Here is a 72,089-nt window from a genome sequence, read left to right on the forward strand (position 1 = left end):
AGGAAAGTCCTTTTTTATATTCTTTTTTAGGAAACATTTATCTTTTATGTGGATTTTGAAATGGGTGAGGATTGTATAAGATGTAACTTTATATTATTGAAGTAAGGTGTATTTCAAAACTATGCTAAAAATGCAGTATTGGTGCTACAAAGCCTTACAAATATATAAAAATTTATTGTTTAATTATGAAATTTAAAGTTTCAGAAATAGTGACGATCAAGCAGATCTATAAACACATGAAAATCTTGAAAATAGATGGCCCAAATAATGTATTAACAGATAAGTTATTTTTAGGACTAAAAATCCCTTTTTTTTTCAATGTCTACGAATCTTAAGGTCGAGAGGGTTGATTTGAGAGTTTTCCATCGTACGAACAACCTTCTCTAGTGGGGTTTTTTGGTGCACCTTACTTGTATAGCATGAGGTTGACCCCTTATCTTTTTCCTTTTGGAATACACATTTTGGGCTTGATTTGTATTCATATGCAGCCAAAAAATTGTGGATTTCAGTGGTTTTTTTTTTTTGGAATTATTGACATTTATTTTTTACTTTATCTTGATTTTTTAAAATTTATCATCCTTTTCTATTTTGATTCATTATATTTTTTTATTCTTGGTACCCAAGTTCTAGCGAGCCGACTCAAAGATTTTGTTGAGTCAGCTCGAACCGATGGATCAACAGTTCCATAAATTCCGGTTAGCAAGTTCATTTTCGTTGGAAAATGTGCGTAAGAACTTTGAACTTTGAAACTATATCTTTAACAACTTTTAAAATTTTTAAAACAGTAATGATCTTATGAGACCCTCCCACACCTATGTGTGTAGGACCCCAAATAATCACCATTAAATTTGACCCAGATATCTAGAAAAGTTATCACATGAGTGTAGGACTTGATTTTTCTAAAGATTTGTGCTAAATTTAATAGTGATCTTTTACAATCCTACACACATGAATGTGAAAAGGTCTCATACGATCATTACCCTTTTAAAAAATATACAATAGGATTATTCATCTGTGGTGTAGGGAGGTCTCCATCATTTGCCAATCTACAAGGAGTTTAGATTGCGCCCTCTGTATATGATTCTTGGTGATCTGAACTGTTGTCCCACTTATTTAAGATAAATTTGTGAGATTTATGGATTGGAAAGTTATTTTGCAATCCCAAAAGGCTTTTGATTTGAGGGACTTCCTTCTTACTCGTTTTACCATTTTGAAAATTTGATAGGCGTTGTAATTTGTATATATGAAACTATAATTGAGAATCTTCATTGCATTAATTTTTTATGAACATTTAGTTTGTTTCCAGTATCATATGTTTGTCGTTTATTTTTAAAATTATTTTGTGAAGTTTAATTGCTTCATGCGGGCATGCCCCACATGCTTGTAGATGCCCCCACAGTAGAACTAAGTTGGATGGTGGTGATCGCAAGCAGTGTTCACAAAATCGAACCGGAACGGTTAACTGGCCATGAGCTTAGGAGCGATTCGAACCGGAACCGGACTAACTAGTCAAGTAGATTTTTTTAAAAAAACACATGGGTCAAAAACCCCCAAAATATTTTAAAAAATAAACAAATAGAAAAACTTAGATTATACTACATATAAGTTTTTTTTTCTTTTTTCTTTTCATTTTCTAAACTGGTCATATATTAGTCATTTGGATCAAGTTGCATCATAAGGTGCAGACAATTCATGGCTTCAATAGAGCAATAGAAAATTATTGCAAATTCACAAGACTTCTATAGTAATTCCATAGATTCATAATGAATAACAATCAATAGTGTTGCAATAAATATATCGCTACGTATAAAGTGTAGCCTAATGAAATGTTATATAACTAGGTCGTAATTGTTCCAAAGTACAAACTAGATGTCGTTGGAAATTTATGATGAATGTACTCATGCCAACCTCCAAAAGGTTACGATTTTGAAAGATAAAATGTAGCAAAGAATGGAGTACCTTTACCACGTGCTATGATTAAGCCCAAAGAATTCATGGTCAACTTAACCAAACTTAACCAAGAAACGTCAATGTTTTGATACTATTCAATCAACACAAACTCATTCCACATTTCCACACTGAAAAAGAAAGTAGAACAAAAAAACATACTTTTACAAAAAAAATATATAACATTACCAGCAATCCAACAAGCTCACCAAAAATATATAACATTAAAAGGAAAGAAATATATTTTTTTCGCATATTCATCACGAGAAAAAACATATTTTTGTAAAAAAAATATAACATTAAAACAATCCAAGAAGCTCATAAAAATATGTAACATTAAAAAGAAAGAAATATTTTTCTCATATTCATCACAAAAAACATATATATATATATATATATATATATCATTAAAAATAATTCAACAAGCTCACCAAAAATATATAACATTTAAAAGAAAGAAATATTTTTTTCTCATATTAATAAAAAAAACATCTTTTTGTAAAAAAAAAAATATAACATTAAAAACAATCCAACAAGCTCATCAAAAATATATAACATTAAAAAGAAATTTTTTTTCTCATATTCATAAAAAAACATATTTTTGTAATATATATATATATATATATATATATATATATATATATATATATATATATATATATATATATATATATATATATATATATATATATATGTTACATTAAAAATAATCCAACAAGCTCACCAAAAATATATAACATTAAAAAGAAAGAAATTTTTTTCTCATATTCATCACAAAAAGACATATTTTTGTAAAATATATATATATATATATAACATTAAAAAAAATCCGACAAACTCACCAAAAATATATAAAATTAAAAAGAAAGAATCTATTTTTTTCTCATATTCATCACAAATAATATATTTTTAACATAAAAAAAGTAATTTTATAAATAAACAATTTTTTTTTTAAGAATCCTAAAATCGAGTCAAAGAACACAGATTCTTTAGAGTCAAAATCAGCCCCAAATATTTCATTTTTTAAACAAATTGACAAGGCGATATGATAGATACTTCAATTACAATTAAAATGCCCCAAATATCATGAAGATCAATTCACAATTGAGATCATTCTTCAAAAAATGACGGATATTTCACTTCACGCAATTTTCAAAACAAAAACGTACCAAAAACAAATTCATATAAATAAATATACTGAATGATAAATCAACATACCGGATGTATTCAATTTATGAAGCCTTGATGATCAAAATTAACCGATCAATTCAATAAAAAACGATCAATACATCGATCAAAAAATCAACTTTTTTTTTCATCGAACACAGTTCTTCGAGCAGCAACATTTTCGGCCGAAATCAACCTCCAAAATTCATCATTTTTGACAAATAGAAATAGAAAAAGGTTTAAGGATTCAGTAATGAATCCAAGCCCTCAACTTCCAAGCATATTCATGGGTTATTGAAGCTCATATTGACAAAATGGCGGAAATTTCACAGTTTCAGAAATTCACCAGTTCAATCCACCAAAAAATCGTTCTTCTTCGATTTTTGATTCAATAAACAGTTAATTATATAAACTTTCAGGTGCTTAAGTGCAATAATTCACCGAAAAAAAAACAGAAAAAGCCAGAAAATCAAATAAACAAAGGTTGCAAAATGTGAATCACACATTCTGTTTAAAATAACGGCCTCTGTGTGAAATAACGACCGTTATTTAATAGAACACCGTTATGTCCGATATATCGCCTCTCATATCAAAAAACCGGACCAGTTAGTAGAAACCGGCCTGTTTTGAAGTAAAACAGCTGTTTCCAACTCGAACCGGCCGGTTTTGGTGCTCATTTTTTTTGGAGGTCCCGGAATTTCGACTAGTACCCCAAAACCGGCCTTAACCGAAATCGGTACCTAGCCGATACAGATCTAACCGGCCGATACCGATCTAACTGGTCGGTTCCGATTCGGACCGGCCAGTTTTACGAACACTGATTGCAATATATTCATACAATCATTACCTTAAGTTGGATGGTGGTGATTGCAAGATATACATGCAATCATCACCCTCCACCTTAGTTGGATGGTGTGGGGCTTTTGGGGGCATTATTGGCATGCGCGCATAGAAACTACATCCTTTTATGAATAAGAACATCAGATTGCTACATATTTAAATGGTATATGCCAACATAAATACAATTATCATCATCGTCAAACCTTTTCCGAACTAATTAGGGTTGGCCACAAAAATCCGGATTCGTTAATTTGCTTTATTAAAGACCATACCCTCAGTGAGGCCATAAATCCCAATATTTTTTCTCACTACTTCTAACCATGCCCTTTTAGGTATACCATTGCCTTTTTTAGCTTTCCACTTGAATTAACTCCCACTTCTTAACAGATGATATAGTGGATCTACGCCATAAATGACCAGCCCACCTAAGTCTAATCTCTCTCATCTTTTTGCCTATTGGTGCCACACTTAAATTTTTTCGAATGTGTTCATTTCCAATTTTATCCATTCTTGTGTTGCCACTCATCAATTTAAACATCCTCTTCTTTGCTACACTCATTTTTTGGTATATTAACTTTTGACCGCCAATACTCTGCCCCATAGAGCAAAGCTGCTCTCACAATTGTCTCATAGAATGTATCTTTTAGCTTCATTGGTACAACGATCACATAAAATTCCAGTTGCACCTCTGCACTTCGCCCACCCAGTTCTAATTCTATATGTGACATGTTACTCAATCTCTCTATTTTCTTGGATTATCGACCTAAGATATCGAAAGTATATTCTTTTTTAGTATTTTTCTGGCCATCAATATTAACTACTTCATCGTCTCTACTCCTATTATTATTAAACTTGCATTCCTTATACTCCGTCATTGTCCAACTAATTTTAAAACCTTTAGATTATAGAGCATCACTCAAAAGTTCTAACTTTCCGTTGACATCATTTCTGGTTTTATCCATCAAAACTATGTCATCTGCGAACAACATGCATCACGGGACCTCATCTTGTAGGTGTCGAGTTAAGTTGTCCATAACTAAGATAAAGAGGTATAGGCTCAATTCTGACCCTTGATGTATACCTATTGTCATTGAAAATGCACTTGTTTTTCCATTGGTTGTTCGTACACTAGTTAGCGCTCCATCCTAAATATCTCTCACCAAGTCAATGTAGTATTTGTAGACTCCTTTCTTTTCCAACACCCACCTTATCAAATCTCGAGGTACTCTATCATAAGTTTTTTCTAGATCAATAAAGACTATCCATAGATTTTTTTTCTTTATCCTAAACTTCTCAATTAGTTACCTAAGTAGAAAAATAACCTTGGTGGTTGACTTCCTAGCATAAAGACAAATCGGTTTTCGAATCCCATCCCATGAGGGACGGACACCAATAGAATTGTCTTATTATTAAAGGGGTAGTTTGGGAAAGTAAAAGAGAGTGAGTCACCATCCCACCCAAATAGGATCTCACATATGGTTTTGGTATGGGAAGGTATTCCTTTTATATCTTTCTAAAAGAGAGATAGAGATTACGAGGTTATAGGATAGACTTCTAAATATAGTGGTTATCCCTTTGGCCCATATATAAAAAGGGATACGTGAAAATCTATTTGTGCTCTTGGTTGGTTGATTTGACTAAAGCCATTTTGGTCGTGCATCTCTCTTGGGTCATTATTTGGACAGACTCTTCTTGGCGTATTAGAGATTAATGAAGCTTTCTTTTGCAGAAAGAAAATTATCCTTCTATTAGAGAGAAGAAGAAGCGAGTGTTATCCTTCTCTGAAGAGAGAAGAAGAAGAGAGAGAGAGATGTTTTATTCTTCTTAGATAGAAGAAGAAGATAAAAGAGAGTCAGTAATCATCTTCTTAAGTTTTTCTTTGTTGTGAGAAAAAAGATGGAGAAGGGAAAAATGAGAGAAAGATAGAACATTTTCTTTTAGAAAAAGAAAGCTTTTAGAAAGAAAGAAGTCATTGAGATTAGAGAGGAACTAGATGAAATCGGTGATCCCAAGAAATGTTGTTTCTTAGAATACTATTGTAACTTGTGAGTTTAATAGTGGATTTGTCTCTTTCTCCTGTGGATGTAGTTTGAAAAGGTGAGCCATGTAAATCTGGTGTCGATAAGATTTATTTCTTTATATGTTTTATTGCATGTTTTCCCACTCATACACACACATCGACTTTGGCATAATTGTGTTTTTCATACTTCTTGGTTTTCGCCGCGCGCATCCGTATTCGTACGAGAGGGCTCTAAGTGGGTGAGCCCAACATCTGATACACTCGTTTTATGTTTTAATCCTTACTCAATCACTCTTTCTTAAAGCTTTATAGTGTGGCTAATAAGTTTGATCCATCAATAGTTCGCATATTTCTGTATGTCTCATTTGTTCTTGTAAATAGGTACAACAAGACATTTACTTCATTCATCTGGCATTTTTTTTATTATCAACACCTGTTTGAATAGCTTGGTCAGCCAGTCAATGACAATCTCCCCCATGTGCTTCCAAACTTCTATCGGGATGTCATCTGGTCATAAAGGAGGCAAATGAAATTTTTAGTTCAAATTTTAATCCAAACACAACTACCAAATTAAAATGTTTAAAAAGGAGGCAAATGTAGTTTAACTTTAAATGTAAAAAGTTAGCATAGGACAATAACTTTTTTAAAGACAACACAAATCTCACTATAAAAGCTTGAGTGCTAAAAAACCTTAAAATTAAGGAAAACGTTTGAGCCACCCACTGTCCTACTTAGTTGGATGGTGGTAATCGAAAGATGACAATAAATAAATAAAAAAGAAAAGAAAAGAATGATCATCTTCCAATCGATACTGTCCAAAAATAGACCAGAAAATACCAAAAAATATAAAACCCCTTACAAAATTTCAAACAAATTAGAAAAAATCCCTAAAAATCTAAAAATTCATATTTAAGCTTATGAACCTTTAAAAACCTTATAAAACTAAGGAAAAACTTCTTAAACCCTCAAAAAAGCCTAGGTAGATATTACTAAAAATTCCTGAGCTTTTCCCCGGCCTCAAGAAACTTAGATCTAGGTGATAATACCTTAGATCTATTGATTCCAGTAAGCATAGGCATTTAAAAGGAGATGGTGATGCAAATCAAAAGCGTGGCCTGATCCAAGCCCCAAACTCCGGGCTTTGGGTCCCCAGAGGCCTTCTTCAATTTTAGTTAATTTTTTCATTTAATTTAGTATTATTTTATTTATTTTCTATTATTTTTTAGTTTATAAAGTTTTTAAGGAGTTTATAACGTAAAATACACAGATCTTGAAGTTGGCGCGCTGCTAGTGGACTCAAGAAAGTATCAGATCTGTACCATTTTTGAGCCCATAATTTGAGTGACCCCACCCTCTCTATTTTTCATAAAATTAACTAAATTTTTTGTTAAGATTTGAGTATATCTCTTCTCGAGATCGGTATGGATCGGAGCGTAAATAGATACAAAATTTTTTAAAAAAATTAACAAGATAACTTACCTCTCCCAAACAAGTTTGTAGGTGAAGCTTGAAGAGTAATTGCTCTCTTAGAACTGCTCCATTCAATTACCCACTTTATATTTTGCAAGTTGGATCCACGATCCCTAATCCCGGAATCTCCCAAGTGAACACATGGAAAGATTATATGAAGAGAGACCAAGCAAATGACGTCATGTACTTAGGCTTCCCACTTGGGAAGTATATTGACTTTTAAAATTGGAGCTTTTCGGGGGAGGTATACTTAGTTACACATAACCCAAGAGAGGCTCAATGTAGAACGGCAGGTGCTTGGGCAGTCTCCACTTGGGTAAGTTAAATCTTAGGTGGTGCGAATTGTGACTGCAAAGACAGGGTATTGTGCAAAATGTATATCATCGATCAAGGGTGGTAGTTGGGTCGGGTTGACACGTTATGGGTCCAAGTCTGGATCCTTATTAGACATAGTGGGTAGAGTCATCCTACATCTTATCAAATTGAGTCGTGTCCAGGTTGTAGTCGAGCCGACCTACCCCATATTTATGCATAATATACAATACAATATATTGTCTAATATTATTTATGTTAGCATATATTAATATGTGTTGCACGCATAAATGTAATAGGATAGAAGAATGACAAAAACACTTCCGAGAGAAAATAAATCAATTATATATTTTAGAAAAAAATTTATATAGAACTTTAATTTTTCATATTATTTTATGGTAAGCTCTCTTTCCGTTTTTCTTTTAAGTGGCATAAAACAAACCTCTAAAGATTTCACCGTATACCCTTATCTCTTATCTCCCTCTTTAATTGACTTTTGATCATAAAAATGAGCAACAACAAATCTTTTTATACCATTTCAACTCAAAAACTTTTTTAACCATCTTTTCCCATTTCCAACTATTAAAAAAGTTTTTAGCTTGAAATGATATAAAAAGATTTTATGGGGTTAATTTTTATGATCAAAAGTCAATAAAAGAGAGAGATGAGAGATGAGGCGTATGATAAAATATTTAGGGGTTTTCTTATGCCGCTTGAAAGAAAAATAGAAAGAAGGTCTGTCATGAAAAATTAAGGTTCTATATGAAATTTTCTTTATATTTTAATATAGGGCGGTGATTTCCTGTAATAGTTGTACAGTAATATAATGCAAAAACTTTAAAAAACAATGTTAGGGCCATTTATTTGATCCAAATTTTAAAATATGCAGTCTTTTCATTCTACTAAACAACACGAAAAAGGAAAATTTGAAAACATAATCTAGAAAGTATTTTTTTCGCCCAATGAACATAGGCTATCCATTTTGATAAGATGCTTAAATCTAGGCCTTGGAAGGATTTTTTCTTTTCTAATTTTTTTAGATGACTTTATTATTATTAGATGAACAATGTTAAAAAAGAAAAAAATCATTTTGAGTTTATAAAAGTTAAGATCTTGAAATTCACCAAATGATTGGTCTATAGATTTGTTGTTGGATGAGACTCATTTTGACCATATTTACGGTTCAAATTGATTTTTTTTTTTTTTTGGAATTAATTATTGAGATGAAAAGTGTGTGTGTGCAAAATTTTGGATCATATAAATACCACAAACATGGTTTTCTAGAAGTGTGGTTGCATTATACTATAATACAATCATTGCATTAGATTGTTGCCCTTTAATATAATACGTATGAAAATGAAAAACAAAAGTAAATTAAAGTATAAAAAAATAAAAATACCCTGCAAAGCCAATATCATTTACTTTTAAGTGGCAAGATTTGTCACATTAGTATTATCCTTAATGGAACATGAAATGCGTGTATGTAATGGCTATGCATGCTATTTCCAATTTTTAGTGTTACTCTATGCATATTAGGAACATATATCTTGCTAAAATATCTCTCTATCTCCATCTTTATCTTTATTGTCTACTTCATATTGGTAGAGAGTATCTTCCTTGTCAACTTCTCTCCTACAATATCTTGAAACTCAAGTATATATATATATATATATATATATATATATATATATATATATATATATTATTTTCACTCCCTATATATCTCTGCCTCTCTATGCATTCTCTCGATATACATTTCCCTCTCTCTCTCCTATATATAATAGTTTATAAAAATCTCTAAATCTCTTATGCATTATTTCTCTTCAAGTTTCATATCTTTTTCCCCTATACATAAGTTTCCATCAAAGTCTCTCACCTCTCTTGAAAAATGAATTTGATTTATCTAATTAGAAAGATACCATATCTTAAACTCTCTTTATTTTTATAATATATATCCTATCTTATGTATGCATAGGTTTTTTTTTTTTTTTGTGAAACGTGTTCACCCTTTAACGACTTAATAATGTAGTATATATATATAAAATAAAGTATTTATAACAAAGTATTTTTTGATTCATACACAAGGTCAGGTTTGAGCTCTAATTAGGTCTCGATCCCACTAGGACCCAGTCAAGTCAAGTCCATAGTTGACCTACTACAACTTTCTTTTTGGAACTTTGTGTCAGGTGATTGACACTCTTACAATCATCTGATTTGAAATCTGACGAATAAACGTGATTATGACCTCCTGATCGTCAATGATCGATTTGTATACTTTTCCCTATTTTAAAATGGAAAATTTTTCAAAACACTTATAAGAAATTAGCCTTTTAACATTTATCATTGCAACTATTTTAACTCATGATCATATATCTTTTGAAGCGTGTTTTAAAATTAAATAAAAAAATTTGAGCATAGTATGACGGTTCATCTATGGTATTTGGATAAATTTTTCTTTTAAATTTCGAGGCTCGCACATTTTACCAACAAATAAATTGCAAAAGCTCACTTTCACTATTAATTACTAGGGGTTATTAGGTTCACGTCAAATGGTTTGGGAGGAAAATATTCACAAAAAAAATATTTTCATTATGGAAATAATCTACTAGAAAAGAATTACTCAAGGTTGCTTTTTCCTATATTTGATAAACACATTTGAAAATCGGTAGAGAGAGAGAGCAAATCATAGACCCAAAAAATAAAAAAAAGTATCTATACAAATATTGTAGGAATAATTGGGAATATTGTTAGAATAATCGTTTAATTATATTTGACAGAATTTATAACAAAAAAAGAGAAAACTATAGATGCTTCCCTCGATTACATTTACCAGGCATATTCCCCTTAAGTATTTTTTATACCACATCATTTATCTCAATACTATTTAGTTTTGTATCTACTCTCAAAAAAATAAAATAGTTTTTTAAAAACAAAAATTATATCATGTATAAATTGAAATTTGGGAGAGTTTCTCTCTCTAAAAATTTTGAGATAGTTTCTTGTTCTAAAAGTTAAAATTTGATATAGTTTCTATATAAAAGTTATAAGATAGTATCTCTATCTAAAACTTAAAATTTAAGGTAATATCTGTCTAAAAATTTGGAGATAGTTTCTCTCTCTAAACGTTTGAAATTTGAGATAACTTCTCCTTTAAAAATTTTAAGAGAATTTCTCTCTCTAAACATTTAAAATTTGATATAGTTTCTCTATGATAACTTTGAGACAATCTCTCTCTAAAAAATTTAAGATAGTTTCTCTCTCTACAAAAATTGAGATAGTTTCTCTTACTAAAAATTTAATATAGTTTTTCTCTTTAAAAAATTTGAGATAGTTTCCCTTATTAAAAATTTTAATATAGTTTTTCTCTCTAAAATTTTTGAGATATTTTCTCTCTCTAAAACTTAAATTTTGAGATAATTTTTCTCTTTAAATTTTTTGAAAAAGTTTCTCTCTATAAAATTATGAAATCTTAGACTGCTTATCTCTCTAAAAACTTTGAGATAGTTTCTCTTACGAAAACTTTTAAGATAGTTTCTCTCTCTAAAAGTTTTGGGATAGTTACTCTTTCTTAACCTTAAAATTTGATATAGTTTTCTTTCTAAAATTTTTGAAATAGTTATTCTCTCTAAAACTAAAATTTAAGATCGTTTCTCTTCATAAAATTTTTGAAATAGTTTCTCTCTCTAAAATATTGGGATTTGCAATAGCTTCACTCTATAAACTTTGAGATAATTTCTCCCTTTAAAAACTTTAAAATAGTTTTGCTCTCTAAAAATTGATTTTATCTCCCTAAAACTTGAAATTTGATATAGTTCCACCTTTTAACTCTTGGTTAATAATGTAGTATAGATATTGAGCAATTATTCAATACAACAATTGTATCATAGTATAATGCAACGACACTTCTAGAAAACCATGTTTGTGGTATTTGTATCACCCCAAATTTTCATACACACTCTTTCATCTCAATAATCAATGCTAAAAAAAAAAAAATTCAATTTGAATCATAGATATGGTTAAAATGAGTCATTTCAAAAAACGAATCTAAACCATTCATTTTGTGAATTTCAAGATCTTAGCCTTTATAAACTCAAAATCAAATTTCTCCTTTTTAACGTTGCTTATCTAATGATAATAAAGTCATCCAAAGATATTGGAAATGAAAAAATCATTCTAAGGCCTAGATCTAAGCATCTCACAAAAATGAACGGCCTATGTTAATTGGGCTACAAAAATACTTTCTAGGTTGTGTTTTCAATTTTTTCTTTTTTTGTGATTGTTCATTAGAATGAAAAGAGTATATATTTCAAAATTTGTATCAAACAGATAGCCTTAAGATAATATTTTAACGTTGTTGAATCATATTACTATACAACAGTTGCTTGATATCATTGCTCATAGATATTTTTCACATGAAATAATTTTTTCGTGTTTAAAGTAGGAACTATACATGTGTAACTTTTTTTTATAGGACTAAACCACCCCTTTAAAGAATGGAAAATAAAATTGTTTGGGGACTTCCAAGCACGCACTTGTTATTATGTGGGCTTGGAGATCTACACCATCCTCCAAAATTGGGTCCCATAAATAATAGTCTCCAAAAGAAAAAGCAAAATTAACATTTTAAATATTTTTTTCAAAAAAATTGTATTTCTAGTTTTTAAAATTTATTTATTTATACATATTAATAATCTCCACATTAAAGATTACGGTGTAGTTGGCATACGAATGCATCCATAGCTGTAGAGGTAAGGTGCACCTTCAAATTTTACCATGCTATATAATTTGGATCTAATATGCTCTTAGGATTATTTCAAAATCTATTTTTATACTTAATTATAACATTTTAAATATAAAAAATGGTTAAAATCAAGTAGATCTATAAACATATGAAAATCGTGAAAATGGACGGTATAGACAATATGTTGTAAAATGCATTATTTCTAAGACTTAAAATCTTTTTATTTTTCATGGTAATACATCTAGATGTCGAAATGATCAATCAAAGGGCTTTTCAACATTAAAACTACATTTTTCGATAAATTTTTGAGGTGCATCTGTAGTTACATTATAAGGTTGCATCCTTATATAAACTTTTTTCTAAAAATTATATATTCTCTACAAAATTTGGATCAAATTTTATTTAAAAATACATTATTAAGCAGCCCGCATTTCTACATGTGAGTCCGTGGACTCCTAAAAACCGTATTCCACTAAAGACAACAAAGAAACATTCACACTTCTCGAATTGGGGATGGACGGCTTGGATCTATTCTCAAACACGCGTTAGACATCAAGGCCGTTCGTTTCCAATTCAGCCCATTGCCGGCCGTATGTCTCGGCCAAGTGCGCGTCACGTACGTTACCGAGGTTTACACAGACGGTCCAGATTCAAAATTCCTTTTTTATAAGGATCGTACACCGTCCAGTTAAACTTAGTACATTACGACTTGGGGAATTTCATAAGATAAAAGTACTTCCCCGGGGGAAATCTTAAATATTAGTCGACTCGAAGCCGAGCCGATCGGAGCCTAAACGCGTATTTGACGCGTAAACTTGGTAGTTTTTACTTTTTAGCTTGCTTCATTCGGCCGCTTTATGTAGTCAAGCCGAACGCGCCGCGAAACTTCGATGACCGTATAAATGCCTGCGCTTCTCTCTTGCAAATATCTCCATTGTTCTCTGGAGGTCGCCCTTTCTCTCTCTATCAATTTCCTACCGATTCTCTCTCTCTCTCTCTCTCTCTTTGCGCAGAGCTTTCAGATCTTTGAGAATGAGCTACTACAACCAGCAGCAGCCACCCGTTGGGGTTCCTCCCCCTCAAGGTAATTAATGGTTTCTCTCTAATGAAAATTCCTGTTTTTTCCCTCTTTTAAATGATAAATATACACTTTTATTTTTTTCTCTCTCTATGGAATTGATAAATATACTCTATTATTTCTCTCTCTCTCTCTCTCTCTCTATGGAAGGATCTTGGGTTTGCTGTTATCTGCTATTCTTCTTTTCAAAGAATTAGGATTCTGGGTCTTTCTGTTCTTTATATAGATCAGTATGCGGGGTTGATATTTGTTTGGTTTCTCGATCTCTCCATAAACTGAAAAATTTTAGGATTCCTTTTGCTCGATTTATCTTTGAATAGTTTTATATCTAAAACTCAATTTTTTTGGGGCTTTTGTTCTTTTGTTGTTATATTTCCTTTGCTTTCTTCCTCTCCTTCCTTGATCTCACTGTAAACTGAAAATCTAACGTCCCCTCTTCTCTTCTCCCTTTTATTGTCAATAATGATAATTCTTGGGTTTGTTTTCTGTCTCTTTGCTTCCTCTTTTCAGTATTCTGAATGCTTCTGGCTCAAAAGTTCAAACCCCTAAAACAAAAATCCTAGAAATCTCCCTGTTTTTGTTCTTTTTGCTTCTTTTTATGCTTTGTTTGGTCGATTTCATAGCTCCGATGTTCTGGATCTAATTAGGGTTACGGTTATTTTGTTAAATTATTTTGCAGGTTACCCACCTGAAGGGTACCCTAAAGACGCCTATCCTCCTCCTGGGTACCCTCCCCAGGGCTACCCTCCAGCCCCAGGATACCCTCCACAATACCCTCAACAGCCACCTCCTCAGCAGCAAAGCAGTGGTCCTTCTTTTCTTGAAGGATGGTATGCCCCTCCAATATTTTGTCTCTGAAATTTAGCCCTAATCTAGGGGTATTCATAGACTTATTCATAGATCTAGCCCTGTTCTTTCCAAATTTTTTGTGGAAGTTGAATTGATTTAGGTCATAATGCAGGAAATTTAATAGTAATCAAATTCCTTTTTTGTAAGGAAATTTAATGGACCCTCATTCGGTATTGCCCTGTTATTGTTTTTTTGGATTGTATGTAATGAGCAGACAATTACTAGTGTTATGAAGTTCGAGATTTTTTTTTTAAAATTTATTTTGTTTGAGCTGGGTCAATGAAATGAGCAGACCATCTACCTTTGATGCAAGGAGGTCACAATTACTAGTTTGATAAAGTTTAGTTAAATTTTATTTTGAAGTTTTGAGCTTGGTCAATGAAATAAATACAGTATACAGTGGTTAAGATTAATTGTGACCACCTTGTACCAAAGGAGGTCTCTATGCTTTTCCATATTTTTCCATGAAATATAAATATAATACAGTGATGCTTATTTTATATCACATCCTGCCTTTTTGTTGCTTATATAATTTATAGTTTAGGTTATATGTGGGGGCCGATTTCCTAATGTTAGGATTGGATTCTTCCCAATTTTAGGTTTCAACGTTTGATTTTTATTTGTAAGAATCTTATTCCTAGTATAATTTAGCTTATAATATAGTACTTAGGATTGATTTGGGCAAGTTTTGGCCGGAATTAATCAATTTCAGCAAAAACTGGCACCCACGGTTTTGGTGATCTCATCCAAAAGTTAAGTAATATTTAGCCCCATTTTCTTTATAAAACTTGGTTTGGGAAAAAAAACAGGAATTTGGTTTGGGAAAAAAACAGGAATTTTAGAAACCATTAATTACCCAAAATATAAACAATTGCCCCAAAAGCTCATTATGAATTTTCAGGATAACAAAAGATCTCATTAATAATGAGGACGGCAACTTAAATTGGAATTGGAAGGCAACTTGAATTGGTTCTCTTTTTTGGTGTTTTTTTCCTGTGTAGTTTGGCTGCCCTTTGCTGCTGCTGCCTATTGGATGCCTGCTTCTGATGTGATGATGAGGAGATGAAATGGAAGAAAGGGGGGCATCTTCTTGAATTGCTCTTTTTAATATAGTGCAAATTCTTGACTGTTTGGACTTCTGGAAAGTACTTTTTGAAGTTTGTTGCTTCCATGTGAGGGGAATGTGGTATTTTTCTGCATAACTTAGCTGCTTCCATTCCTTTTTAGGCTTTTCATACACTTGGATCAAAGCATGAACATTTCATAGCTAAGAAATGCAGTTCGATACCTGAGTGAGTTGTCTCGGTGTGTTTTGCTTTTTGGTTTCTTTTGCTTTAGACCATGTTCAAAGAAAAAAAAAAGAGATAAGGTTTGATCTTTTTGGTTGTCTTTTTGAGTAAGCCTGTAATCCCGTGGGAGTGAAGCATGTGGGGAATATAATTAGGCGGAAAAGTCTTAAAGAAGAGTTTGTTTACCTTAGTCATTTGGAAAAGTATGAAGTCTGGAGCGATATTCTTTTTTGATTCCCTTGGGCTTCCAGCAAGAGCCGTGGTGGAGGGAAGTTCAAGATGATATTGAAATGACAAAAAAAAATTTGAGACAGAGATTGAGAGGGGTTCCATGGAAGATGTGTGATAGATATAGAGAGAGAGTTAGAATTTAGATTTGAGAAATGAAACATTGGAAGCGAATCCGTGTGAACAACCCAAAGGCTTGTTGTCTATGCCCAACACTTCAGAAAAGGTATCCAGGAGAGTCTGGTGTTATGGTGAAGTATTTCAGAAAAGGGAAACTATAGAATGAGAACCTTTACCTTTGTTACCGGACATTAATCTTGGATGTGAAATTGGGTGGCTGCGATTGTTTTATTAACCCAGCTCAAATTTAAAGAAATTTTTTCGAATTTTGTGACATCTAAGCTATCAAATTTCACTTATGATGCTGTGATCACTTTATATCGAAAGTAAATAGTCTCATTGTATACAATTCTTTCATAAAATGAGGAGAGTGATGTTATGTACGATGAAGTGTGAATAGAAGCAGGAAAAAGTTTATAAGGTTGCAACTTTAAAATGTTACTTAAAAAATCTATAATCTTGCTATTTTGAAGTTGGAAAACTCTTTAATATGAAAAGTAAAATAGATTTTGAGTCTAAAAAATCGGGCGTCTTGCAACATTTTTTATGCTTATTTTTAAGATTTTCATGCATTCGTAGATTTAATTGACTTAGAAATTTTATAATTAAAAATAAAAATATATTCTCACACTAGGAATTTTCAAGTTTGGACATGCACCTTTTCAAAATTCTATTTATTATTTTATTGAGTACATCTAATGTTTTTTTAGGTTGTTTCTAAATATCCATTTCATAAATCTTAATTTAATATTTATTGTATGTTATTTATTTAAAAAAAATTTAGGTCGTAGTTTCAGACCAACCAGTCTGAATTTCAAAACACTAATCCTGATTAAGTAGGGCCTAAGAGAAACTTGGCATCAATTGACCTTGGGAAGAGTGGCCAAGCGTGAAGGGTGAGACTATTGGCCTCATTTGACCTTCGGAAGAGCGGCCAAGCGTGGAGGGAGGGGGCGGCGGGGGGCGCTCAGCATGTGGTCAAGCCCCTACATGCAATAAGTATATTTGTAAAATATATTTATTTAAATATAATTTGATCTTAATTTTTAGAGGATATATATTCTTGGAGGTCATAAATATGAAAAAAATTGAAAGGTGTGGTTTCTATAAGGTTGCAATTTTAAACTATCCAATTAAGGTGTATCTCCAAAATTGTAATTTTGGGCTTAAAAAATTATTAGGATTATCTCATAATCTAATTTTATATTTAATTATAAACATATGAAAATCTTGAAAATGGTTGGTCTAGATAATTTGTTGTAAGATGTACTACTTTTAGGACTCGAAATCTTTTTTTTGTTTTGTTTTGTTTTTTTTCATATTTATACATCTCGTTGTCGAGATGATCAATTAGAGGGTTTTTCAACACTAAAGCAACCATTTCCGATGGATTTTTGAGGTGCATTTATAATTCTCTATTTTTAAGTTGCAACTTTATATAAATTTTTTTCAAAAATAAATAAATTTTGAAAACTAGATATAGTAATTATACTAAAAAAAACATTTGGACAGTTGCTTATAATTGTTTTTAGATGAACCACTTTATACCTCCGGACCGCATATTATAGAAATGCGGTCCAGCCTGCATGAAACAATGGTTCAAAAGGTAGCCATTCACCCAATTATTCAACCCCAAAAAAAGAAAAGAAAAGAAAAAAACAAAAGGAAAATCACTCACCCAGTTTTGCGCGGTTTCCTAGCGACATATTAGGGAATATTGTTGTTTTTATTTAGCATTGTTTATCATGTTGCCCAATGTTTTTTCTGATATAGAAATCTTCTTTCCCTATATTTAAAGGGTGTGGTTTCTATAAGGTTGCAACCTTAAACAATCCAATTACAGCGCACCTCCAAATTTTATCATCATGTAATTTTGGCGTACAAAATTATTAGAATTATCTCAAAATCTATTTTCATATCTTACTATAAAATTTTAAAATCTAAAAATGGTTAAAATCAAGTAGATCTATAAACATATGAAAATCTTGAAAATTGACAGTCTAGATAATGTGTTGTAAGATGTACTATTTTTGAGACGCAAAATCTTTTTTTTTTTTCAAATTCATATATCTCAATATCGAGATGATCAGTTCAGTTTTTTAACATTAAATTAATCTTTTCCGATGGACTTTTGAGGTGCATCTGTAATTCTACATTTGAAGGTTGCAACCTTGTAAAAACTTTTGCCATATCTAAATCAAAGAAATCAGAAAAGCTATTTCAAATAAGATAACCATTTGAAAAGAGTATTAATCATAGGTTAATAACTCAAAAACTAAGTAAAAAATCCATTTCAAAATGTAAATCAGATTTGGTTTAAACCAATTTAGTTTGTTTTGTTCAAATTAAATTCTAAAAAGTCGTGAAAAAGGTTTAAATCATATCATTTTTATGTTTTTCAAAATAATCAACTTTTCCTATTTTAGACCATTTTCAGTTATTTTAAGAGTTGAGTGTACTTATCAGAAATCTCTAATTAAATTTTTTTTAAAATTTTGATATAACAAGAGGTTGGTATACTGCATAAAAATCTTAATGAAATCGTAAACAAGATGTGATAAATCCATGGACCAGTTAGGATTTTAAAAAAGCTAAAAGATATCATGCTTTAGAGCCAACATGCTGTCCATTTGCTGCGTCGGGGAAAACTAAGAGCATTTGTAGGATATCAAATTATGGGATGTAACCTCTTCAGCTCATGTGCTATATTTGATTAAAATTGCCAAAAATATTTATGCTCCCAAGGGAGCATACTATCCATTACCGCTTCAAGCAAAACCCAATATAGTACTTTTAGGACCCCAAATTTTGCGAATGTAACCTCTTCAACCCAATGCTATACTCAATAAAAAAAATAAATTGAAATTGCATTTTCTATGGGCTTGAAAGAAATAATGCCCCAAGATTAAATAGAAACCATGCAATTTTTAACATAACTCTCTAGTGATTTTTAGGCCGTTCCCAAATTTTCTGATAAAAAAAATCTACCCAAATTAGTCTTTTGCTAGTGGGAGCAAGTGTACAATGTATGCTCCTACGGGAACACAATATATGTGCTCAAATTCTTTTTTCAAATCGGATTATTTATGGGCTTGAAAAAAGTAATGCCTTATGATTTAATAGAAACCGTCAAGTTTTTGAAGGGTGATATTTGTGTTAAAAAATTCAAAATTCAATTTTTTTTAATATATTTTTATGGTGATTTAATAGAAACCTTCAAGTTTTTTAAGGGTGGGGGATATATTCCTTGTATTTGTTGTACCATTTCTCCATATTCAAAATTCCTATGGATTGCAGTATTGTTAGTACATCCACGGTTGAAAATGGGAAAATCGTTTTTGCAACTTGTAGGCCACTAAGGGAGCAGTCATTTATTGGTTTCAAAATTTTAGTGCAGCACTGACCTTTTGGTTGGATAAATAATAGTACTTGTTACTTGTTTGCAAAGAATACTTTTCATTTTAGAAAATTATGTTAAACTGTGCAAAGTTTCCATCCCCAAAAGGCACTATTTGAATACAATGATTTCTTAACAAAAAGAACACATAGGTGGTGGCTGCAACCAATTCATTGAGCTGGGTTCAATTACCTTTATCTTAAAGGTATCCAACAATTGGCTAGAGGACTTCAGCCCTCGGTTTATTTGCAAAGAGTATCTATACTATTTTTCTTCGGGAGCGTAATTTACTTCTACTCCCTAGGTTAGAAAACTTATTTGGGAGAATTTTTTTAATCTGAAATTTTGGAAATTTTTTCAATCAGTAGAAGGATGATTCTTGAGCATTAATAGACTTGGGTTGATCATTATAGAGCATTAGAAAGATTCACTGTCATGCCCGTGTCTGGCAATGCCGTCTCATACGACTGTTAATTAAAAAAAAAATCTTAATGGCTCAAGTTTATACAACTTTTTTTTCCTTTGGGGTAAGTCAGTGGGGGAAGAAGGCCCCTCACCCGATTTTTTTAATTTCATTAACTAAAGATAAAGGATGCAGGCTCATCAGATTACAACACTTTCATATGGAACTCATGCTTCATTGTAAGAATTTGGAAGAGTAAGAAAATCAAGAGGCCAGGCCCTCCAAACTGTAGCAGCAGATACCAAGGTAGCTTTCTTCACAAGCGTGTCAATAACCATATTTGACTCGTGAAAGATGTGTGAAATCCACCAAGAAGAGCCATTTGAAGCGAGTTTATACATGCAGTTGACAGCAGTGGTCTGTAGAGTCGAAGGTAGCTTGTGGTGGCCTTGGAGAGAGTCCATAAGGAGCTTAGAGTCACTTTCAATGAGATGCAATTTGATGGCCAAATCAATACCAGACTCTTACGGCTTTGAACTCAGCAAAATTGTTAGCAGCAACTCCAAGTGGCTTGGCAAAACATGCAACAAGGTGACCGACCTCATCTCTCAAAGCAACCACAACCAGAGAAGACTTGGGTTCTGAAAGGATGTGCCGTCAATGTTGAGCTTGAAGTAGCCCATTGGAGGAGGCTCCTATGAGACATGGATGCATTTCCGGGGTTGTTGCACATGCCACTAAAAAGCTAGTCTTTGAACAACTAACCTTTCCGAGGGTGGAAAGACCTAGACTTTATTGCAGCGAGACCTCTCACATGATGAATAACATGGTCTACGTCTCACGTCTAGATGACTTCCTTTTTAAAAAGCCAATTATTATGCTCCTCCCATAAAATCCAAATAGTAGTAAAAAAAAGAGAGAATGCAATATATGCTGAAGGCCCTGAGAGTTAAAGCTGATTTTAATCTACTAAGTGAACATGAGGAGCACATATGGTTTTGCAGAAATGCATTTGCCACATCTCCAAGAAATGGAGCACCAAAGGAACTGCGAAAACAAACATTAAAGCAAAAGATGGTCAACGTTATCACTATTCTTCTAGCGAAAAGAGCACGTGGGAACCATAGTCATCCATTGCTTTCGAGCTAACGAAGAAAACAGCTTTTGAGTTTACGCTTGTTGGAGGTGGTTTTCTATTTTTTTTTAGGTGGAACCCTAGCAACTGCAATTGCGTCTTACGAATTCACATGCCATCGTAGTGGTTGGTCAGCATTGATGTAAGAATAACTATGTCAACCATTTGGCCCTAGGTTACGAGGGGAACGACCATAAAGATATAAAAGCAGGTTGTGAGGTCCCTCTATATCAAAATTTTATACAAATTGGATAGTATGAAGAGCACTTTGCAAAGTTCATTGCAGTCTAGTGTTCGGTTTAGTTGCCAGACCATAATCGAAATTCAATCAGATCGAAATGATGTTCATTTTATCTAAATTTTGCAAGATGATTGAGGAATGTTTTAGAAGCTTGTTGACCAAATTTCATGTGATTTGTGTGCGTGTATAATATATCCTTTCTTTTTTTTTTTTTTTTTTCTATTTGATATTATAAAGGCCGCCATACATGCTATGATATGTCCTTTCCTTTTTTTTGTATATTTTATTTTCTTTTTTTTACGCATGTTGTGTAACATGTCAAATATTATATAAATATATGGGGTTTTCTCGCATGATCAATATATTGAAATATATATAAGTTTTTTCTGACATGGTATTAGAGCAATGCTTTGGTCTATATCTTACTCGGTTGGAAAGTTTTTTTCCTGGAGAGAAAAAGGTGCTTGATTTTGGTCTTGTTAGAATCTGGCAAGTTTTTCCAGGTGAGATTAATTCTTGATAATCCACTAGGTTGCTGATAATTTTCTGGCGATGTTAGTTCTTCATAATCCGGCAGGTTGCCAAGAATTTCCCAGCGAGGTTAGTTCTTCACTCTGTTTTTCTTTATGTACCTTTCGCTTTGTTTTTTTGGGTTGTTGTTGGCTGTGAGTTGTGTTGCTTGAGATCTTCGCTCTCTGTCTCGCTCTCGAACTTTAGCTATGTTTTCTTTTGGGTCGTTGTTTGCTGTCGATTTTGTTAGGTTTTACTGTTTTCTCTTGGTACATCCAAAGGAGCCTTTGCTGGTCCTTTTTTTAATGTTTACCTTTAGCTTCGCCACTTCCTCTTCCTGAAAGGGTCGTTTGGGTACCTGAAAATCTATTACATGACAATCGATTACGAAAAACTATGACATTTCTACCGTTTAGGTACACAAAAATCATGAAACACATTAAGCGGTAAAAAATCTATTACACGCTTGACGTATAATCTTTAGAAAATTTTCGTCTGCATCTCTCTGCCCGATGCCTGCTTAATAAAATGCCAACCCGCTTACTCTCGGTTTGGTGCCCGTCCCCTCTCGCTTGAACCCTAATAACTGGGTTGCATAAGGTGTTCCTTCTCTCTTTAATCCAACATAATCTTCATAAGAGATTAGTAAAAGCTCAATTGAAATAAGATACCTCTTTAGTTTCTTCAAATACCTCAAAATTTTCTATTGGAATTATCAAACCTTCTAGTTTACTAATCAAACTTCTTTCCATTTTTTAACTTGTACCATAAAGATTTTTAATTTGATATCATAAATTTATTGATTATTTGAAATTATATAGATATACATTTGAAAGATTTCTATAAAAAAGGCTTATCACAATAAAAACATGTTATTCCACTCATATTATTCCAATGACTTATCATGTTGAAACTAAAGTTTAATCATGTTTGAAGACATGTGATTCCATGTAAGTGCCAAAGGTATGCAAAATAAATAGGAAATTGTGTAATGATGACTTTAGAATGATACAAGTTATTATTAGAAAATCTTTTTGGAAGGATGATGATGTTATTATTAGAAAATCTTTTTGGAATAATGTGATGATGACTATAATTCTGTATTTGAGTGGAATTTTGTGACAAAAAGAAGAGAAAGAAATGATAGTTTATAGGCAAGTGATGGTAAAATATTGGCAATGTATTTCCTATATTTCTTCCAGACATAGCCAAACAGTAGCGATGTATTTCCCCAAATACTACCCAACAATCAATTTGTAGGTTGTATTATGATAGTAATATTTCCAAGTATAAGGCCATTTAGGTACCTGAAAATATATTAAAGGGAAATAGATTACTAGGAAATATGACATTTACATTGTTTATGTACATTTATTAATAAGTAATCGAAAATAGATTATACAATATTTCCCTAAATATCGTGAGATCTATTACATGTGGGGAGGTTGGGAATAAAAAACCATTTCCCCTCTACGTACATCCTCATCTCCCTCTCAAGCTCTCCTTTTCCCTCCCAACCTTTTAAGCCTACCACTTCTCTCTTTCTCTCCTATCTGTCTCGTATTAAGTCATTTACATCTCGCTCTTTCTACTATAAGATGTGCCCTTTATCTCTCTAAGCTCTCTCTCATATTTTGGCGATTTTTTTCCAGCCAATCATCTAGAAAGACAGAGAAGTAGGAACATCTCTACTGGGCATCTTTTTGGTGTAGATTAGAGGTAACGAAATCCAAAACCAGTAAGTTCTTAGCTCAAACATTGATTTTTTTAGCCCTAAAACCTTGATTTTCCAATTTCAATTACTTATGTCTGTCTCTTAAATAGTTGAATTCTTTGCATTCTTGTAAATAATTTAACAAAAGAATGATAACTTTGTTAGATTATTTCCTGAACTTTTAGATGGAAATCCTGTGTCAAACGTGGAACTTTTGAAAAACTAGAAATATTTCTTTCTGAAAGAGATCTTTCATAAAAACAAACGTTCCCTTAAAGTACTGAGCCTACTAACTTAATGCAAAAACAAATTCTCGTTACAATTTGAAGTTAAATTTTGACCCACCGAAATTTTGTCTTCAAGCTTTCCAATAGCAAAATCCTGTTATAAACTAGTGGTTGTCACCCAAGATGCCATGCTCTAAAACCCTTTTTTCTCCTTTTCAACATCCGAACTCTATAGTCCATTGTATTCTTTTGGTATTGCAACTATAGGTGGCAATTCTTTTGGTCGCCTTAGTGGAAAAATCCGAATCTTTTCAACTTGTGCCGGTTAAACTCAATAAAAATAACTATACTTTTTGGGCCTCCTTTATGAGAAATGTGATCCACTAAAATTGACTCTTAGAATATATCTATGGAACTGAAAAGAAACCACATGATCCACAAAACTAGTTGAATGGGGAGTCAATAATGATAGGATGATAGCCTAGTTGTTGGAGTATGTGGAGAGAAATATTAGAGTTAATTTGAGCAATTTTTAGAATAGTTGAGAGACATAGGTTTTTCTGAAATAAATCTATTGCCAAACTAACTGAGCAATAAAGTATCAATTAGTTCTAAAACTTCATTCACTTCGACAAGGTGATCAGTCTATTCAAGACTTTTATTTTACCATGAAGGCGCTTTGGGATGCCCTGGCCCTTATGGAACCTGAAATCATTGATGGACCTAGTATAAAGATTATCGAAAAATCATGAAATGAGTTCGGTAGTTATTGAATTTCTGATGGCACTTCGACCTAAATTTAAGAGTGCCAGAAATGCTATGCTACACAGAGCTACTCTTCCTACTCTCACTCAGGTGCTTTGATTGCAGAAGAGACTAAGATCAAGTCTCTTAGAATTATTTCAATGGGAGAATCAACTTTTGTTGCAACTCGAAATTTGGAACACAAAACCCTAAATAGAATTCTTCCTATGTACCACGCAAGGATAGGTTATATGCTAAATGCAATTACTATAAGGAACTTGGGCATATGAAATTCACATGCCAAAAGAAAAAGAAACATATTGTTGCAGAGTCGAGCAAGCCCTTCGAAGACACATTCTGGATCAACACGCTATTGGTAATATATCGGTTAGCCTATATATTTCTCTTGATTATGAGTATATATCTCTTGATAAGATTAGGTGTATATAGGATTATGATAAGATTAGTTAGTAATTATTAATAACTGTTGGTATCTATCCAGAACTATTACTAACATATATTTATATTAGGTATTGTATATTCTTTATTAATCAATAAAGAGAGAGTTCTCTGCAGTATTCTGAGTTTCTAATATGTTAGCGTATATATATCTCTTGATTGTATGTGTATGTATCTCTTGATAAGATTAATTAGTAATTATCAATAACTGTTGGTGTCTATCCAGAACTGTTACTAGCAGTATATTTATACAGGGTCTTGTATATTATTTATTAATCAATAAAGAGAGAGTTTTCTGCAGTATTATGAGTTTTTAATATGGTATTAGAGTCATAGGCTCCTCAACTTCATATCTGAGCTCGCAACTTAGATATGAGGTTACCGGATCTGAGCTCGGCTTCAGATTCATTCTGACTCTCTATCAAACAGTTGCACCCTCTCTAATGTTGTCTTTCTCTCTCTCTAAAAAAAAAAAAGTCTCTCGTTTACGTTGACGTCCAAAAGCATCTTGGGTTGAAACATGCATGAAAAAGCTTTGCGTACCCTTTAGCCCTGCACCCATATTTCCAACCATACTTCTCATCCCTCATTTTTCTCACCAAAGGATCCAAAGCCTCAACAGTTGTTGCATCTATCTTATCCTTAGTAGTCATCACTTCCAATGGGTCTTGACCATGAAATTCAAATTTGCTTATTGCACTTTGAAGGATCCAGCACAAAAGAAAAAAGACCCCACCTTTGCACAAAAACTTCAGCTCTCCTCTTCATTTATGATTGAATCAATTAATACTAGCAGTTTAGTGAGAGAAACTCATAGACCAAGGAAACACTGGCAAAGGCCTTCGAGTTGTGTTTCGACTCACTGCTAAGTCATGTTTCGACTCTCTACTGAGTCGTGTTTCGACACTCTGCAAAACAACATTTGTCTGTGTTCTGGCTTGTGTTCTAGACTGTGAGTTGCTGAATCTGTCTCGGATCCACACCGAGTTCTGTTGGCTCTTTGATATATCATTATGTTTTCTCAGTTGTTTCGACTGTTTTTCTAGTGAAGATCTGAAGTTTTTTGTCTGATGGCTCAAGTCTTATGTTCCTGATGCCGTCTGTTGTTCTTGAGGCTTGTTGATCCGCCATAGTTTTTTATGCTTGTTGTTCAAGCAATCTGAGCATGGAGACCACTCGTTCATTTATGCAACTTATTGTTCAAACTCCAGCTGTTTTGTGTCAGAGCATCTTGGCTTTGAGGGGGAGTGTTAGCGTGTATATATATATATATATATATATTGATTGTATGGGTATATATCTCTTGATAAGATTAGGTGTGTCTAAGATTATGGTAAGATTAGTTAGTACTTATCAATAACTGTTGGTGTCTATCCAGAACTGTTACTAGTCGTATATTTATATGGGGTCTTGTATATTCTTTATTAATCAATAAAGAAGGAGTTATCTGCAACACTATGAGTTTTTAATAACGTAATCATCAGTTACCCTTACAATGACACAACTTCAATAATTGTCATCACAATACAAGTGTCTAACATGTCTGGTTCTATTTTTTTTAAGTAAAACAACTTAAGCTTCCTGGTTAATAGACCGGTGCCTCTTGTCATATGACGGCCAATGAGTCTATTCTTGTTGACTGTAAACCATGTTATGATATTATTCACATTGCAGATGGAGCCACTATGAAAGTTTATAAGGCTGGCTCTATTATTACATCCTCTGATGCTTCTGATAAATTAAATTTCTCTAGTGTTTATGATGTTTCATCCATCACTATGAATCTACTCTTTATTGGCCAAATTACTCGATCCAATTGTAATGTGACTTTCTCTCCCTTTGGATGTTATATGCAGGGGTAGTCAGGGAAGATGACTGGGACTAGGCATAAAGTTGGTGACTTCGACTATCTAGACCATCTTCATGGGAAGATTCCTATTGAAACCTCTGCTTATGCTGCAACAGTTGATAAATGATATTTATGGTATCAGTATTTGGGTCATATTTCCAATTCTTGTTTGCTATTTTTGTTTTCCTGTGGTGTTATTGATTCTATCCCTTTTAAAACTCCATCTACTGTTAAAGATTGTGAGTCTTATAAACTCTCTAAAATGCATGAATTTCCATTCAATCGTAGTAATTCTATTTTCTACATCTATGTTTGATCTCGTGCATACTGATGTTTGGGGACCGGCTCCACTTTTGTCTAAACGAGGGTCATGGTATTATGCCATTTTTATTGATGTTCATACTAAATACATGTGAATTTAATACTTGTATATTTTCAAATACATAATAAAAAACTATAATGCAATACCACTATATACATGTGGATTCAATTATTGCACATACAATATATATGTTATCAACATTCTTATATCTATATCATGAGGTAGCATAGCAAGTCTCATACAATAAGTAATTCAAGGCCCATTTGGTTTCACAATATGCAAAACCTTCATAAACTACAAAGGTTTAATCACACTAGTCATCTTGGTAGTAAATCCATACAAACCAAGTTATCTAATCAATATAATATGTGTCAAGGAAGCCTAGTAAGATAGTCTTCCTACAACATTCTATATGGTTCAAGGTCTTAGGTAATTGAGGATTCTAAATAACTACAAACATGAGTCAAGACATATGGGTATTTAAAAACCTATGCATGAAATTTTTTCTTCCCTTTAAAAAATTGACTTGGTATATACGAGCAATGGTTAGATAATAGTATGACGGTATAAAATGATTTTTCATAAAGAATTAGTGGATCTAACATGACTATAGGGTTTTCTCAAAACATCCAATTTAATATTTAAATATATGTTTAGTTTTCAAAAATCATTTTACCACATTCACCTAGCAAATCATGTTTACAACTACAAAAATAAGCCATAAAGTCCATATTACAATTATATCTAAAATAAAGCATGACTAAAGAATGATTATCAAAATCTTGACAAAAATTTCTTTTTGGCAAATATGGAGACTTTATGACGAGATCATCAGCACATGCAACACGTCATATTACTAGACATTATCGGGAGGATGGTCACTAAGACCGAGTTCCATCAGAATACTTTCTCCGTGCTTACATATTTGAATGAGCCATACCCATCTCTCATGTTTTATACTTAAGACTACAAGCCATTGATCAAATCATATTTCCATGTGTAACACTACCTTAAGTAGTTCGTACTCTTAGCACGTACCATAACACATGGTATTCATAAACATGCTCTTTCAAATTTGTTAGTACATATTACTCAATGTCCATAAACTCCATACATATTCATAAAACAATTAACCAAAATATAACCAAAGTATATAAAAAGTAACTGAATCCACTTTCTCTAAATGACCTTACCATGTAATGTGGGATATATTTCATACCTCAAAATCATGTAGCGTGGTACCTGGGCTTTCTTGATTTATTGCTTTACTTGTTTGACAAACTTTTGTAATCTTGGAAGAGCACGCAATTGATGAAGAATATATTGGTCATCGGTTTCACATGTCATGAAGTGTGCATCTCTTCAGCACTTGGATTCTCCCTTTCTCACACAGTGAAGAAAAATCTTCTTCATCCCATCATTTCAAATATCACAAATTCGATTCTTCCACTGATCTTTTGCCTTTCTTTGCTACCTCCAAGCTTCTCTATGTATCTCTTTATTTCAAAGAAACGAAGATGTTGTTATAGGTATTGTGTTTTTTTTTTTTTTTTTGTTCCCAGATCGAACACTCTTCATATAGTATGTCGTACCTTGCCAACTCTATATTACCTCTCTTTGAAGTTCTATTATAATAAACCATATGTATGGTATACTATGAAACACCTTATAATAAGTCCTAAAAAGGTCTTAATTACTGGGAATCTAAAGATGTACCTTAACATACCACATCTTTTAATTTATTGCAGAATAAAACGTGAGCATCCCATGATAAAAATATGATATCTCTCAACTTATAACGAGTTTATTTCCGAATCCTTTTGAGTACTGAAATAGACTCAAAATTTATAAAATAGTGCTCAGTTTCATCCCTAAATCACACCATTTAGTGAGTCTACCTTTTAGTGACTTTTTACATTACAATGCAATTTTCTCAGCATAAAATTAAGCTGAGCATCTCTTAATAAAAAAATTTGTTTCTATCAAATCTCAAAGAATTTCTTTATAAAATCTCTTGTGTTGAAAACTGCACTCAAAACCAAATCATAACTTCATAGTATGAATCCCAAATAATACTTTTCTTTGGAGAAATAAATCAAGTGACATACACATCACAAAATAACCCATACTACATAATTTTAAGGTGAACATTGTCTAGTAAAATTGTATTTTCTCTCTACCCTTGTGCTATTTTACTTTCAAACTAATTTTGTATCAAAGTAGACATATCATGGTAGCACATGTATTTCCACAAGCCTTATATTACTATGTTAAGTAGGCTTGATAATTATAGCGATTTAAGTCTCAATGAAGAGAACACTAGAATTGCAAAAAATTCAAGATGACTTATCTTCAATCCAAACTTTTATTCATCTATTCAAATAGATATTTCTCTTTCAAATAAATTTTATTAGAAACTAGACTTAAAATGGAAGTCTAAGAACTTACTATGGGCCATAAAATATTCTGTTAAGAATAGAAATAAAATCATGACTTCCAAGTTATGGAAATAGTTTTCGTTGCAGAAAACACTTGCGCACCCTTCAATAAATTGATCATAAATTGATCATATCTTTGAAAGTAGATTCAATTTTATGAGTCACAGTCCAATTTCAGCTAAAAATAAAATCATATGATTGGTGAGAAAAATCACGGAACTCATTGGACAGTTTCTGGATTTTGCAGGGTCAGAATTGACATACTTCATTGATATGTCCATAACTTTCAAGTCCGTTAGGATCTTTTATTGAAATTTTGTAGGTAGATCATACTCTCAAAGATACACAAGTTCATTGAAGTATGCAATAGAAAAATACATCTTTATCTTGTTCATATAACTGCTCCAAAATAGTATATAATATAAATTCGTTAAAGTGCCATTCTCGATGTTTTGAATATATTTCAATAATTCTTAACCGGTGTATTACTTGACCACAAAGATTAGTAGTTTTCTTACATCTCGTTCCTAAGCTTAATCTCGACTCAATAAAGGAAAAAGACATCCAATGGCTTCAATTATCAACCTTGCTCTGATACCAATGAAAGGATTTTATGATAAAGCGCGGTGTATATATTTTTAAAAAAATTCTTTAAAAAAAATTCTTTATTACACCTGCACCGGCAAGATCACTTACAATGTGCAATTATAATCAAATCACTCTTGAAATAAATAAAATAAAAATAAAATCGATTTTCAATTGGTACATCTTCAAATACAATTCTTTATTTAAGAAACAAAAGTAGACTTTAATGTTTTATGGGAAGAGAAGTAAATATTTTAAAAGGTAAACTTGTCGAAGATTACCTCAACCGGGATTAGTACACCCCACACCGAGTCTCCTCCTTTCGATAGTGCTCGGGATCTATGATCGGTATGTTGATTTCTCTAGTATGGCAAAAATCCATTCAATGGCTTAATCTTGATCAAGCCTCTTAACTTGATTTTAGAGACATGAGAGATGAATATGAAGAGAGAGGAAGAGATCTACTAGCAAAGGGTTCCACCCCTTTGCCACCCATAAAAGAACAGAACAAAAGTGATGCGTGCCACCAACACATGATGCAACTTGGAGAGAGAGAGATAAAATTGGGGCATGCCTTTATTTGGTAATCCAAAGCCCTTTCCAGATAGAACTAAATTTTGGGGTAGGGAGAGAGAATTCTAGAGAACAGAATACATATCTCATTTTATGAGGGGAGACCTCATTTTATACATTTTTTATGCTATAGATTTCACCTCAATTCGTAGGGTCAAATCTCAACCATCGATCTAAGGAGACTTGTGGGGTGAGAGATTTGAGTCATCTATCTCTTTGATCCATTATCAAGATACAAAGAGATGAACTATAGCCTTATCCTCTATCTCCTAAACCTATTATCATAAAATAAGGAAAACTTATATTTAATGTATCTAATCACTAATTATTAGATCAACCAAATCTTGATTTAGAGATTTAGTAAATATCTCAAATATTCAACCTTATCACATAAGTTGGCTATACTTAAAAAGGTAAACCAACCAAGAGGATAAAGATTATTCGCAAGAATGTTACGTGAATGGGTGGGGGCGTGTCTTTTAGTAGTTGGGCCCCACCTAATTCACATCTTTTTAAATTTTGGGTCTCATATTGTATGGAGGTCCCAAATATTTTTAGAAAATATTTTATTTCATATTTAGAATTTTTAAATCTTATATTTTATTTAAAATGTCGAAAAATTAATTTCTCTTATTTTATAAATTCAAATGATAAAAATAAAATATCAGAAGATTCACAAAAATTCAAATAAACATTCTAAAAATCACATATCATAAAATTAATTAATTTTGATGGGAATATGATCTGTTAGATCTAAGAAATTATCAATACATGGGAGCACTCCACCTTCAATTGCGAATCACGATCTGCCTAGCTTTCTCAAACTGACCTAGTAGTTCGCATGACCCACAATTCACTGTAAGGGTTCATGATTGAAGCACCATGATCCAACCATGACTCTATGGTGCATAGTAGTAAACTCTCGCATATTACACGCTTTACCCTCATTGGTGAATCTCAAAACGATTATCTATGTACATGCAGTGTGATGATATAACAATGATGTTAGCCCTGTCTTTAAAGGCTATTCATCACACCCAAGGCCCACACAGTCCCTTGGCTCTCATTTGAGCATACTCCAACCTCATCAAGGGATAACCCACTAAACCCTTCTAGGTTGATCCCTATGCCCAGGTATCTTGGGTTTTTCCAAACTTCGGCTAGTCTAGCTAGTCGAGCCTAGTCCGAGTATCAGTAAATAACATTTGCCTAGTATGGTTCAAAAAAGGACCACACTCCTACTGAATTTATGTTCCACTATATAAAATACTCATACAAGCTCTCATAAGGCCTTTAAAGGTTACATAAACCCAACACCATATACATCTATCAAATTCATCAGGACAATAAAGATGCTGCAATAGAATTAGACAGTTAACTAATTCATTTGCCACCTCATTACTAACTCTTCGGTAGGGACATCGGATATCCCAGATAGCATTAAAACCTCTGCCATTGACCATCTCACTAATCATTTTACTTTTGGACTTAACCTTAGTAAAAAGATCAGGAAATTGATATTTTAAAGGACCATTTCTAATCCAATTTTGCTGCAAAAGTCTAACATTATTACCTTTCCCTACCAACATTTGCATAGCACTTAGATTTCTGATGAGCGGCAATCCTTTTCCACATAGAAGTAATACCTTTTTTTATTATTTCCCCTTGCAATCAGCCCAAATTCAATATCACTACCATATTTGTTCCCCTAAAATTTTTCTGCATAATTGCACTTTCTCATTTGCAATTCTCCACCACCACTTCATTATAAGTGCACCATGCATAGGTTTTATTCTTTTAATCCCCATACCTCCGTCACTTATAGGAGCACACACCTTATCTGACTTGACTAAATGAAAACATCTCTTATTTTCATGTTCTACCCAATAAACATTCCTCAACCCTTCCAAGGTTTTAACCGCACTTAAAGGTAGCTTATATAGCGAAATAAAATAAATTGGCAAATTATTTAAGTTATAAGGTTGCAACCTTAAACAATCCAATTAAGGCTTAACATGTAATTTTGATGTAAAAAATTCTTTGGATTATCTCAAAATCTACTTTCATATCTAATTATAAATTTTAAACTCCAAAAATAGTTAAAATCAAGTAGTTCTATAAACATATGAAAATATTGAAAATGAACATCCTAGATAATGTGTTGCAAGATGCACTATTTTTGAATTCCATTTATTATTATTTTTCTTTCATATTCATATATCTCAATGTCGAGATGATCAATTACATGATTTTTCAACATTAAAACAATATTTTTCAATAGATTTATGAAGTACACCTTTAATTCTACATTTTAAGATTGCATAAAACTTTCCTCATTTTGCTAAAATTGAATATTCAATTACATCGTATAAAGAGAGAGATATAATTATATTTTTAAATTAAATACATTATCTCTTATCATATTTATATCAATAACATATTATTAACATAACCTTTTGATGGCGGGCAAGCTTTTTATGCTTTCTCTACAACATAAACGTATATACTTCCCCTTATCCAATCATCTATTCTTAATGGAGAGTTATAATTGCCCCAATCATAATGTTACGTCTTTACGCTATTTTATTTTTAATTTTTTTTACAAACTATTTTGACACCAAATTTTGTACATCCAATCATCTGTTAAACTCGCACTAGCAAAAAATAAAATAAAAATATTTTCAATAAAATAAAATAATCAAAATACCTCTGAAAGTTTCAAAGAGTATTTTGGTTATTATATTTTATCGAAAAATTATTTTTAATATTTTTTATGAATGCATCCCAATAAAAATATGATATATATCAAATTTCATATTCATATAATTTGTATAAAAATATTAAAAATAAAATACTTTGAGATATTGGACCTAATATCAACCGTTAAGCGGCTCTCTCGATCGAAATTGGAGGGCTTAGGGGAAGCGTGAACCTTTTCGTTTGATGGCACCTGAAAGTACATCTTATAATCTCTTTAATAATTAATATAGAATATTCTTTTGGAAAATACCCACCCAATATGCCTCTCAACTTTTAGTCTCAAGTCTGACTTTTACGGCGGCCGCTCAAGTTTTACTCATTAAAATTTTATTATTCAGCCGAAACTCGAAGCAAGTTTCGGCCTGAATTTCATCTTAATTTCGCCGAAGTTCATACTCGTGGCTCTTGTGACTTGCTAGTTCTCAAATCCGGCGAAATTTCAGTTAGTTTCCGAGAAACATGAATTCCAGTTCGGTCTTCTCAGTTGCACAGACCGGCTTTCGTCACCGAAACCCTCCAAAACAAAGCGTTGAGAACTTTGCCAGTGTCACGTGTCAATATGTTTGCGTCATAAAATATCAGTCCCTTTGTTCCGCTAAATTCGCGTCGCCGCTTCTTTGAACGCCTACTATGTTTTTTTGAGCTCAAAAGCTTGACCTTCAACCCTCTGCTTCTTCTACCATGGAATTGAAGCCCTAAAGATTTCTCTTTTGTTATTGAGAGAGAACCTGACTCTTCATCTTCCATGGCTGCTTCGACCTTGAATTCATGGCTTCCCCTTCTTCAATGGCACCAGTCCTCGCAGATCAATAGAAGTTCTCTATCAATGGTGGGAAAACCCTGCTTTAAATGGTTGAGGAATGGAGCTCGGCTTAGCGATCTTTGTGCTTCGTGCTTCACTAATAGGCTAGAAAGCAGGATGGTAGAGGATTTCCATGGGGAAAAATCGTGTTGGGGGAATGCGCAGTTTGTTGGGTGGTTTAGGCAGGCATGGCCTTATATTCATGGACACAGGGGTTGTACGTTTGTGATTATTATTTCAGGGGAGATTGTTGCTAGTCCTTATTTGGATGGAATTTTACAGGTATGTTCTCTTGTTTTTTCCCAGTTTTCAAGTTTTATTTTTTAATTTTTGGAATTATTTATTTGTTTGGTGTGAATTTTGGTTTTAACGCAGTGGGAAATTTATCTGTATTAGATTGTTGCTGTACTTGTATACTTAGATATCAATGTTTCTTTCTTTCTTTTTGCCATTCGTCCTTTTTTGCTAGTTCATTTTCAGGAATGAGAAGTTTGGTTCCTTCATAGTCACTACTATTGCATATGTCAATGAAAATTTGATGCAAATTGGGTCTTTTCTAATTTATTTGTTCAAATTAAGGGAGTTAATTTTGGTCCTTAACACTGTTCTGAATTTTATTGTGGATTTTGTTGGTATTCCTGCATACTCTTTGATGCTGAATTTTATACATTGACAAGTTTGGGTAGGTTATTGGTTATTTAGTATTGGTCGCTGACAATGTGATCTGAATGCAGGACATTTCTCTCCTCCATGGTTTAGGAATCAAATTTGTCATTGTTCCTGGAACTCATGTGCAAATTGACGAACTTTTGGTTGAGAGAGGTGAGTGGTTAGTGACTTTTTATGGGTGCGTGTGCGTGCGTGCTTGTGTTTATTCTGATTTTCTGATTTTGTTGTCCACCTTCAAATGCATGAACAAACAAATATGGTTAAATACTATCAGTATTGAATATTGAGTTAATCTTGTGTTCTAACTGACCAAAAAAAGCTCTTCTGTTCCATCTATGCCCTCCTTGTTTATAGCATCTGTGGTGATTCTTTATGCAGTTTCCCATCACAAAAGAGTGATGCCCCATTGCATAAAAGGACAACATCTTGATACCTAATGAACAAACTTTAATTCTTGGCGAACTCTGTTTCCTCTTCTTACTTTACGGATACCTTTGGCAACCATTGAATGGAATGCCCTACCTGAAATGTATATGCTGAAGTCCTAAAACATAATGAACTTTGGAACATGCTGCGACTACTGTGTAGTTGGAGTCAACCAAACAATAGAAAGTAGCAATTTGAATAAATATATAAATGGAACTTTAACCAATTCTTATCAACATTCTACTAAATGAAGAATTTTTGTTTTTTCCAAGGTTTTTTTATAAGGTGCTGGTTATAAATGGAAATTCATTAAACATTTTCTGCAGGCTGCAAACCAAAGTATGTTGGGCGCTATAGACTTACAGATTCTGATTCGTTAGAGGCTGCAATGGAAGCAGCTGGCAGAATCCGTCTCACAATTGAAGCAAAGCTTTCTCCTGGTCCTCCTATACTTAGTCTTCGTCGCCATGGGGATAATAGTCGTTGGCATGATGTTGGAGTTAGTGTTGCAAGTGGGAATTTTTTAGCAGCAAAGGTAATAAGCTTTCTGTATGTGCTTATAACTAGCAGGTTATGCTCATAAGTGATAGGTTTTGATGAAGCTCACAGGTCACTACTTCTACTGTAAAGACTTGGCTTTATTATATTTTTGCTTTCCATTTTGTGTTGTGTGTTACCTTAGGTAAGATATTTACTTCATACACTAATTTGAATTTGCAATTTTATACAAAAAATTAAGCCCTGTTTGGACGTCGCGGTTGCCATATCCATGTCTTATCTCTATGCGCTTTAACAGTCATCATCAAGTGGAACAATCTACATTTTTTGGTGATAGCGATTAAATAGTTTTATTTTAGTTTTGTCCCTAAGACCAAAACAGGTTCTATTGGCAGTGTTTTGGATATGGGGGAGGCCTTATTAACTCATAATTGATTTCCGTTAATATTGACAAATATTCATCATTGAAATTCTTAGTTCTACCATGGTTTACTTACTACATTTGAACGCTTTGTCTAGCTTAGATGTTCTTACATCTATGGTACAGTACTCAGATGTATGAATAACTTAAGCTTTTGGTTCACGGGATCCGTACCTAAACAATAAATTTTATATCAATACTAGATTGTATACTGCTTTCTACATAGTCCAAAGAAGTAGTAAGAAATCTCTCTCCCTCTCTCTCACTCTCGCTTGTATGGTAGGAATTCTTGACCTCATGTTGTGGTTCTGACCATGTGAGAAGCCCCTTTCCTAGGACATATTGCTTTTTGTTTTTTTTTTGGTATGTTTTTTATTTTTGGGAGATGCTCTTGCTTTGAATTTGCAAAGTTATCAAATATAATTGTTTTAATAGATCCTGTAGATTCTTAAATGATCAAAAAGTCTAAAAATATTATATTCTAACGCAGCCTTGAAATTTTGGCAGAGGAGAGGGGTTGTTGAAGGTATTGACTTTGGAGCAACTGGAGAAGTGAAGAAGATAGATGTTTCTCGCATACAAGAAAGGCTAAATGCAAACTGTATAGCTATAGTAAGCAATTTGGGCTACTCGAGCTCTGGGGAAGTTTTAAACTGCAAGTATGCTTTGTAATTTATTTAAGGATTTTCTTTTTAATCATAGTGTTTGTACATGAGTTTGCTTTGGGTCACCCTTCAATATAGTAATTTGACTACACTTGAAGTTATATATTTCCATTAAGCGCATTTTAAGTATTGGAATTACTCATTTCCGTTGATTCCAATAATTCTTAGTAGTTGTTTCATTTGTCTTGGACATTTATGTTTATTTATTTCTTGTAACTTCTCAAATACACATTTTTGTTTATTTGGTTGACATTGACCCAATTTTCCATCTGCTTTAAGTAACCATTCTGATTTGATATATTCCTCTTATTTGTTTCCAGCCATTATGTGTTTGATCGGTTGATAGGTCAACTTATTTATTGGCTGGCCTTACAATTCATTGTATAATTCACGGAATCGTCCATCTTAGGTAGCTATTCCAGTTTGGAATCGCGATTCCGCATTTCTGCGACAGATTGCCACGAATCCCGATTCCAGGAATTTAAGAATCTCAAATCCACATTTTTTGAATCTCGTTCCAATTTCTTTGAAATTTAGATTTCCCTGCATGAAATTTTGCGATTCATAGGTAAATAAGAGAATGATTCAACCAATATGCTGCCTCACTTCCAATATTTAGGAACAGCGATTAGAGATACTATTTAAAATATATTAATAGTCAATATATCCACAACATCAAAATGATAGCCAAAATTTTGGGGAATGCTTAGAATTTTTCAAGAATTATTTAATAAATTTTGCTATTTAAAATATATTAATAGTCAATATATGATGGGTATCATCTATGGGTGTCAATGAACTATAGTTTAGATCATTCCCAAATTTCAAGAATTCGTAATAAATGTCCATCTTTTAAAATACATTATGATAAATAAAGTAATTTTATTTTCTTTATTCAATCTAAAAACTCTAGGAAAGTTCGCGGTTAAGGTTTCTTGACCTTGTTTCCAATACTTGTGGAGAGCTGTGATAAATGGCACTCAATATATTGACTTTGAGACATCTATTCCAATAATAGGAGAGCCCTAGTTAAGCATACTTGACATATGGAGGCCAGTACTAAGGAATTCTTGCTTATAGATAATCTAAAACTTTTAATTTTTTGAAATTTAGAACTCATTTCTTGATAATTTCTTGCCTGGTTCCAAGTGGTTGGTGCATGATTCCCGTAAGTTAGGAATCTCGATTCCAAGTTGATGTGAACGCAATTCCAGCAAGATAGTAATCTTGATTTTTATTATATCAGAGTGCTATACCCATAGGTGGGAATCCTGCTGCATGTGATGCGTTTCGAATAGACAACGATTCTGACTATAAGTATCATCTGGCCACCCCCTGATTTCGTGATTCTGATTCTTTAAATGTTTCGAGATACATGCGTTCCCAATAACCATAATTCATTGTAACTAGGGTATAATATTAGCATTCCTATATCTGCTATAATGAACTCTGTGATACTCTTAAGGTGGCTGCAGCTTTGATGATACAAAATGATCGTTAAATCTTTGAGCTCTAGCTGTAGCATTATGATTAATTATTGTTTTGTTAGTATAATGGAGAAACTCTTACCATAATGTGACCTGTGGTCTAATTCTTAATCAAATAAATTCTTTGGAAGCTGAGAAATCCTATATGTTCCAATTAATGTGCAAAATATATTCTACTAGAAAACATTTGATCTGCCCATGGCAAACTGCTACAGTGGTCCGTGGTCCCCTGTCCTCCATTTTTGGGGTCTTAGGGGCATCTGTTTCATCCCCAGTTTAGCACACAAATTGTCTTGGGCTTAGTGAAGAAGCCTATGAAAACGAATTTCCAAAAAGACCCTGGAAAATTGCTTTTTTGGACTTGCAATTGCGTATCATTCATTTCATATGCAGCGGGATCCAGCCCTTTCATGACTCCAAATTAATTTTTTGAAATTTTTCATCCATTGCAATTTGCCCTTGGGAGGCCCAAATGTTTTCCTGTAAGAAATATGCTAAACTTCCATGCATACGCACGTACGTATATAAGTACTTGCATGCATGCATGTATGGAAAATGCTATTAGGTTTTTAGTTTCATTCCCTAAAAATTTAGATGATTTGTTTTCTTTTGATTGTACACATTCAAGATTGATTGCCTGAGTCTGGTAGCTTTATAGTAACTTTTCCTTCAATATCAGTTTTGTTTGGATGCCTTAGCCAATCCTTTCATAGTCGAGGAAACAGGATGTTTTCTAGTTGTTGACCTTCCAGAGTATCTTATCATTTTAATTGCTAAAAATGTGCTCTAGTAATGAAGATTTTCTGTCTAGATCATTCCCTCTGTTGAATTATAGATGCGTCGCTGATAGTATTTGGTTTTCCCATTTTGCAGCACTTATGAAGTTGCCACTGCTTGTGCACTAGCTATTGGGGCTGATAAACTCATCTGCATTGTTGACGGTCCAATACTTGATGAAAATGGAAGGCTTATTCGTTTCATGACACTCCAAGATGCTGACTTGTTAATTCGTAAGAGGGCTGAACAAAGTGAAATTGCTGCAAACTATGTCGAGGCTGTTGGAGAAGAAGATATCATTTCACCTGGATATGTCAACCATGGTGGGTCTAACCATGTACTAGCCTATGGGAATGGATGCATTAAAAAGGCTAATCCAACGTTTCAGAATGGTGTTGGTTTTGACAATGGAAACGGGATATGGGCAAGTGAACAGGGATTCGCAATTGGTGGAGAGGAACGGTTGAGTAGATTAAATGGTTATCTCTCAGAATTGGCTGCTGCAGCTTTTGTATGCAGAGTAAGAAACATTCTCTCCTTGTTTTGAAGTGCACTATAGATATCCTTGCTTTATGAAACTTATTTTCATTTTGGTTGATTTGATATGCATTAGTTTGTTCTTCTAGTTGACTCCAAATTAATGGACACCATAAACCTTGAAATTGGTTTTATCTATATATTGATAAAATCTGTGAGTTAGAACTTAATTTAATATATACAAGTCATGATTAACATGAATGCAGTTGTATTTGTTCCTTGTAAGCGTGCATGTGTGCTTCACACCATGCACTGCAGCATACATGCGAAAATTGGGATATATGTGAATATGGTTTCAAATTGGATATTCGTGTTATTATGTCGAACTTAAGAAGTGAGCTGTCAATCAGAAATGTGAGAAATTATGGTAGTCCACTAAATTAGTGTATTGGTGGTGTAAAGAGACTCAGTGCTCGTGGAAACCTAATTTTTTATAGCAGAGGTAACCTGCTGGAAATAACCAACTTGCTTTTTGTGTTTTCCGTCGATAATTAGGCAAGAAATGATCTGTGATGGAATTTTTGGTGAAGATTTGCCAATGCTTCTAATGTTGTATGTAATGTTTCTGAACCTTGCTTAATTGGCCTTCTCCATGAAATTATAAGCTATTTCAATATGCTCAGTGAGTTCATAACTCAGGAAGCCCTATGCTAGGTGAAACACGAAGATTACCACTGTTTGGCAGAATGACTTGAGATGAATGCCAGAATTCCATAGCAAGCATTTGATAACTGAAACTTATGCTGATATCGGAGCCATATCCGTACTCCCATTCAAGTTCTGCTGCCTTTTCAGTACAACTACTTTTTTCTTTTCCACTCCTGCTTTATATAACTAACTGCCAAACATCCAATATCGCTGTTCAGTTGGGCTGAGTTGGGCTGTCCAGTCTCTAGGAATATTGGGTCTTGGCCTGGGGTTTATGGGTTTTCCAATTGGCTCCCTTTCTGGAAAAGTTGGAAAGAATCAAGAAAAGAATTTGAGTCCCTAGTTGGCTTTGGATGTTGTGCTAGGGGGTGAGTCGTGTGCTTCATACTCTAGAAGCGCATGTTCTATAGATACCAATGGTTTAAAAAGCGGATCGGCGACTCGGATCGGGCACCTTTAAAACCGATCCGGATCGGTGAATTGGCGATCCGGATCGGGAATCTGGTGAATCGGTCAGAATAAAGCTTCAAAAAAATCCGAAAAAATTATTAAAATTCATTATAAATATTGTTTTTTAGGAATTCAATAAGAAATGAGGGTACTCCATTAAGAATTTTCATGTTTTTGCATGAATATGCGAATAATGATATGTTCTTTCCCTGCATGAACTACTATTCAGCATTTAATTTACATCACACAAAAGGATAAACATAGAATTATCATGGAATAAGTATATCAACATACATGGACTACAATAAAGCATATAATTAGTAACATACGATCTAAAAATAAAATGACAGACAACGTTGTTGTTCTTCTTGGTCACGCTGGTGCCATTGATTGAATTCGTTTGACAATTCATTGATTTGATCTAAAAACGAATCATCGATATTAGCAGGCGTCTGACTATACCCAAATCCCTGAGTGTTAGTGTTTTGTTGTGTTCCCAATCCCAAATCTTCGAAGCTTGTCCATCCTTCATACTCACCTACACTGTCGTGCTCATCCCTACACTGTTGCTGTTGGGACTCGATATGTGAATAATATGGCTGGGATAGGGTGGCTTCAGAATCATCGTCTCTCTCATTTTCTCTTAGACCCCCTTCTTACTCTCCTTCATTAGGTGTAATATCACCGACATCTCCGACGAATTGTGGATACGTTGGCTGGCTGCTTCCTCTTTCATGCTGCTCATCACCTTCTTCAAGGTCTTCCTCACCGATAGCATCAAGGAACGCTCTCTTGTGCAACACTGGCTCCTCCTCTTCTACTATCCATTAATCTGCTGTGTCTGTGACAAATATTGTGTCTAAGTCTATCGGCCCATAGTCTTCAAGCTTCCTTCTTATTTGTCGCTCTCGGAGGTTTAAATTATAATGAACGTACACTAGTTTATGAAGCTTCTCAGAAGCAAGTCGATTCCTCCTAGTAGTATGCAACCATTGGAACGTACTCCAGTTGCGCTCACAACCAGTAGCAGAACATGTCTGGGAGAGCACCTTGATTGCTATTCTCTTTAAGTGAGGTGCATCAATACCATATATCTCCCACCATTCAGTTGGATTAAAATGCAAAAAGCATTGTAAGGGCAAGAACAATTCATAAGATTAAATATATGAATGAACAAAATATTAGCGAGGGGATAACCTGGATCCATCATAGCTCGAGAATTCCTGGCAAGTCTAGTTCCGAAGGATCCTATAGCATCTCTATACATAGCAAGCTAAAACAAATATATTACGTTTTAGTGCATTATTCCTCACAAATATAACAATTCAATGAAGTTCTTACCCAAACATTAAATAATACCTCTTGTATTGCTGCTACTTGGTTTCGATGGCTTCTCTCCAACCTTGCAATAATGTATCCGACCCCTTCCATAATCTTGTGGGGATGTTCAGGTGTCAAATAGAAAAATTTTGGGTTGAAGTAGTAACCTACAAAATATATAGATAGAAAAATGTCATTTACAATTTCATAAAAAAATGATTTAAAATGAAATATTGTAATGATATAAATATATATTTACCAGCATAATGATTTGGACGTTCAAATTTGGTGTTCCACCTCCTTCTATAATCTCGATCACTTTGTTAGCAAAACTACACTTCTCCCCAATAGCTGATTTCGCCCTCTCAATACCTTCATAAAGGATACCTATGGTAGCTTTCTTGTCAGCATCCACCATTCTTAATACCGTGACCAAAGGGGCAGTGGCCTCTACAACACTGGAACATCGAGACCAGAACAGCCTATTTAAGACTATGTTGTCCACTTCTATACCAGTACTGGACTTCGAGAGGCGGTCATTTTACCACTCTTCACAGGTAAACAATCTCTTTAATGCACCTTCAGATTCTCAAATGGAGTCCACAGCTAAGTAATCGGTTGCAAAGCGGGTTATGGCAGGCCTGATTATCTCTTTTTTCTTAGAGTGTTCTCTAAACAGAAATAAAATTTTAGAGTGGTTGTATATAAATCTCGACACCAACCTTGCTTCCTCTAGAGTCTCCTTCACAATTTTGATCCCACCGATCTCCTCTAACATAAGATCAATGCTGTGTGCAGCACACGGGGTCCATACTAGATGCTTCCTCTTATCCATCAACTATCTGCCCGTAGAAACACATGCACGTGCATTGTCCGTAATAAACTGGTCTACATGTTTCTCTCCCACCTCCTCCACCTCCTCCACTATCTGATCATACAGTCGTACGTAGAAGTTTGCATCCTTCTTCGTCCCTGATACTTCTTTGCTAAACAAAAAAGCTGTACCTTTTGGGGAATAAGCCAAGAAGTTTAAAAACTCCTTTTTGCTAACTTTATTTAACCAACCATCACTCATGAGAGTAATGCCTGTCCTTGACCAACTCTGTTTATATTCTTCAATCCACTTTGTATCTTCCTCCACCTCTTCATCTAATATTGGCCCACTGAGCTCATATGCCGTCGGGGGTTTTACCCTGGGCCCGACTCTCTGGATTGCACTGACCATAAGTCGAAAATATGGGCTATTGGCTGCATCAAAGGGAATGCCTTTCTTGTAGAACCATTTACCAACATATCTCCCCAATATGTTTCTTGTACCTTTAACCATGCCTTTTAGAGTCATCTGTTGTGACTTAGGCTTTGAGAGAAATGGGTCTTTACGACCATGGCCTGCAATACTGGCACTCTTAAGTAACCTAAAAACAATTTCTTCAACACCTGATTCTCTTTGATACATATTGCCACCAACCCCTCCATATATATTTGAGCTGGGCCCGCCATACATGCTCAAGTTGAGCCCGCCATGCATGTCTGAGCTAGGCCCACCATGCATGTCTGAGCTAGACCCACCGGGCATCTAAACCCACATTCCCTCTGATATTGTTCATGTAAACTCAATCTTGTGGTCATGTCCAAGTCATTATTATATTGCTCTTCTAGGTCATTATTATATTGCTCTTCTGTATCATTCTTACTTGATGGCGTATATAAACTAGCTATCTCCTCATTCATCCTATGTTTGGCAATTTTTTTACCTTTGTTAGCATTAAGAATTGTCGCCATCTGTTTTTTTACATTACTAGGGACACTAGTGCATGCAGAAACATCTCCCTTAACCTCTGCCAAGTGTTGCTTGAACCTATGTACCCCACTACTTATCACTCTTTGACAGTAATTACAAATAATTTTGTCTTTTTTGTTGGGATCAAGTCTGACCCCATGTTGCCATGCAGGGTCTTCTGCAGATCTTGACATGATTCAACTGTTTTAAGATGTAAAAAGTTAAAAATTAACCTGACAGCTCAACAAGAAAAATAATCACCATGTGTAGTGATAATATGTTGGGGTAGTTCATGTAGTCATATTTGTTGTTATTTGATATTGGAAAATACCTCTATTGACAATAATATTTTCGGACATATCAATTACAAACATTCAGGATAATATAATACAAAATGCAAGCTCCAAACATGGCTACAACTCAATTATCAAGAACATACTTTTTTTGCATTAAAAAATTAATAATAAAAATAATTCTTCACAGAGCCACCTAACACCAGTCATTCCAACTAAAAAATGCATTAACAACAGATTAAAAAAATACAGTTTTGCATTAAAAATATAATAACATGCATTTTTTTGCATAAATAATCTATCAACATACAATTTTTTCGACAAAAACTTTAACAATAAAAATTTTAAATATGGTTTAATACCTCATGATAATTAAAACCTTGTCACGATTTTCACATCTTTTCGGAAAATCATCATTTTTCAAAAAATTTGATTATGAAAAAAAAAAAAAAAAAAAAAAAGGGACTGCAAACTCAAACAATAAAAATTAAAAATTGGGTTTAATACATCATGATAATCAAAACCTTATCACGATGTTCACATCTTTTTGGAAACTCATCATTTTTCGAAAAATTCGATCATGGATAAAAAAAAAAAAAAAAAAAAGTACAGCAATTTTTCAAAAAATTCGATCATGGATTACAAAAAAAAATTAACAAATTTTCAAAAAATTCGATTATTGATTACAAAAAAAAATTCGATCATGGATTAAAAAAAAAAATCACAAATTTTCAGAAAATTCGATCATGGATTAAAAAAAAAAAATCTCAAATTTTCAAAAAATTCGATCATGGATTACAAAAAAAAATTCGATCATGGATTAAAAAAAAAAAATCACAAATTTTCAAAAAATTCAATCATGGATTACAAAGAATTCGATCATGGATTACAAAAAATTCGATCATGGATTACAAAAAATTCGATCATGGATTACATAAAATTTGATCATGGATTAAAAAAAAAGAAAAACAAAAAAAAACAAAAATTTCGATCATGGATTACAAAAAAAAGAAAAAAACAATTCGATCATGGATTACAAAAAATTCGATCATGGATTACAAAAACTCTATCGTGGGTTACAAAAAACACAAAAAACAAAAAATTCGATCATGGATTAAAAAAACAAACATTTCGATCATGGATTACAAAAAATTCGATCATGGATTACAAAAAATTCTATCATGGGTTACAAAAAAAAAAAAAAACAAAAAATTCGATCATGGATTACAAAAAAAAAAAAAAAAACTATTCAATCATGGATTACAAAAAATTCGATCATGTATTACAAAAAATTCGATTATGAATTACAAAAAAAAAAAAAAAAAAAAAAAGGAAAAAAAAAAAAATTCTGTTATTCATAGGGCATCTTACATTAGCCATTTTAACTAAAAAATCCACCTCTAAGCGAATAAATTACATCCAATTGGGTACATTTTCTGATAAACAACAATATAAGGAATCAAAACCCTAAATTTTGAACACATTATCATCAATAAATCAAATCAAATCGATTAAATTGAGCAAAAAAAAAAAACGCAGTTCTTCACAGACAACAGTCATTGAATCTAAAAAATGAAGCTCAAATTGATTAAATCAGATCAAATTGAATACATCTAATTATAAACAACACTATAAGGATTAATAACGCTAGAAATCTAACACATTATTTGTAATATATCATGAACAAAAAATCGAAAGGCGGAAAAAAAAAAAAAAACAGCAGAAATGTTTTTTCACAGACATCACTGTGTTCATCTAAAAAATTATGCTGTAATTGACCAAATTAAATAAAATTGAATATGTTAAATCATAATAGACACAATAAAGATTAAAAACCCTACAAATTGAGCTCATGATCTTCAAAATATGCAGTGATATTAATCATATGGCGGAAATTAATCTTCTTATCTGGTTTTGTGAACCCGAGCCTTCAATCTCCAAATAACTCTGTTTTTCTCAACGATTATCACTAATTCGTAACAGAAGGTTTTGATGAACAACTTTACGATCAAAATGCTTACAAAATTTGACAGATTCATGCCCTATTTGGCATGAAACACAAGGAAAGGCAGAAACCCTAAAAATGCAACTTTCGTGATCCAAAAACACAAAATTTCTCAACCATTTAATCCGTGAAAAAGCTAAATAAAGCTGTTTAAAGCCTGCATATTAGATCACTTGAAAAAAAAAACAAGAAAAATGATCAAAAAATGATAAATTTTGAAGAATCCCGTGAAGAACACTGTGCAGTCCGTGTTCTTCACGGGACTAGCCGATTCCGTACAGTGAATCGGCAAGTCACTGTACAGAATCGCCCGGTTCTCTCTAGAACCGGGCGATTCCCGATTTTTTGAGCGATTCGAGACATCTATGGCCGATTCTCTAGTCGAACCGGGTGAGTCCGGTTCGACTCGGCGGTTTTTTAAACACTGATAGATACTAATGTATTTTGTCTGTGATTTGTCTCTATTGTTATCATCTGGTAGTGCTAGAATGAGCATACAGTGATGTCTCATTTGCCTTTCTTCAACTTTTAAGTGTTGGGCACGTCCATCACATTTCCTAATCTTGATAAACAACTTATAGAAGTTTGAGATAATCATGTGTTATGATTGTTTTCCCTATTGCATTGTTATTTTAAGAGCTGTTATGTTTTGCTAGTCTATGAAATTTTATGGTTTCTTGATTGGCTACCCGTGTTCAATAACCTGATGTAAGTTAATTGAGGGTTGTATGTATCAGTTGCCTTGTCAATAAAAGATGGGAAAGGTTTCTCTACTTCCCCTACAGCATAGAAGTTCTATCCTCCCCCTACCATCCAGCCGTACAATTTTGATCATTTTATTTTATTAAAAATATTTTTTTTTATATTTTTCACTAGTGTGATTTTAATAGAGGAATGGACGTCCAAAATTTGGTATCGGTATCAAAATAGTTTATAGAAAAAAATTAAAAATAAAATAGTGTAGAGACGCGCCATTGTGATTGGGGCAATCTTAGCCCTCCATTCAAAATGGACGGTTGGATAAGGTGAAGTATATAAGTTTTATGCTGTAGGGGAAGCATAGAAAGCTTGCCCATAAAAGATATCCTATATTACAGTTTTGTTTCGTATTGAGATACAAATATTGTAGCTTTTTATTTATTCCCCATTTCTTGGCATGCTTAGGGCGGTGTTCAAAGAGTTCATCTATTAGATGGCACTATAGGTGGAGCATTGTTACTTGAATTATTTACAAGGGATGGAGTAGGAACAATGGTGGCGAGGTGCGTTACCATCCATATTATAATTAAATGTTTCCTGGTCACTATGCATTTTCTTCTGTTCATTTATTTGCTACCACAATGCTGATATTTTTAAACTTTCTGCTTTTCAGTTGACGGTATTCATCTTTACTACTACTAGAATTTATTTAGGATGCATGTGTGTGCGTGTTGTCGTCATATAATCAAGGTCCTAGATTTTCACTGGCTTAATCTTTAGACTTCTTGCTCTCTTACAAAGCAGTGAACTCCCTCGCAATTGGGGTCCCAATGAAATATTTCCTTGCATATCTCTCCTAAAAAAGTAGGAATCCCTCCTTATACATGAAATAAAATTTCCTTAAACCTATGGGAATGATAAATTTTTAGTTTTTTTAAAATTCAATAATTTTTGTTTTCTTAGAAATGGAAGAAATCCACTTTCTTTATTTATTTATTTTTAGTTAAAATTTCCATTTTTATTTTTTAATAATTTAAAATAACAAAGTTTAAAATAATTTATCCCTATGCAGTAGAGTCCTAATAATTATGTTTCTTTGCATTTCTAGGATTTAAGATGAGTTATCAAATGATATGAATTCCTTTTAAATTTTTCAGTAGTAATGAGGAATCTTTTGCTTTTTTATTATTTTAATGTGCTGAATTTTTATATCAGATAATATTTTGTTTCAATTTAGAATAATAGTGTCTAATTTGGTCGGCTGCACCTATACAATTGTGCCTGTGTATCATACGAGCGGCGGAATAGTCTATATTAAAATAGTTGAAAATGAGTACTACCACAACACCTTAAAATTTTTTTAATTTGTTATTATTAAATTATTATTTTTATCAATGGAAATAATGAGTTGACACTTTCGTTTATTTTTATATTTGAAACAGAGTTTGAAAGGAATAAAATCCAGGATTATAGGAATGGGCTCAAGGTGAGGTGATCAAGGTGGCAGGGTGCCACAACATTATGTCTTGAGTTTCATTCCTACCACATGTAGATAATCTTTTCTTTGCTGAATTAGCCTCAGGAAAAACAAAAAAAAAAAAAGGAAAAAAACAAAATTCAGGATTGTAAAAAGAGGATGCGACCCGTATTTGAAAATTGTAGAAAATTATTTGCGCACTTTTTTTTTTTTCTTGAGGTTTTTCATGCTTAACTTGAGGATGGTTCAAAACAAGATTTTTTACAAGCTTTTCAACCATATCAAAAGCAGGTTCTTTTTACGAGCACTGAAATGCTTCTTATGTGATGTAACATATCCTAATAAATAATTCAATTTATTTGATTATTAAATGATTTTCTTGTGATGCAGGCCTCAATATTTTGTTCTTAAAAAATATCAAAACATGCAATAAATCAAACCGACAAACACAAAATTCGGCACAAGTAGCTGGAGAAGGAAATCCACCATGAAAGTGGCATCACAAGCTTCAAATTTTCTTCCACATAAGAAATCAATGCAAAAGTATATAATCCAAGTCTCCTCTTTTCTCTCTCTCTAAACAAGTATTTAAACTACCTTGAGAACTCTAAAATTCTCTGGTAAATCCTTCCCCTTAATTACTTTAAATCTCAACCATCCAATGTCTTAAACTTATGAAATAACCACCATCAAAACAAACCAACACATGGCTTCCTAAACCCCAACAACCTATACTAGAAAAAGACCAACCACAAGCTCTAAAAGATCCTCAAAATATTTGCCTTAATCCCCACAGTTATGTGCCTTTAGAAAAAACGCAACTATGTCCATTCCGTGCCTGCATCAGTTCCTTTGGTTGGAGAAAAGTTATCCTCGAATGAAGTGGGTCTGGACGGCCCCCATAGCAAATCCTCATTCTTCTTAACCTTCCTCTCTGCTGGCAACAAAAATTTAATGATTACCTATAATGCCCCAAGAAATGGATCGATTTGTGTAGATAGAGGGATTGATATTACAAAACCTACTTCAACCATCTTCACATTCTCTATGTTAGAAATCTATTCTCAATATCTAACAACTCATTAGGAGCAAGGTTCCTATAATTTCATAGCATCATTTCAGTAATATATCGAAGATTGCTGGTGAATCCCAATATACCACTTCCAAATTTTGTGAAGAAACAGAAGATTCTCCATGATAGTTATGAAAACCAACTGGTGCTAAGGCCTCTTGCTGAGCAAGAAGATGAATGATGGATCTTTCTCCTTAACAATCAATCTTGTACTATTCATGTCAGATTTCATGGCGCCCTTCCCTGCTGTTTTATGGGTATGGCTTGCACATTATGTGTGAGTTGATCTAGTTTTTATGTGAATTTGGTGATGGTTTTGTGGGTAAATGCATCTGGATTTGCAAAAGGAGCCTTGTTTGCTTAATGACATTCTGATTGCAACTTGAATGAGAAGCAGCCCTGATATCTTATTCAATGTAAGAAGCCCTGAGCTTTTACCAATTGATGCAGGCCCTGATATCTTATTCTTGGAAAAAGTACCAAAGCATTGGAGAAATAAAACCAATAGACACAAAGTTCTGCACAAAATAGCTAGAGAATGAAATCACCATGAAAGAAGCATCACAAGCTTCAAATTTTCTTCCACATAAGAAATCAGTACGAAAGTGAATACTTCAAGTCCCCTTTTCTCTCTCTTTCTCTCTCTCGCTAAACAAGTACTCAAACTAACTAGGAAACCCTCATTAGCTACAAAACCATAGCCCGTTATTACTTCAATCTCCACCATCAGTTATGACTTCAACGTCCTAAATCACTAGTGACAACAACCGAACAGACCTACATGTGAGTTCCTTAACCCCAATAGGGCAATAACATTATACTCGGAAATGCCAAAAACAAGTTTCAGAAATTCCCTTAAGCATATCCCTTAATACCCACAATGAGAAACGAAAGAAAAACTCAAATATTTCCTTTCCATGCCTGCATCTTTATGGTTTTAAAATAGTAATAACTATTTTCTTTTTTCTTCTGATTCCATAAATAACCACACCAATTTTAACATTTTTTTGGCTTATTAATTATTAGAAATTTATTTACATTTTTTGGTTTTAAAATAGTAATAACTATTTTCTTTTTTCTTGTGATTCCATAAATAACCACACCAATTTTAACATTTTTTTGGCTTATTAATTATTAGAAATTTATTTACATTTTTCGTTAGTGGTAGGCAGTTTTAGTCATGCAATTCTAAGCAATTATTGTGAAGCAATAAAATTGGGAAGTTCGTTTATTTATTTATTTATTGTGATTATTCTTTTGTTATGATTGTTGTTACGATGCTTTGTTATTTCTATTGGTGGTATTTCTAAATCCGTCTCTCTTCCCCGTGCTGCACATGAGCTCTGGACTAATATTTATAAATTTAGTTTTTAAATAATGGGATTGAACTAATATGCTGTATAAATTTTACTTTTTTAGTTGATCTTCCATTTCTCTATCCATTTTATGACCTAATCAGTGTTCTTCTTGTTCTATGTGGTCCCCTTGAATCTCAGGTTGGACATTCCTAATATTTTCAAAGGCTCGATCCTGGAATCTTCTGTTTTCCCTAAAACTGAAACACTTGTTTTTCTTTTGTGTAGTGATGTTTATGAGGGGACACGAATGGCTAGGGTGACAGATATTGCTGGCGTCAAACGACTTATACAACCTTTAGAAGAATCTGGCGCATTAGTTAGAAGAACTGATGAGGAGGTTTTTCGCTTTCCTATGCCTGAGCATTTTTTTTGTTATTGATGATATGAATCTCATCTTGCATTGACTGAAATTTGAAACTAATAATGCCATAAACTAATAACCATGGATTTTTGTGTTTACCTTGGCTTTGGAAGATGAAAATTGAGTAAACATGAATTAAAGGCAATATGGCTCGATGTTTTCTTATCAGCTACTCAAAGCATTGGATTCTTTTATTGTGGTGGAGAGAGAGAGCTCTATTATTGCATGTGCTGCTCTTTTCCCTTTCCTCAATGAAAAGTGTGGAGAAGTTGCTTCTTTTGCTGTCTCCCCTGAGTGCCGTGGGCATGGACAAGGAGACAAATTGCTTGGTATGACTTTTGGATTCATTAGTTACTGAGGATAATATCAATAAGATCACACCTGAAAATCTTTGGATTCTTGAGTCTGGATGGTCCACTGTCCGCATATGCTTTCCCATGCTTCAATGCTTCACTGCAGCCTACCATGCTTTCTACCATGCATTTTTATTATTTGTCAGCTTTTGATTGGACCATTTGCATATTGAACTTTGTAATTCACTAAGCTTGTGTATTTATCTTTAGGAAATGTGATCATATGTCATTCTTCATACACATCTTTGTAATAGTTAATGGCCAGTTTGTATGGGCCATTTGGTAATGAATAGCCTCTTTTTCTACACCACTCATTTATGAGTTAAAAAGACTGTTTTATCTGATCTGCTTCATGGTTAAGAGCTATTTCTCTCCCCATTTATTAGGAAAATTCCTCAAAATGTTACTCCTCTTATGAGAAAGAAACCTGGAAAGTGCTCGTATCCTTAAATAACCTATCCTGAAAGAAATCAAGACCATCCAGACTGTTCCTAGGAGCTCTGCTTACTCTGGTTTTATATACAGTCCATCAATTACTCTTTCTCCCACCTTACGGTCCATTATTGGGGCTTTTAAGTTTGTTTTTTTTTGTTTTTTATGTGAACTTTTACAGACTATGTTGAGAAGAAAGCCTCATTGTTGGGATTGGAGTCTCTCTTCCTTCTGACGACGCGTGCTGCTGACTGGTATGGTCTAGAACTCGCTGTAGATTCTTGATATTTCCAGCTCATAAATATTATGTCATTATTTTCTGTTCAGTCTTTCTCTTTGACTTGACTTGTCCATATGCCTTGTGAAATGACGTGAAAGGATTACGCAATATCAGTGTTGAGTTTACACGAGTAGGATGCATTGCAATGAATTATTGTCTGGGAAAATAAACAAACCATACACAGGTTATTTGTGCTGCATGAATAGAACCAGGGCATCCACCATCCTTTCTCAATAGTGGAAGGTGGAGGTTGACCTTACTTAAGTAAATGTTTATCATCAGAAGCTATGTTTAATCTCCATAATTGGAAATTGAGAAAGGATACGCAGCCTGGGCATGGCATGCTTGTCCTTATTAATTTGACTTAAATTTAAGCTTGTGTCCTGGAAACAATAGGTTTGTGCGGCGAGGTTTTTCGGAATGTCCCATTGAATCCATTCCAGAGGAGAGGAGGAAAAGAATCAATCTCTCTCGAAGATCAAAATATTACATGAAGAAATTGCAACCGGAGCGAGGAGGAATTACTGTTGATAAAGTTTTGTTTAGGTGATGCTGGATCCTCCTTTGTATTGTCTACTGTTTTTTTGTTGGTACGTGGCTTCGCTGTAATTGATATTTGTTGGAAGAGAAGGGATAAAATATTTTGTAAGATGTGGAATCAGTGTTTCGAGACTTGGCTGGGGCCACTCAGACTTGGCCGAGTTACTCAGCCTTGCCCTAAGGGCGAGGCAAGTTTTATCCTAGTAGGTTGTAATGAGATTTAGATAGTACATATATACTTTTATGTCACCTGTATGTCATAAATGCGTGAATGGTGTATTGGATAGCAAATGCGTGTGCTTTTTGAAGTCACGGGGGTTCCATTCCCTAAGGTAAGATTTTTTTTTTTTAGGGTTAAAGAGCCTGAAAATTAAGAAAAAAAAAGGCTTCGTGGGAATTGAACCTATGAGCTCTTAACTTTAGAGTACAAAGATAAGGTAAGATTTTTATTTTTTTTTGGGTTAAAGAGCCTGAAAATTATAAAAAAAGGAGCTTGTGGGAATTGAACCTATGAGCTCTAATTTTCTTAAATTTAGAGCACATATGACCCAACCAGTATGATGTCCAACATCTAATATTAAACCTTACAGTAGTGGTTTAAAAAACGGATCGGTGTTTTGGATTGGACATTTTAAAAATTCATTCGAATCGGTGATCCGGATTGGGAATCAGTCGGATTAAATTTAAAAAAAAAATAAAAAAAACTATTAAAATTCATTATAAATATATTTTAGGAATCCAATAAAAAATCGGGGTATTATATTATTAATTTTCATTTTTTTTCAATAATATGCGAATGTTGAGATGTTCTTTTTTTGTTTTAACTTATTTTAATCATTAAATTTACATCACAAAAAAGAAAAATCATAGAATTATCATAGATGAAGTATATAGTCATACACAGACTACAATAAATAATGATTTAAATCGATGAGAAATGACCACCAAACTCTCAAATAAAAAACCAAAATTACTACAACCTAACTAATTATATCTAAAATTATTACAAACTAACTAATTATAATATTATATACTGAAATTAAAATTGTTGGTTTACATTTTATAATTATTTTATTATACAAATAATAACAAATTCAACCTTTTATTTTTTTTGACAAGAAATACTTGTTGTATTACCTTTGATTTTTTTTTTGACAAGAACCTTTTATTTTTTTTAGTAATAACCTTTTATTTTTAATTTTACAAGAAATGTTTGTTGTATTACTTATTATTATTATTTTTTTAACAATAATCTTTTTTTTTTTTGACGAGAAATACTTGTTGTATTACTTATTATTATTATTATTATTATTATTATTATTATTATTATTATTTTAACAGTAATCTTTTTTTTTTTTGACAAGAAATACTTGTTGTATTACTTCTTTTTTTTTTTTTTTTTGACAAGAACCTTATATTTGTTTTACAAGAAACTTATATTTTTTTGACAAGAAATTTTTTTTTTGATGTATTGTCTTTTTTTTGTTTTTTTGACAAGAATCTTATATATTTTTTTTGACAGGAAATTTTTATACTTTTATTTTTTTACAAGAAAAAGAAATTTTATTGTATTACTTGTTTTTTTTTTTTGATAAGAACCATATATATATATATATATATACAAAAAACTTTAATTTTTTTGAGGGAAGGACATGGAACCTATCAAGAGTTGAACCTATGTCTAGGTGAGAAAAGGGCGTGCTAACCACCACACCATAGTTTGAAATGTGTTATTATTCATCCGACTTAAAGATTCTATTATATAACTATTTCACCTATTAACTTTTATCACAATAATCCCACATCGGAAAGACGGATAATAAAATTATGGGAATAAATACTACTTTGTTACCAACTCTCAACGTCCGTTAAACACATGAAGTAGCACGGGGCTTGTGGTTAAGGACACGTGGCCTGGAGGTTGTTGGACACTTATAACCCATTTTAACCCAAAAAATTACAAAACTGCCCTGTACGATTCATGATGTCATACACTGGGCGAACCGGGCGATTCATGATGTCATGCACTGAGTTACTGTACAGAATCACCGGTTCTTCTCTAAAACCGGGCGATTCTCTGTTTTACATAGGTATCAACACGGGATGACCGATTCTTGGGTCGAATCGGCTAATTCTCCGTTTTACATAGGTATCGACATGGGATGACCGATTTTCGGGATTCTCCGTTTTACATAGGTATCAACATGGGATGATCGATTCTTGGGTTGAATCAGCTGATTCTCCATTTTACACAGGTATTGTCATGGGATGACTGATTTCTAGGATTCTTCGTTTTACATAGGTATCAACACGGGATGACCGATTCTTGGGTCGAATCGACCGATTCTCCGTTTTACACAGATATCGACACGGGATGACCGATTTTCGGGTCGAATCGGCCGATTCCTTGCCGACTCGGCGACTTTAAACCACTGCTTTAGGGTTAAAGAGCCTGAATATATATATATATATATATATATATATATATATATATATATATATATATATATATATATATATATATATATATATATATATATATATAGAAGCGATATGTATAGAGCCTAGGCTCTAAACAATCAAATTAGAGCCTACCTTCAAATATCGAGAAATGTGGTTTCAATAATAAAAATCTTTGTGACAGCGTTAAAATATATTTTCATATTTATTTATAAAGTTTAGAGCTTCAAAAATAGTGTAGATCGATAGATCTATGAAAACTTGAAAAACTTAAAAATTGACGATCCAAAAATACCTTATAAAATACATTAGTTCCAAACTTGAAATCTATTTTTTTTCTCATGTCATGCATCTTGATGTCGAGATGATCAAGTTGAAGATATTTGGACATCAAAACAACCTCTTCTAGTGAAATGTTTGAGTTAGGATCAAATTTGATTGTTTAGAGCCTCGCCTCTATATAAATTTTTCCATATATATATATATATATATATATATATATATATTGGAAAAAGTTTATATAAGGATGCAACCTTATAATGTAGAACTATGGATGCACCTCAAAAATCCATCTGAAAGGGTAGTTTTAATGTTGAAAAACCCTTTGATTGATCATCTCGACATCGAGATGCATGACCATGAAAAATAAAAAGAGTTTAAGTCTCAGAAATAATGCATTTTACAACACATTATCTGCACCGTCCATTTTTAAGATTTTCATATGTTTATAGATCTACTTGATTTTAACCATTTTGAAATTTAAAATTTTATAATTAGATATAAAAATAGATTTTGAGATAATCATAAGAACATTTTACATCAAAATTATAGACCATAATAAAATTTGGAGTACCTTACCTCTATAGCTACGGATGCATCCGTATGCCAACTGCACCCTATATATATATATATATATATATATATATATATATATATATATATATATATATATATATATATATATATATAAGCAATGATTTCATGCAACCGTTGTATAGTAATATGATGTAACAACCTTAAAAAGCGATCTTATGGCCATTTGTTTGATCCAAATTATGAAATATATACTCTTTTCATTCTAATGAACAATCACAAAAAAAAAAAAAAAAATGAAAATACAACCTAGAAAGTATGTTTTTAGCCCAATTAACATAAGCCGTTCATTTTGGTGAGATACTTAGATCTAGGCCTTAGAAGGATTTTTTCATTTCCAATTTTTCGGATGCCTTTATTATCATTAGATGAACAATGTTAAAAAATAAAAAAGTGATTTTGAGTTTATAAAGGTTAAGATCTTGAAATTCACAAAATGAATGGTCTAGCTTCGTTTTTGGAAGGGACTCATTTTGACCATATCTAGGGTTCAAATTGAACTTTTTTTTTTTTTTAGGGATTGATTATTGAGATGTAGAGAGTGTGTGCGCAAAATTTGTGGTCATACAAATACCACAAACATGGCTTTCTAGAAGTATCGTTTCATTATACTATGATACAACTGTTGCATTTGGATCATTGCTATATATATATATATATATCATAACAATAACAGCTCTGATACCATAACAATAGCAGTGGAGTAGAAATAACTAACTAATTAACAGAACGAGAATAATAAAATGCAAAGCCATAAGAATATAATAAACAATGCAACATGAACAATAGAACCTGGACTAATAAAACATAGGAACAGAAAACTTACATAAGATAAGCTTGATACAGATAAGATAAGCTTAATACACCACCAGGGTAGTTCATTTGTGCTCAAGCCAACACACTCAATACACAATTACTCAGACCATTACTGAAACTCTCGTACTCAAACTTATAACACTCTGACTCTTATTCATACAAGCACTCAAAAACTCTCCCTCTAAAGGTATGTGGCTTCCTCCTTTTATAGATGGGAAGTAGCTGGATTGAAATACGCACCGACCGCTTTAATAATGCATCGACACCTTTTGAAAAAGTAAGATTCCATTTGCAAAGTTGAAAGGTGCAACATATTCTTGCTACAATAGAAAGTTTGTCGGTAGCTATAGTAATCTGTCGGTGGCTATAATCCTCTTGTATTTTGTTGGTGGTTTTAGGGACACGTGTCCTGAGTAGATTTGGAGTCATACCGTCACTACTTAAGAATTTATTTTAGTTCGTTGGAGGAAAACTGATCCCTGCATAATCATCACCATTTAGAGGGCTATAATCCTCAATCTCATCTTCTTCTTTTATTGATGTAGACATTTTATCAACATCTTCTTCAAGTGCTAATAGTAGCTTCCTTTTAAGTTTTGCTTTTGATAATTGTAGATTCTTCTGTTGCATTATTGCAACGTATTATGTTACATCCATATTAGAATATTGTGAGGAGGAAGGTATTAATTTCATATAAATTTTTTCTGGATCCAGGGAATTATTTTTATAGTTGTCCCACCATTTTACCAATATTTATCGGCGTAACTCTAGGATATAATCTCATATGTCCATATCGTCTTCTGAGAGCTGATATGTCCATTTAAGAATCCAAGAGACCTGATATAATAAGGCCATGAGGTATAAATGATAGTTTCTTTTTAAACAATGTTTATTGTAGTCAGAGAACTTTTTCTGCGATACTTGCAGTTTTGTAGGAAGTATCTAGCTGCATGATCCCCATAAAAAGAGGTAATTTTTTAACCAGTTAGAAAATTATATAAGTTCAGTTATTTTAAACTGCACGTACCAATTATGTGAATTCTTGGTATTTTGATAGGCAACTATTACATCCCATGCTTTTATATATTCGAAAAAATGGTAGGATTTAATTTTAAATCCTATGGTATTTAACATCTTTAGTTTTAAAGGATCAAGTCCCCGGTCTCTATAAGAGATGATCTTATGAATTTGGAATTTTGAGTACCCAATTTCTACGTCATTATTTCTCTAATGGTGAACTATAGTCACCGATCCTGTTTCCATGAGTATGGCCTCATATCATTCTTTACAATTTTCTCCCATATTGGGATGTATGTGGCTTTGTAAATACATTGCTGCTATTTCAGTAGGATTTTTTGTTTTGTGATCATTTTCAACGACTATGAGTGGCATATAAGTTGTCTCAAGAAAAGAAGTTCTATTAGCACTCTAACCAAGACTATTAGTGCTTAAAGGAGATTGCCAGGGAGATATATCAATCTCTTGAAGTTGCTTTCTTATTAAAGCACTTGGAGATGTTGATGGTATAGTCAGGCCTTTACCTGGACTGAGAACTATATCCATTGGGTGATTTTGATTTTGCTTTCTCCTGTCTTCCATGCAAAAATTCTCGGGTACCATTAATATGTTCAATTGTAAATTCAAACGCTGAAAGGATACTTGCCATCAAGCAAATATTTGTTTTCAGACGAGATTTTTTACATATTTTTCAGTGATATCTTTAGTTGCCTTACAATCAGTACGAATAAGAAAATATTGATTTAGCAGGTCGCTCTAGAATTTAGTTCCATAATGAATAATGGCAAGAATTCTTTTTTAATAGTGGAATAGTTTTGTTGAGCTAGGTTCCAGGTTTTTGAAGTATATCGGACCAATTGTTTTTGCTCATGAAGTTTTTGTTTAAGTATGCCACCTAGCCCTTGTTCAAAGGCATCGGTTTCAATGATTTTAAAAGCTATAAGATTAGATAATGCCAAATAAGATAATTCTTTGGTTTTCAATTTTAGTTTTTTGACTGCCCTGGTATGTTTGTCAGTCCAATCAGGAGGGTTCTTTTTTAACCGTTGAAACAAATGTTTAGTGTCTATAGCAAGGTCCTTATAAAATCAGAGATATAATTTAGGCAACCAAGAAACCGTTGAAGTTCAGTTTTGTCCTTAATGATATCAGAGAATTTTGACACAAATTCAATTGCCCTATCAATGGGACTAATCCTTCATTGATAAAAGTTATGTCTAAGAAACCTTATTTTTGTTTGGAAAAGATTTATCGTTTTTGCTGACACCACCAACCCAGCATTTTTAACAGCTTTTAAAAATGTGCTTAGATGTTTCTAATGTTGATCAATGGATTAAAAAAAAATAAGTACATCATCAATGTATACAATCATGAATTTGGTACAAGGATTGAATATATCATTCATAATGTTTTAAAATTCAGATTGTGCATTTTTTAATCAAAAGGCATAATGTTCCATTCATAATTCCCGAAAGGGACTTTATGAACTGTTTTCTATCATTCGGAATTTGTCAATATTTAGATTTTAAGACAAATTTTGAAAATACGCAGGCATTTACCAATTTATCTAAGAGATCTCTTTTATTTGGAATTGGATACCGAATCCATCTTAATGCTTTATTTAATGGTTTATAATTTATAACTAATCTAGGGGCTCATCTTTCGATTTCAAAAGCCTTCTCAACACAAAAGGCTGAGTAGCTCCAGGGTGAGGAACTTCTTCTGATAAGTTTTTATCAAGTAATTCTTGTATTTCTTTTTTACAAATTTCAAGGAGCTTACTATTCATTTGAATAGGCCTTGCTTTCGTAGGTATTTTTTGCTCATCAAAACCTAGTTCATAAGGAAGTTCAACTATATGTTGTTTTCTATTCCAAAAAGCGTTAGGGACATCAAAGCATATTTCTTTTTCAAGGATTGTTTTAAAAGTACTTATTTTATTTTGTATTTTTGGAGATAGTAATTATTCTTCAATGGTTTTATACTTGATCTCCTCTTTTAGATAAAAAAGTAAATTTTCTTTAGTAGAGATTTTATTCATAATGTTATTTATTTCATGAACTCTAGGCGTATCTATGAAAGTAAATTTTACCTCATGTCCCTCCAGCGGTGTTTAAAACTTGGGTAGTTTTACTAAAGTATTTTGTATGGACTAAGCCTTCATTTATACAATTTAGATCTGCTCCAGAGTCAATAAGAGCAATGGTTTGGAAATTATATTCCTTTTGTACTACTATTTTAACGATAGTAAACCATCGTTGAGTTATGACTTTGTCTAAAAGGTTGACACATTCACAGTTTTGAAGTTTGATTTTTTCTAGCATGTTACATTTGGTTGAAGTTTTGGGGTCGTCATTTTTTAAAACTTTCGGAAGTGTATCTTCCGCTTCAGGTGGTAGAAGATTATGGTGATATTCATTCATCAAGTTGTTGAATTCTACTTCAGTATTTTCATCATGAATACCTTCTTTTCTATTAAAAGTAGTAGTTGCCATTTCCAAGATTTGAACTCTAGTTTTCAGGGTTATCAATTCATTGCGAACTTCATTTATCTCATGTTTTAACTCAGGAATTGAAAGTTCCCTGATAGTTTGAATTTTGTTTTGAATCCTTTTGAGGATGTCGTAGCAACTGTATTCTTCTCTTGTTGGTATTAGAGAAGGTTTTGGAGTAGTAGGTCTAGATGGATTTTTTGCCATGTCGATATATTGAACTAAGGCTTCATTTTTAGCCTCTGCGTTACTAATTTTATCAATCAGGTAAATGATTAAACTTTCCTATTTTGTAAGAGTATTTAGGTTTAAACCATTCATATCAATGATAGCCTTGTAAAAATTACATTGGTAGGCATTTACAGGATTATCATTATCATCTGAATTAGAGTCAGAGCTAGTGAGGATCAAATCCTCATCATTTATTTCTACAATTAAAATGTCTTCATCAGAGTTAGAAGAACTATCAAACTCATCTATATTCACTAAAAGAATATCAAATAATTGTTTTTTGATATCTTCATCGATTTGGAGTGCATTCCTTTTCATTTTAACTCTGCATTTATTTTTATAATGACTTACCTTCCTGCATTTATTTTTATAATGACTTACCTTTTGTTTGAAAGAGCGATCTTGCATAAATCTTTTAGGAAATGCTTGTTTTCTTCCCTGCGATTGTTTAAATTTTAACTTTTGTAAATTCTTGTATTTTTATTTGTGCGAGGGTTTAGAAGAAGGTAAAGTATTATACCCAAACTGTTGACAAAAGTTTCCTAGTTCTTTCTTCCCTGTCATTATTTGTTTTTTTAATTGTCTTCGGAGTTTCAGGTTTGTACACAAAGCAAGGCCTTCAGCGCAGTTTTCTGCTGATAATTCTCCAAGGGTATAAAGGGAATAGGAAATAATTCCTCCATGTTTATTTTTCAGCCGTGTTTTAACTTTTTTAGCAAAAAGATGAGGAAGTCCAGTTATGAATTTTTCTTTCTAATGATCTGCCTTACTATCTTCCCTAGATAATAATCTAATGTAGAAAATATCTTTATACTATTTAAAATGAGAAAGTGTTGGGCAATGTAAATTTGAAAGCAAATATTCTGATCTAGCAGGTATAAGAGCCGTACTTCCAACAAAGTGAAGGGTGAAAGTGTAGATACGTGTATTAACTGTATCACGTTCGTAAACTACATTTTCTTGGACCTGTCCAGGGCTGACTTCAGTTTTAATAATCCATTGTTTAGTAGCATTTAGGATTTGATCCTTTGCAGTCTCATCCATATGAAAATCCCACCATCCTTTAAGCCATCCTGTAAAGCCACATATGATAGCTTTGATAATTTCATGATCTTTGTTTCTATTTGCTTTACAAGCGGTGACATACATTGTCATGTGTTTCATAAGATTAAGGATTTGATTTTCAGACAAGTTATCTATATTCGAATTTACAATTGACCTTCCTGAATAAGACAGAACTAGAAATAAGATCTTCTTCTATTTGGAGATCAACAGGAGTGGGTCTAGGATATACATTCTAGTTTGGGCAACATGCCTAGTTTTCCTCTCATAATCTATTATGTTAAGATCGAAGCTTTCTGTTTTAAAAGCATTTTCTACCTCAAAAATTCTTGGTTTGTATAATTATGATCTTTTTAAGACTTGTAGCTCACCGATGAGAGGTTTTCCCTTCTCATTCATATTCAGTTTTGCAAGTCTTTTGACTAACTCATCAACCAATTCTTTATTATCTTTTTTTTTTTTAATTCCTTACAGGCTGAATTTTCTTGCTTCTATACTTGGTAGTGATTTGAATAACACCGCTTCCTTTTGATTTTCTTCTTTCTTTTCTTGTCGTATAGATTTCAAATTAATTAAGACATTGTCAATTTAGTGATTTGTTTTCCTATAGTTTGTAGGAAGAGATTTGAGCAATTATTCTGTTTTATGATGTGTGGTATTCCCTCTAATTTGGCCATATGATTTTCAGATTCCTTAGGCCCCAACTTAAAGGGCGAAGCTTTAGTTTCAAGCTTCTCTCCTTTTAATTGTAAACTCATTTATGGGGGATGGATAGATTCGACAGTTTCACCTTTAATAGTGTGAAAGGTTTGAAAGGCCTTTTCAGCCATATTTATTTTAAACTCTAGAAGCTTAATCTTTTATTTTTTGAGGATATACTTAAGCCATTTGAAGAATTTTATATTCTTCCTATGTTGTATCATAAATTTATTAAACTTTTTATAAAAAACATCCATTAATTCTTCTTTAAATTCTTGAAAAAATCATTCTCTTATTTGTCTATTTTCTTCTGAAAGGAAATCTCTTTTAATCCATTCTTTATCAATGACAAACTCGTCTTGACTCTGGATTGTAAGTAGATCAAAGTCAAATTCTGATAGGGTTGGCTCTTTTGGTTCAATTTGAGAAGAACTAGGAGTGTTAACTCTATATATTAGATGTTGGACTTGATTTGAGCCTTTCTAAGTCCTTTTAGGATTATTCTTTCATTATGGGTTTTTTCATAATCTGATTGAGGAATAGAGGAGGTTGGGGTTTTTGGCGGATTTCTAGGAAGTGTATTGTAAATACTTAGTCTAGTTTTTCTAGATGATAGAAATTGTATTTCAATTTCTCCATCCAAGTATTCGATTATTTGTTCAGGATCTCTATTTTAAAAAATCTTAGTCTGATTTTCAGACTAAAGAGACCATCTTTCCAGTAATTTAACTTGTGTCCAAGATACAGACTTAGTTATAACCATATTAGATATATCCATATTTGTTTGAAAGAAAATGGTTTGAGCCTTTGTATCCATTTGCCTCGCATTTGGACATAGAGTGTTCATAACTTATAACATATTCTATAAACAAAAGCTAAGTTTTGATATCAAGGATCCATATCAAAACCTTGCGTTTTTAGATTTAAAGTTAAAACCTTCAAAAGTTTTGGATCTGATAAGGCCATCAAAAAATTTGGAAAGCAATTAAAATATATAGGACTATTGCAAAGAGTTGATTCGAAGATTCTTAATAAAGAATCGGTGAACCTTCTATGTCTGTTATCCCTTAAGCAATGCAAACAAAGTTGTTTAACCTTGTCCTGGTTCAAGGTTTAACAGCTATTTGGACTAAGACAATATGCAGATAGTTAAAATCTTTTCTTTTATGTTCTTCAACCATCCTTGAGGATAGGAGTTGGAAACTTTCTTAAGTTTCCATGACATAAATAGTTTTCTCAATAGTTTTAATTGAGAAGCTACTTTTAAAATCAAAATACCTATTTTTATAAATATCCGTTATAAGAACTTTTGGGATGTTCTAATTTTGGATTTGTTTTTCGATATTATCGATAATAACTTATTCCTTATTATTTACATGAAGTGTGCTGGTAGAAGCTGTCATACTAGATAGTGTTTTGAATAAATTTGCCATATTCGATTTTATAATCTTAAGCTGAGTCAACTGGAAATAATCCTTACACCTTCCTTGCCTTCAAGCTCAACGGTGATCTTTGGGTCACAATGACTTTAGATTTGACTAAAACATCTAAATTTGTAAAGTTAATTAGTTCACTATTTAATAGAACTTGGCTATGATACCATAACACACACACGCACACACACACACATATATGGGTTTGTCTAGAGTTAACAACCCCTCAAAATACAAAAGTTAAAGTTAGAAGAGGTTGTGATGGGTATATATATATAAAAGATGATTATTTTTTGTTTAAACTATTATTTTAATAAGTAATTTAACTATTAAGCAATGACAAATTTGAAATTTTACAAAAGTACAATGGATTTTCGAAGTTAGTGTCCTGAAATTTTATTTGTAGAGTATCATTGTCTTTTAATAAAAATTTCAACTTTACTCTTTATGGAGATGACAAAAGTACCTCTGGTCTTATAGTATATTTATAAAATTGCCCTTATTTAATGATGAAAATATCACAAAAAGTAATTTTTTTAAAAAAATAGACTACAAAATTAGTAAATCCACCATTCACAACTCTTTCTATCTTTAACCTTTGTAATTTGATGGGTTGTGAAGTTTAGATTATATATATATATATATGGGAAAAGCTTATGTTAGCCAGCTCGTGCACCCCTTTTCCAAACGTCAACGGTCTGGATCAGCTTATGTTTGATGGACGGTCTTCAAAGAATTTACATAGCGCGGTCTTTTCCATACAAAATAAAGAGTTTTATAATGTACTCTGATGCTTCGTACTGACTCAAAATCAGATATCTCTCTCTCTCCTAAATGACCTCTCTCTCTTCTTCTTCTCTCTCGCGTTTCATTTACCCAAAAAAAGGGCTTGTAAAAATTGAACCTATATATATATATATATATAAGGGATTGTGGAAATTGAACCATGAGCTCTTAAATGAAGAGTGCAAAGGCAGTTGACCCAACTAATATGACTTCCAACATCTAATATTAAACTTACACAGTTTAATAATATTTAGACTACTTTTGTAGTCCTTTTAGACTATTTTTATACTTCAAAAAAAAATGAATAACTCTTGTGGGAATTGAACCTACTAGCTCTTATGGAACAACATACAAAGGTGGATGTGCTAACTAATATAACTCTCAATGACTTATATATTAAAGTGATACTTGTTATAATATTTATTATGCTTTTTCTATTTTTGTTTTTTTTAAATGTGAATATGACTCGAGCGAGTTATTCCATTGCTCAAGCTTGCTCAGGGTACACCTATTCATGGTGATAATAGATTTGGGCCGAAAATAGTTTCATGCGGACCGGACTGCATTTCTACAATATGATCCATCTAAAAATAAGTATATGTACTAGTTAAAATGTTTTTTAATATAATTATTATTTTTAGTTTTTTATTATTATTATCATTATTTTTTCATATTACATTATTTTTTATTATTATTATCATTATTTTTGTTTAGCAGTTCAATGGTAAGAACCAAGAAATGTAGCGCTGCTACATGTCGGTTGCTAATCACTTAAGTTCAAGCCCCATTACCAATGTTGGAATGATGCTATAGTGAGTTGCTAATCACTTAAGTTCAAGCCCCATTCCCAATGTTGGTACGATGCTATAGTGAGTTTTTGATGTAAGCTCACACATGAGTGTAGCGCATGAGGTGGACTACTAGGAAAAGGTTTGGAGAGTGATTGAGAGTTCTTATTAGGTTAGGATTAAGAGAAATTCACGTATGGACCATATTGCGGTCATCAACAAAATTTTTAGTCAAATTTTGAGAAATTTCTCACTATCTAGCTCCAACTATTATCCATTGCTTTTGGATGGAAACACGAACAAAATCAAAGCTTAAATATGTTGGTATGTGTGTGGCCATGGGGCTTTTAAACGTGCAATTTTTTTTTCTCTTATAATTTAATGTTTATCACTAAAATAGGGAGACTTCTTAGAGAGAGAAAATGCCGTTATCTAACGGCTAGAAAGTAACTACCCACTTTTAGGACCACGTTTTTTCAGAGATTTCAGGAGGAAGCCGAACATTCGAGAACGACCTCCTTCATCCCTCTTTAAGAAGGGTTTCATGGCCATGGAGAGGTACACAAACATTTACAGAGTTCTCATAGTTCTGGTAAAAGCCTGATCTTTGCAATCGATTGTCTCACGACACTGCCCCTAATCCTGGGAGTGGGTCCATCTCTTCCCTCAAGATTTTTACATTGGTATCAGAGCGGGGAAGTGTGGTGGGCTCATAACCTATAGATCCCATGTTCTATTTTTTGTTTTTATTTGTGTTTTATCCTGAGTTTAATTTACAGTAATTTTGATATTGTGCTTTGCCATTTACATATATCTTGCTGTAAATTTGTTATTCTCAATTTTGGCTCTCTAATGATGTCGCTTGAGCAATGAATCACAATTGCATGAGTGATAATTTTTTCCATTTTTGACGATTTTTTGGTGCACGGTACTTTACTACCCCTATCTTGATGCTCATACATATTGGATGATAACGTTATTGATAATTTAACAACATTGAAGCTCTTATTGATAAATTTATTGATTCATTGATTATTCATATATATCTTCTTCTTCTTCTTTTTTCATAATACCCTACTCTTAATTCACCTTCTTGCCTACGTGATTCATATATATCTTGTCGACTCATTGTTCTTGATTCACATATATCTTATTGATAAGGTTATTGATGAAAGAAAGACGTATGTGATCTTTTGTCGAGAAACACAATTTTTTTTTTTTTTTATATATAATAATCACCCCTTATGTTTTGGCAATAAGATCACTCACATATGGTCTTATTACAACCAATAGATATTCCAAAAATAAATAGCACATCAATAAAATAAACTTCAACTACTTGATGCCATTCATACAACCTAATATGTGCTTGGGAATATAAAATAAAAGAACAAGCAAATAAAATAAAAAATATCGGAGATTACTTCAACCGGGCTTTTTACACCCCAAACCGAGCCATCACATCCAATGGCATTGGATCTGTGGTCTAGCTTCAATCACGAATCGAGATAGCTTATTTTCGGCCAAACTAAGTAACCACCCTTACAATCTCTAGTAAACCTTAACCCCCAAAATTAACTTAGGCTCCCTCTAATTTTTTCAACCCTTAATTTCTTCTTAGGCCTAGAGAGGAGAGAGAGAACTACCTAGGTTTTGGAGAGAGAAAGTTAGAGAGAGAAATATAGAGGAGAGAGAGCGGGGCGTGCCCCTCTAGGAGAGAGAGATGAGAGAGAGAGATTAGCGGAGAGAGAAAGGTTGTATAGAGATGGGGGGAGAGCACTCTTATTTATAGTAAATATTTAGGTTTAGGGTTTCTTAGGGTTTTTTCATAGTTTGTCCCTTTCATGAGATTGAATCTAAACCGTTGATCAGGGTGACTTGTAGGGTGAGAGATCTGAGCCATCCATTTTATAAATGGGTCATCAACATTATGGAAGATGCTTGTACCATTATCCCCTTTTCCTTAAACCATTTTCCTATTAATATATTTAAATAAAATAAATATCATGCATTCCATAAAATTGCGTGATCCAACTCACATATTCCATAAGGATATGACAAAAATTATCAAGCGAATAAATACTACCAAATATAAATAAAATAAGGTCAATTTTTATTATCTATTCAAATTGACCATATCTCTTTAAAGCAAACTTTCTATAAAACAAAATAAGCTATGGTCAATATTTCCCTTCCAAGATTTGACCACATGCCACAAATCAAAGTTACCATATCTTAAAGACTTGAACACAAAGCAAATAACAAGAATCCAAAGGGTGGGGCGTGCCACCCCTATGTGGCACATGTGGACCCCCACCCACATGCCACATGGTAGGCCCATATGCACTTTTGGGCCCCCATGAAATTTTATAAATAGTTTTTAAATAAAACAATTTGATATATATACATTTGAATTTTTACAATTTTATAAAATCAATAACTATATTTTTATAAGTCCAAAAATCATAAATAAAATATTGAGAGATTAATAAAATTTTAAATAATAAAACTAAAATCATTTCAATAATAAAATGAACACAATTAAATTAATATGATGAGAAAATGATCCATATGATTTTAGGAATTCAATCTGTAATTATGGGGTACTTCAGCTTCAACTATGGACTACATACCACACTAGCTTTATCGAACTGACCTAGTATTTTTCATGACCCACGGTCCAAGCAGTGGCTCATTAGCAAGTCACCAAAGTCAGGCTGATGAATCAAAGGATCACAATCCCAATGTGTGAATTACAGGTCTTATGCCAGAGAGAAGTCAAGGTCACCACGAGCTGATGCGACCACAACTCTATGACACATATGGGTATCTCTCGCATATGCATATACTTCACCCAAAGGTAGATATCTGGCTTTCTCGAACGATCTATCGATATGCATACCGTGTGATGAAACATGGATGAGGTTTTGACCCCGTCTTAGTAGGTTTACCTTCACACACAAGGGTCACACAGTCCCTCGGTTCACTCATCTAGGCATAAGCTCCGATCTCATAAAGGGCTAACCCAAAACCCTCACCGGTTAATTCTTTATGCCCAAGTACCTTGGGATTTCTAACCGACTGGCCTAGATCGGTAAGCATAGTCCGGTATAAGTAAACACCATTCACTTAGTATGGTCCTCGAGGGACCACACTCCCACTGAATTTATGTTTCACTATAAAAGTATTTCAATACACACTCATAAAGGCATTTGAAGGCCACATAAACCCAACATCTCTCACTTGGCCTTTGAAGGCCTTACATTCTCTCTTCCTCATTTTCTCTCATCCCCATCTCTCTCACATGTCTTACAAATATATCAGGGACAACTCCCTTAGTTAGAGGGTCTGCAATCATCAAATCTGTAAATATGTAGTTGATCTCGATCTCTTTCAATCGTACGTCATTTCTCAGGTGATAAAGATAAGGCTTAATATGCTTCAAGTTCTTGTAAAACCGAGGCTCCTTAGAGACACAAATAGCCACAGTTTTGTCACAGAAAATTTCCACTGCCTCACAACATACAGGATGAAATTTAAGTTGATTAAGAAACTTCTTAATCCACACGGCCTCCTTGGCTGCTAGACAACATACCACATACTCAGATTCCATGGTGGACAAGGCTACAATATCTTGTTTCTTTGACTTCTAAGAAACCGTACTCCCTCCAAGCATAAACACATATCCAGATGTAAACTTCGCATTATCTGGATCCTCGAGATAGCTTGCATCTAAATATCCCTTTATAGTTATTTCAATTTCCCCCTTATATGTGAGCGCATAGTTCATGGTCTGTTTAAATATCTGAGAATTCTTTTTACAGCTTTCCAATGCTCCTCTCTTAGATTACTTTGGAAACGGCTCACTAGAATCATGACGAATGACAAGTCAGACCTTGTTCCCGTCATGACATACATAAGGGACCCAACAACGCTCCCGTGTGGCACTCTTTTTATGGCTCTTATATCCATATCTTCGGTAGGACACATCTTATTACTAAGCTTCGTCTTTTTGTCGATTGGGGTAGACATAGGCTTATACATACTCATATCAAACTTTTTCAGTATCCTCTTATAGTAGGTGGCTTGGGAAAGTTGGATAGTCCCTGTTTCTTATTATCTTAATGCCCAACACATATGAAGCTTCTCCAAAATCTTTCATATCGAAGTGTTGTGTAAGGAAATTTTTTGTCTCTACTACTAGGGCAATTGAGCTACTAACAATTGACATATCATCAACATATAACGATATAAAGGCCACATCACTCCTACTAACCTTTTGATATATGTAATAATCTTCATTATTTGTGGAGAACCTTGCAAGAGCAAGGTTCTCTTAGAATTTTATATACCACTGCCGCGATACTTGTTTCAGGCTATAAAAGGATTTATTAAGTTTGCATATTAGGTTCTCTTTTCCTTTCTCCTCAAATCCCTCATGTTGGGTCATGTAAATTTCTTCTTCTAAATCCCCATTTAGAAAGGCTGTTTTGACATCCATTTGATGAACCTCAAAGTCAAAATGGGCAGCTATAGCTATAAGGATTCGGATGGATGGAAATTTGGCAACAAAGGAAAATGTTTCCTCATAATCTATCCCTTCTTTTTGGGCGAAGCCCTTTGCAACCAACCTAGGTTTGTCTTTTTCTATTTCCCCTTCAGAGTTCAACTTTTTTTGAAAATCCACTTACAACCAATGGCCTTACGCTTTTGAGGTCGAGGTACTAATTCCCATACATGGTTTTAGTTAATGGAAGTATACTCATCTTTCATAGCTTCTACCCAGTATTCCCTTTCAGGACAGGTCAAGACTTCACGGTGAATTCTAGGTTCTGAATCTGGATCTTCTCCAACCTTATCAAAATGTTCTCCAAGGTAGATAAATTGTCTAGGTAAAGAGGTGGTCTACTGACTCGGTTACTTCGTCTTAGTTCAGGTAAAGGTTTACTTTCTATAGGTAGTTCAGGATCTGATTGGGTTGGTTTAGAAGTTTCAGGTTTAGGGTCTCGAACTACATCCTTGTTTTGAGCCTCTTCATAAAAGTCGGCTTGTTTTCTACTCACCCTTGCTTCAAGGAACTGTTCATCGAAGAAGTGAGCATCGCGAATTTCAATGACCACACATGTTTCAAGGTTGTAGAATCGATATCCCTTGCCATGATCTGGGTAACCAGTGAAAATGGATTTGACAATTTTGGGGTACAATTTGGTTCTATTTTGATGTGGGATAAGGACATGGGTCTAAACTTTCAAGTGTTCAAGGGAGGGAGTACGACCTGTGACAATTTCGTGAGGAGTAGGTGGGGCAGCTTTTGTGGGAATCCGGTTAAGGATGTAACATGCCGTTAATACGGCTTCTCCCCAAAACTCTAATGAGAGATTTGCATATCCCATCATACTCCGTACCATTTCCACTAAGGTCTTATTCCTTCTATCAGCTACACCACTTTGTTTAGGAGTATAAGGCATGATGTACAGATGGATGATCCCATTTTCAATACACAATTCTTTGAAAATGTCAGATGATTATTCCCCCCCTCTATCGGTTTTAAGGACTTTAAATTTCAGGTTGGTTTGATTCTCTACCTGAGCCTTATGTTCTTTGAATTTTTCTTGGGCTTCTGATTTTGCATGAATACGGTACACATGGCCATGTCGCAAGTGATCATCTATAAAAGAGATAAAATATCTTTTTCCACTTTTGATGGTCACATTCATAGGTCCACATATGTCACTATGAATAATTTCCAATATGCTAGTAGCTCTTTTTGCCCTGGTGGTATTTTTTTTTATTAATTTTCCTTGCACACAAGAATCGCACACTTTCGATAAATCTCCCTTATAATTTTGAAGAATCTCGTCCCTTTTTAATCTTTCCATTCGTTTGATATTAATGTGTCCAAACCTCATATGTCATAGGGTAGCATCCAATTTATTAGGGGACATGACATAAGTAATATTCTTTTTTATTTCAATAGTAAACAGCCCATCTAAAAGTCGTCGAGTCATGATCACATCTTTCCCCTTTTTGACCACCAATTTCTCCCCAATGAAAGGTGTTATGAATCCAGCCATAAACATCTTAGGAGCCGAAACCAAGCACTTCTTCATATCAGGAGCATAAAGTGCTTGCTTTAGGATCAAGGTGCTCCCACTTTTCAGTTTCAGCTCAAAATATCCAACTCTAAGAACACCAGCCTTCTGATTTCATCCCATGTAAATATGTTGTTGTCTTGGCCCCATAGGAGTGAACGATCGGAAACCATCATTGGTGTTTGTGACATGGACCGTAGCATCCGAGTCAAGACACCAAGAGGCTCCCTTGATCAGCCAGCATGGACTCAAAAACCACACATGCCAATTCCTTGTTGGTCATTCCAGATTTATTAAATCAACAACTATTGGTTATGTGGCCCACTTTCTTGCAAATAAAGCAAGTTCGAGTTTCTCTCTTTGATCCCTTATTTCCAAAATCTCTCTTTTTGAAATCTCTTTTCTTTCCAAAATTATTTCTTCCATTTCCTTTCTTAAATTTAAAAGAAGGTGAAGATTTATCATGTGCACGGCTTCCCTTGAAGTTGTTGTCAGTAGTTGCCTTGAACTTTTGCTCTCCTCTTCTGCTTTGATTGTAGTGATGAGCTCCTCCAGTTTTGGTACTTTCGTTC

At 33.2% G+C, this 72,089-nt stretch overlaps 2 protein-coding genes across 5 annotated transcripts; both read left to right on the plus strand.

The window, feature by feature from the left end:
- Positions 1-13,430: 13,430 nt before the first annotated feature.
- Positions 13,431-15,711, plus strand: LOC18446980 (uncharacterized). The gene is made up of 3 exons (XM_006857082.4): positions 13,431-13,581; positions 14,255-14,405; positions 15,426-15,711. The coding sequence occupies exons 1-3, from the start codon at positions 13,530-13,532 to the stop codon at positions 15,469-15,471; spliced, it is 249 nt and encodes an 82-aa protein (XP_006857144.1). The 5' UTR covers positions 13,431-13,529; the 3' UTR covers positions 15,472-15,711.
- An 18,253-nt stretch (positions 15,712-33,964) lies between these two features.
- Positions 33,965-53,059, plus strand: LOC18446981 (putative amino-acid acetyltransferase NAGS1, chloroplastic). 4 transcript variants are annotated; one of them, XM_006857083.4, is made up of 10 exons: positions 33,965-34,502; positions 34,955-35,042; positions 35,642-35,850; positions 36,742-36,893; positions 39,260-39,683; positions 47,361-47,458; positions 51,028-51,139; positions 51,333-51,492; positions 52,130-52,202; positions 52,625-53,059. In XM_006857083.4, the coding sequence occupies exons 1-10, from the start codon at positions 34,164-34,166 to the stop codon at positions 52,776-52,778; spliced, it is 1,809 nt and encodes a 602-aa protein (XP_006857145.1). In that variant the 5' UTR covers positions 33,965-34,163; the 3' UTR covers positions 52,779-53,059. The 4 variants fall into 4 exon arrangements, 3 of the variants coding, with proteins under 3 accessions (XP_006857145.1, XP_020530881.1, XP_088709918.1); XR_016045856.1 differs by lacking the exon at positions 47,361-47,458; XM_020675222.2 differs by lacking the exon at positions 51,333-51,492.
- Positions 53,060-72,089: the final 19,030 nt, after the last annotated feature.

Source organism: Amborella trichopoda, chromosome 12 (assembly GCF_054954075.1).
Source record: "Amborella trichopoda isolate Santa Cruz 75 chromosome 12, AtrichopodaSantaCruz75HAP2 v2.0, whole genome shotgun sequence".
Classification (NCBI taxonomy): Eukaryota; Viridiplantae; Streptophyta; class Magnoliopsida; order Amborellales; family Amborellaceae; genus Amborella; species Amborella trichopoda.

What these genes read in the sequence shown, in the direction of transcription:
- LOC18446980 (XM_006857082.4), top strand. Translation starts at nt 13,530, where the DNA reads ATGAGCTACTACAACCAGCAGCAGCCACCCGTTGGGGTTCCTCCCCCT. An exon ending in TGGGGTTCCTCCCCCTCAAG is followed by an intron (nt 13,582 to 14,254) that starts GTAATTAATGGT and finishes ATTATTTTGCAG; the next exon opens with GTTACCCACCTGAAGGGTAC. An exon ending in CCTTCTTTTCTTGAAGGATG is followed by an intron (nt 14,406 to 15,425) that starts GTATGCCCCTCC and finishes TTTCCTGTGTAG; the next exon opens with TTTGGCTGCCCTTTGCTGCT.
- LOC18446981 (XM_006857083.4), top strand. Translation starts at nt 34,164, where the DNA reads ATGGCTGCTTCGACCTTGAATTCATGGCTTCCCCTTCTTCAATGGCAC. An exon ending in CGAACTTTTGGTTGAGAGAG is followed by an intron (nt 35,043 to 35,641) that starts GTGAGTGGTTAG and finishes CATTTTCTGCAG; the next exon opens with GCTGCAAACCAAAGTATGTT. An exon ending in GTAGGAACAATGGTGGCGAG is followed by an intron (nt 47,459 to 51,027) that starts GTGCGTTACCAT and finishes TCTTTTGTGTAG; the next exon opens with TGATGTTTATGAGGGGACAC.